Source organism: Anarhichas minor, unplaced genomic scaffold (assembly GCF_050575085.1).
Source record: "Anarhichas minor isolate MPS153535 unplaced genomic scaffold, ASM5057508v1 ptg000004l, whole genome shotgun sequence".
In the NCBI taxonomy this organism is placed as follows: Eukaryota; Metazoa; Chordata; class Actinopteri; order Perciformes; family Anarhichadidae; genus Anarhichas; species Anarhichas minor.
This window is the reverse complement of record NW_027466450.1, coordinates 2,774,178-2,846,266: the sequence shown is the minus strand read 5'-3', so window position 1 is coordinate 2,846,266 and position 72,089 is coordinate 2,774,178. Positions and strand designations below refer to the sequence as shown.

The 72,089-nt window shown below is 43.1% G+C and overlaps 2 protein-coding genes and 1 long non-coding RNA gene across 3 annotated transcripts; all 3 read right to left on the bottom strand.

Annotated features, from left to right (window-relative positions):
• Positions 1-1,933: 1,933 nt before the first annotated feature.
• LOC142962455 (phospholipid-transporting ATPase IH-like) lies at positions 1,934-27,530 on the bottom strand. Its single transcript, XM_076102961.1, has 29 exons — positions 27,492-27,530; positions 19,120-19,242; positions 18,771-18,860; positions 17,566-17,646; positions 16,809-16,916; positions 14,199-14,327; positions 13,022-13,125; positions 12,864-12,914; positions 12,656-12,720; positions 12,470-12,551; positions 12,220-12,370; positions 11,916-12,113; positions 11,628-11,801; positions 10,814-10,980; positions 9,996-10,067; positions 8,935-9,008; positions 8,716-8,819; positions 8,412-8,593; positions 7,721-7,954; positions 6,767-6,944; positions 6,568-6,670; positions 5,794-5,939; positions 5,324-5,383; positions 5,030-5,157; positions 4,808-4,943; positions 3,304-3,369; positions 2,919-3,022; positions 2,661-2,826; positions 1,934-2,011 (listed from the first exon to the last, which is right to left on the bottom strand). The coding sequence occupies exons 1-29, from the start codon at positions 27,528-27,530 to the stop codon at positions 1,934-1,936; spliced, it is 3,393 nt and encodes a 1,130-aa protein (XP_075959076.1).
• An 18,702-nt stretch (positions 27,531-46,232) lies between these two features.
• Positions 46,233-54,352, bottom strand: LOC142965319 (uncharacterized). The gene is made up of 2 exons (XR_012957646.1): positions 53,639-54,352; positions 46,233-47,189 (listed from the first exon to the last, which is right to left on the bottom strand). It is a non-coding gene; the product is annotated as an uncharacterized LOC142965319 (long non-coding RNA).
• A 2,161-nt stretch (positions 54,353-56,513) lies between these two features.
• sox1a (SRY-box transcription factor 1a) lies at positions 56,514-58,514 on the bottom strand. The gene has a single exon (XM_076106210.1). The coding sequence runs from the start codon at positions 58,164-58,166 to the stop codon at positions 57,132-57,134; it is 1,035 nt and encodes a 344-aa protein (XP_075962325.1). The 5' UTR covers positions 58,167-58,514; the 3' UTR covers positions 56,514-57,131.
• Between the last annotated feature and the right edge of the window lie 13,575 nt (positions 58,515-72,089).

Genomic DNA, 72,089 nt, shown 5'->3' with positions numbered 1-72,089 from the left:
ATACAAGATGATACTTTTCAGATACAAGCTGCCTGGGCAACTTGGACTTTTCAGTTTCATCTGTGACATCAAGTTGGATTGGGTAGCCTACTGATGACCCTGCCTAATAAAATGACCTAAGTTACCAACTAAACGTTATTCAAATCTGTATGAACGTATAAAACCAGCTCAGTCATCTCAAATTTCACAACTAAACCTCCTTTGACCCAGAACCTTCAGTGTGAGCTCCTCTAGCTTACTTTCACATCTGTCTTAAGCTGCAAAAGAGGAGTCACGACAAGCCTACTACTTGTTGCCCACATGACAGTTGGCAATGGATGAAATGAAGTAGCCTGGGTCTAATAAAGAGAGGACACAATTCTTAAATTGGCTGCTACCCTGATCAAGTCAATTCCCATCCCACATGCAGTGAGAAGCACAGCATGCTTTGCAACCAGCACTGCAGAGTTAATTGGAGGTTGCGATTCCTGAAAGTAGGTTTGACGAAAGGAAACGTCTTGTGTAGATGCAGTTATCTAGGCCCAACCCCCCCCCCCCCCCAGCCTGAGCCATAGCACAACAACATGCCCCATGCAGTGCAGAGCAGCAGGAAGCATCCCGGCAGCAGCTTCAGGAACCCGACTCCCCACGGTAAACGCCCTCTGTGTGCCGTTACCATGGTGACCCTAGCCCACCTAGGGGGGTGTACTCTCGGGTGTGCTGGGAGGGGTGCTGTGGCTGTGTGACATCATGGAGTCATAGATCCCAGCAGCTTTCTCTCCACTGTCTCCCTCACAGGTCCTATCAGGGTGGAGCGGGTTCCTCTCATTGCTTCCCCCTCCACCATCTGCAGTGCCAGGAGCCACACAGCCCTCCAGGGGCCCCGCTGTGCTTACCTTCTGTGGATGACGTTAAAGGAAAGTGAGGTGATGAATGAACCTGTTCAGACCGTGCATCTTGTATCCAGATATACTCACTGGCCTTGGCTAGCTAGATATTGTTTGTGGTAACTGTGACCACTGCAACTAAACTGAAAAAGGACTCTAACTTTTAGTGCAGTGATTACACTTTCATGTTCAGGTTCCCTGACCAACTCTGAATGGGACTTCAGATAAGGCCCCAGTGCACTCTGGGTTAGTCACAGCTGTAAATACTACTGTCCAATCCTGATTTAATCTCCAAGGACACATTCTAGAGGGAAGCTTAAACGGTGTCGTGGATCTTTGGCAATAAGAGGTTGCTAACCGTCTTTCGGGATTGCACACCATTTCTGTAAATCAACGTCAGGCTATCTGATAGCTAACACGTGATCTGGAATGGTTGAGTGATGACAAATAATTGGGACAGCAAGTAAAGCTTATTTTGTCGATAAATCATATATTATATAATATAACAGAAAAAAACTGCATATCTTTAGATTAGAGAAGCTGGAGCTTTAAGATTTTGGCTTTGAAAATGACTTGAAATAAAAAATGTATCAAAACAGTTGATGATTTTTGAATAACCAGAATAGCAAGTAAGAAATATGAAACTGGTGTTTTGCATGGAAGACATTCTGCAAATCCAACTGATTTGTTTCTGACCAACAATTTTAGAAAAACTGTGGTCCCACACATGCCAAAATCATTTCAAAAACAAGGTGACAAAATAAAAGACACTATAAATCATGGCATGCAATTTAAATATCTTAAACAGTACATCTAAAACAAAACACAAAAGACACACAATATATATAATGGGAAGGGTGACAGGAAAGTATAATCTTCTAACCAAACACTGTTTCACTATTGTCATCAATAGCGACCTAGTAGTTAGTTTCACATGACGCGAGGCAGTAAGTGAGACAGTAATAGGTGGTTTACACTGAGACATACCACCATGCATACAGAGACGAGGGCTTAAAAGAGAGAGAGTCACCTCCTCTTCCTGCTCCTCTCTCGTCTCTCTGGGCCAATCAGAAACTCATTCTGCTGGAGGACTGAGAAAGCATGAAGATGGTGGACGGCTCCACAGTAAGGCACGGGCGAGAGGACTGCAGTTACCCCCCCGAAAGAGCGAGTGAGTGCAGAGTCACAGGAGCAGTGTGTGTGTGTGTGTGGGGGGGGGGGGGGAGGGGACAAGAGAGGAGAGGGTAATGAAGGGGGAGAAAAAATAAAGGAAGAAAAGAGGATATGGTGAATGAAAGGAAAAGGGAGGATGGTGCGGGTGATGGTGGTCCATCAGATTGCAGTGAGAAGGGAGAAAAGAGAAGAAAGAGCACAGCAGGGAGAAATCTGTCAGACCTTTCATTCATTTTGCCATTCACGGTGAAGCTTGTTTCACGGGAAGGTGAGGCTAAGCCACAGGGAACAAAAAGTCATTCTAAATCACACTGTTGCTCAAAGCTATTAGGGATTCTAATGGCGTTCCTGGAGGATTAATTGAGTGGAATAGATTTGCAGCTTACTCATGTGGTTTCTTACAGTCAAAACATTAAGTATCAGCTAGCATAGGAGTGGATTCTACTTACTATATCAGACCATTTCAGTTTATGAACTGAAATGATCTGATAAAAAGGCAGAATTAAAAGAAATGGGAAAGCATTAATTGGTTAATGATTTTAGCAAAGCAGAATTCTTTACAGGAAAACACACACCTAACCTGGGGACAAGAGAATTTAAAGCTTGGTGCCGAGATCGTACCTGTGCACGTTCGGTGGCTGTGGGACACATGGCCCTGCAGAGGACCTTCTTGATGACATCTGGCAGCAAGCTGACCGTTACCAGCAGGATGATGCTGAGCCAGGCCGGACCGCTGGACAACATCTGCATGAACACGTAGTACATCCTCTGGTAGTTCAGGAAGGGCCTACGCAGCAACGGGAAAGACAGAAAAGGGTTTCACAAATCTCCGAAGCTACATAAAAAGTTGCACTTGCTAGAAAAAAAAACACATTTTACCAAATGATGCCTCCCCAGAGAAGAGAGAAAATAACGTAGAAAAGTAGTGACCCCCAGATGACAAAGTGATTGATCCAGGTCCAGTGGTGTGTGTCCAAGGCAAGCTGAAACAAACAGAATGCACACGTAAAAACACTCAGCCTGTCAATGAAGTCAATGACTTTGCCTTTAGGATTTACTGCTGTGCAAACTGAGCGGCCAGTGTGTAGTCGATCATTTGCGTAACATGCTAGTTAACGTGTGCGGCGCGAGCTCGTCCACGCATACGATGGGGCACACATGCAACGGTAATGAACTCATTTAAACGGAGGGATTATGCGATGCAATAACATCGGGGTGTCTCTTTTCTTCCCCGCTTCACTTCTGAAGACATGTGCTCACACACCTTGAGCGTAACGGTGAAGACCAGCACAGTAAAAACGAGAGTCCCGAAGGTCCAGTTCCCAAACATCTGCGAGGGAAGGAGGGGAAGAAGAGGGTTAGCGGCCACATCAATCACACACCCCTATCGCCCAGCATCCATGGATTGGAGGACATCCTGTGGTTTCAGGTGATCCGTTTAAATAGGTACTTAGCTTTGGAGCCAATAAACTGAGAATATTTTCCTTTCCCTTCCCTCTTTGCACCCAAATCTTTCTACCTGCTGACATCATAGAAACGGTTTAAGCAGACATCAGGAGTGATAGATGGAATGAGAGTTGAGAGGGAGGTAATGAAAGAGGGAGGGGCGTGGAGGGAAATCAAGACGAAGAAAGCCGGGAATTTATGTAATAACCACAGCTGGTTGTTGGTACCAGGGCACCTTCCTTGCAAGAGTGCCTCCTTCCATTAATTATTTTCTTTATGGATGCAATAAACAGCAGGAATTTGTCACCCGTACACAAAGGGTACAGGATGAAAGCAGACCAGCCAACCCCTGGATGCTGGAGCAGTGACATTAAAAACTACCCAATCCCAAGAACTGCTACCACAAATACATTAGACGTACGAATACACACAGATGCACAAACACGTTAAACAGAACAACAAACAGATGTTAGATTTTAATCTATAGTGCATACTAGCATTACTTTATTTACCAGCACAACGAAACACAAGGATAATGTGGGGGAGCATCTAAGGTTTCTACTATGTCAGTGGAGTTGTTAAGATCAGGTACTGTGTAGGATTCAGGGCTTTACAGAGATTAGAGGAATAATGGAGCACTGGAAAACTACACATTCAAATGAAAGGGCATGGAGGATGAAGTGAGGAGGGATGAAACTGGATGAAACGGTCAAACTGAAAGCTTAAACGGTACGACAGGAACTAAAAAAGCGTAAAAGACAGAGAGAGCTGACAGGGAGGGAGATAGGCTTACCATCTGTGTGTTGGTGGTCATAAGCTGAGGAAGAAGAAGAAGAAACAGAAGAGGAAGTGGAAGAGGAGCAAAATAAAGAGAAAGGAAGCAGAGAGAAGGAGGGGGGAGAAAAGAGAAAGGAATCAGGACAAAGGGAAAAATGAATTTCAGGATGTTTCAACTTAAAAAAACAGGACCAAAGGCAATTGAAAACAGTTGACATGATACAAATTAACAATACAGAGAAAGATGCTACTGCGTTGTCGATATGAATGGAGATCCGATGCTGCTGACCTATCGGGGGGCCTGGGACAGAAACCTTACTGTTACAGACCCACAATAACAAAAACATGACCGCAAAGTCATCCTGTAACACTTAACTCCTCTTTCATGAGAATCCAATGAAGATGGATGAGTGTTCCTAAAGGGAGCACTAACTTTGTGTCCATTATTCCCTTTTAATTTCCCTAAAGGACACCTCGAAACTGATCTATTTCCACTCGTTTCACAAAAATGACAGATCCCACTGCCTCTGTTGACATAGGCTCACCTGGCCATTGCTGGTGAAGGTGGTGTTGTCAAACAGGAAGTAGGCACCAAAGAAGAAGATAACAGCGTCAAACACACCCAGGCACGTCCAATACATGAAGACGGGCCAGCGGAGGAGGGAGTTCTTCGCTATGTCCCTAAGAAAGACGCAGACAAAAGAAACAGCTGAGTAAAAGAAACAGAGATTGTATCATGAAAGTTTTTTCATCAGAACTGCGCTGACTTGTACAAGGAGGGGTCCCTCTTGAGCCTGTCAATGGTGACGTGCTGCTCAACCAGGCTGTAGAGGAGGATGGGGAGTGAGGTGAAGCTGATGTTGTACAACGTCAAATAGGCGGTGTCGTACAGAGGCTGCAGAGGGACAAAGACAATACAGACGACATTTGTTGTTTTTGGCCACTTGTCGGCAGCAGAACAAGCTGAATATATTGACAAATTCAAGTTTTTTTTAAGTTGTTATAATGAACATGTTGCACATAATTGTTAGACTGGAGCCCTAACAGTATGATGAACTTACCTGCTGGGAGAAACCACAGAAGAACTGGTACAGGAACTGAGGGAAGATGAAGCATACATTCTGGAGAGGTTTAAGAGGAGAAAAAAAAAACACATAGAGAGAGTGATCAGCTTGTGACGAGTACACGGGAAAAGATTTGAAGAATCTAAAAATGCCACCATCTACACATTTCTGTTTACGCAGAGATTGTTTGCTATAAGCTCACTGAGTGGGCCGCAAAGAGCTGGCCTGCCAAAAGAAGAAAAAAATGAATCAGTTGGCAGGGCGCTGCTTGCTGCGGAAGCCGCCCACACTGATCATCGGAGCCATGAATCCAGGAGAGAATGTTTCACCAGGGATTCATGAATCCGGTAATCTGTCAGAGTAGCTGCAAAATCGGGTTCTTTTTAACTCAAGTGTTTCACTGGGAATTACCATAAAGTGATTAGAGCGCGTGAGCCAGTGGAGCGCACAAGGCATTCGTCTCGTACCTTGTAAAAGAAGTACTGAACAAGTTCAGCAATACGGATGTAATAGTAGTGGCCATGAACGAGCAGCATCTTCTTCAGGTGTTTGAACTTCGGGATGGCATAGTCGCTGTTCCTTGCCGCCTGTCGGCCCTCTTTACCCATGATGCCTTCAGGAGAAAAAGGAGATGGGTTACATGAAATCTGATTAGGAATATAAGCCATGGGTGTAACACATGAAGGTGGTTTCCTAAATATGGAGACTAGAGCCCAACTAATATACTATTATATAGGTGAGCCAAAACTGGCTTTTCACAAATATATTGTGTGATTGTATGTGTTGGCAGATAGTGAAATAGAAACCAAGTGCATGCATGTTTTATTAAATGAATTTGTAGGTATATGTGGCCATTTTTAAATGTATTAAATATATTATTTATTTATGTCGTTACCAATTATAATTATTTATTTAATAATGTATTCAAGTAAGGATTTCTGTTGAAAGAATTTGATAATAAAAGTTAACTGTCAAATGTTAAACGTCGTGTCTCTGTACATATCTGACAAGGATTCCTGCCAAAAATGTTTGTTTACATTATGTGTGTGTGTGTGTGTGTGTGTGTGTGTGTGTGTGTGTGTGTGTGTGTGTGTGTGACCCATACATCTTCATCAAATTTGTTTTACTTAAAAAATAAAAGAATCAATATCCGGAGGCTTTACAAATCAACCTGGCCTCTATTAGAAGCAGCATCTTTCATTTATCAACGGACACTTATTACGGTGTAGAAATATACTCACCAATGCCCACATGTGCTTCCAGGATCATGCTGACATCGTTGGCCCCATCGCCGATGGCGAGGGTTATGGGGTGCTCCTTGGAGGCTTTAATTAGCTTCACAATCTGCAGAAACAAAAGCCCGACGTCAGTCACTACCACTGTTTGTCACTGAGGAACGGGCCCGGACTATATCTGTAAAGTGAAGCGCAGCTCTCTCACCTGTGCTTTCTGCAGTGGAGCCATCCGACAGCAGAGCACAGCGCTACAGTTGCGACAGATCTCTAAAAAGATCTCTCTGTAGTTGCCGGAACCGGCCACCTCCTGTTTGGGCTTTAGCACTGCAGACAGAGTGGCCCCGTCGATGATCAGACCAAAGTCGAGGCAGTCTACTGACAACCTGGATCAAAATATCACAGACCGATCAACAGGAAAGCTTCGATTATAGCCAATTGTAGATCAGTCTGTAGTCTTGATATTCTACTTCTTTGAGCTTGTGTTGAATGGAAATATTATTTATGATTATGTGATGCAGGGATCATGCAAAATGTTGTATATACACCGTCAAGCTGCAACTATAAGTCAAATAATCAACTACTCGATGGTCATTTTCAAAATGTGATGGTTCCAGATGTGATAATTTGCAGCTCGTTCTTGTTTTACATTTTAGTAAATTCACCTTGGACTCCAAACTTGCGATCACTACCGTATTTTCCGCACTATAAGGCGCACTTAAAAGCCTTTAATTTTCTCAAAAAACGACAGTGCGCCTTGTAATCCGGAGCGCCTTATATATGGATCAATTGGTTAATTGGTTGATCCATACTGGTTGTACACGGCGCTCTGTCAAAATGTTTCAGTACGACTGGTAAACTACAAAGCCGCACCGCGGTAAACACCGGTACTGTGCTTACTCCTAGTCCAACACCACTTGTATGTATAAAGACCCCAAAATGGCACCTTTCAAGAGACACGCTTACGACGCTATTCTATTCTATGCGCCTTATAATCCGGTGCGCCCTATATATAAAAACAGTTCTAAAATAGGCCATTCATTGAAGGTGCGCCTTATAATCCGGTGCGCTTTATAATGCGGAAAATACGGTATTTACTAAACCAAACGACTGATGGAGAAAACAATCAGCACTGCAGATATACACATGAATGATGTCATACCCAGAAATCGAGCGTTGTCTGAGAACAGTCCGGTTTAGTTCGAACAGAACATCGTGCAGATTCTGCTCCTCTGTGCGTTTCTTGGTCAGCTCGAGGATCTGGGTGCTGCGGCGGAACAGCTTGCTGGCGTAGCAGGTAGCCGCCGCCGTCTCCATCTTGTCCCCCGTCAGGACCCAAACTTTCATCCCAGCCTTGTGCAGTGACTCAATGGTGTCCGCAGCTTTCTCCTGGAGCCTGCGCATCAATAAGTCGATCAGGGTCTCAGCCTCCGGTGGGGGTAGGTTAAAGCATCCATCAAAACTTCAATCAATCAACTACCAGCTGGTGATAACTTATCAATGCGTGACCAATCCTGTCCCTGCCCTTCACCAGTTTATCTACAAGGCAGTCAAACTGTCAGGCAGCTGATTGATCAGTTGGGGAAAACTATACTGGGGTCTACCTTGTAAGAGCTTAAACGCATCTTGTATTCCAACAGAGCAGAAAATAAAAAGGAAACAAAAGGCACAGCAGCAACCTATCAGAACTCGGACTTAATCTTTTTTTTACCCTCATGAGTCATTACTATACTTTGAAGACGGCTTCATGACTCATTAATCTTCCCCTTTGTCCCCCCGCTGCTGCGCTGTTTTTAAATCTTTCTCTCTCTCTCTCTCTCTCTCTCTCTCTCTCTCTCTCCATGGCGACCAACCTGTCCTCCACTGCCGTCGCTCCCAAAAGCACAAAGTCCCTCTCAATGATGTCATAGGCCTGCGCCAGCCTCTGCTCCCTGTCCTGCAGGGCCAGCTTGGCTTCCTTCAGGTGATGACACGCCTCCTGGTATTCGGACTCTGACAGCTTTCGATAAGCGACGCAGAGAGTCCGCAGCCCCTCCTGCATTACAGTGAAGAAGAGAGGGATGGATGGCCTTCATATATGGATTTATCAACTTTAACTGTTCAAATATATCTATCCCAAAACTGGCCTGACACAATGCACCAAAACTGTACACTTACAACAGCATTCTGTTCCACCCGGGCTTTCACCTGGTCCACCTTCCCAGACACGACACGAGGAAAGATGGATGAGTCCGCCCCCTTGCAAAACAGCAGGCATTCTCCTGAGATGCCACAAAAGCACACACAAAAAAGACCTTTCAAACAAACTGAAAGAGGAGTCTGGTGTCCGACCATGGACTTATAAACTGCATGAAGATAGCATTGAGTACATCTTACCTGCGCTTGACTTGACTATGACGCTCATTCGCCTCCTGACGGAGTCAAAGTTCAGCACGTGGAGCAGCTCAAATCTGAAGGAGAGACAGACTTTCAATGAAGGGGTTTCTTTTTCTTAACTCTGCAACTGAATTAAAATGAGTCCACTCAGCTCTCACTGGACATTGTCTTTTTTTTTTTTACAAGTGTAAAATGATTTGAAAAAGAAGGTAATATCAAAGACTCAAAAGCAAAAGAGCTATTCCAGGGTTTGATCGGACTTTCCAAGGGTGGCTGTTTGGTAAATAGTGACTTCAACAGACACCTTCATGATTCATCTGCAGTACAACAACGTTTGATGTTTTATACATTGTTTTTGTGTAATCTTATACTATAATGTCAAAAGTAGGTCACTTACTTTGTCACTCCTGCAGTATCAACACATCCACTTCTAATGTAATGCCCCTCCTTCTCTGTTTCTAATTCTGAGCACTGTAGATGATCTTTGAACTTTTTTAAATGCAAACTGGAATTCAAATAAAGTGAAACTGAAAATATCGGTCTGAGGTTTGAGAATTAAGTGCACCTTAGGGTAGTCTGGTAGTTTGTGTAAAAGGCCAAAATATTCCCAACAAATGTTGAAAACAGCAAGTGTGAGAGTAGAACCCTTTGCCTTTCCATTCCCTGCAAAGTCTTTACATCTGCTGGATGCACCCCCCCCCCCCTCTCTCTCCAGCTCCCCTGCTTCCTTAAAATAGCTCACTATTGACAGGCCACTGCAGAGAGTGAGGGGTGGCTACATGAGCACTCCCTACGGATCAAAACATTAGACGCTTTCCACAAAACCACTCTCTAATGGAATCTCGCTGCCTTTCATTCTTCCAGATCAGTTGGAGCATTTTGATCCGATTGAGCAGTTTCTAAAAACAACCCTCTTGTTTTTTTCCTCTCCGTTTAACATGTAACACAATCCGAGAGCCCTTTCTCTCCAGGTAGCTGATGTATGACCACAGCTCCATCAACTCAATTACTCCTACTTTATCTCCTGTGGTGAAACCACAACAGACCTCTAACTAACCAACCTTTCAATCTCGTCGTCTTTGTTGAGGATCTCCATGTAGTTGTCTTTCAGTCTCAGATAGGTGTAACCCAGCCTGGCAAAGAGACAGAGAGACAGAGACAAAGAGACAGAGACAGAGACAGAGAGATGATTCATGTAAGTCTGAGTATCAACACAAACTATGCAGCATTACTCACTTGTGCCACAAAGCAGTTCTGATGCATTTAGCGTAACCTGAGCACAGCTCACACATTCACTTACCACAGTTCAACACATCTGTGAAAGCCATATGCGAGAGAAACGTGTCTTACATGTGTCTAAGGCCACGTGCAGACCGGAAATAGCCCCGTGTTAAAAACAACGCAAGGGTCGGTGTCGGTGTGGGCACGTTGCTTCAGGTGAAATGCGATGCAGGAAGTCCAGTTACATACAGAAACCGTTATCGAGTCCTTTATTGTCAAGCGGTGGTGCGTTCTTGACTGGCTACATGTAAGTCATTCTGTCCTCAATCTGATGCTGTTTGTCTCCTTGTCACATTTTGCTAACGTGTGTGTTACACGTTAGAAAGTGATTTACAGCAAAGGATTACCAGCCAAATATCAAACACACTTCAAGTTTCATTTATCCTGGTCGGCTTATATTGGGGGACTATGAATATAAATAACTACAGTTCTCTTACACTGTTCATCTGGTGTGAATGTAAACACCCTCAAACTGAAGCTCAAAGTCTAAACTTTTCGGAGTTCACGTCAAATTTGCTAGAGTGCAGAGTGCAGGACACTGCCCTACTACTGAAGGACTGCAGATTCATTTTGCAAATGGCATGTTTAGTGTGTTTACCTTTTCATCCCCTCTACCAAAGCCACCTCATCCGGTGAGGAGGAGATGTAGAAGGAGGTGGGCTTGCCCTGGTGGATGCCCCTCTTGATGCCATCCACCGTCTCCTCCTCCTTCACCTGCACCGTGTGACACAGGCACAGCGCCCGGAAAAACAGATCCTCGTGTTCCTACAGACACAAACAAACATTCATTTTACAAATGCAACAGTTCAGTTCTTTTCAAAAGGTGCGGGACTTCTTCAGCAGCACACATTTGGTTTCCCATTTAGTATTAAAAACAGTAATACTGAACTACATTTCCCAGAATTACAAAGCAATAATGCAGCACATCCGTAAACTCTTTTTTTCTGCACTGAACGTTTTGGCAGAGAGTGCTCTTCTCTCTCTCTCTGGTCATCTGTGGTGACTTCGGCTGCTCATGCTGACTACACACATTTTTCTTCTATTACATCTAAACTAATTACTGTTGCCACAGCCAGAAAAGCGAGGCTCATCAGTTTTCTGTGTACCAGAGGACCTTTTTTTTTTCCCCATGTAAGACACAGCAAACACTTAGGGGTTACAAAGACAATGTCAAAGTTTTCATGAACTGAATACGCAGGCTGTATGCCTACTGTGTTGATCAGCAAAACAAACATTTGTTCTCCTGCCTGAAAACGTGACATGTTAGTTAATCCGCGAGCATGGCTCTCTTTCATTCTCAACTAAAATATGTTAAGAGTCGTCTTTATTCTCGTCTATATTCTACAGTAGAGTTACAATGAGTCGGTTCAGGCTGGATTTAGAAGCATGTGTACTTTGTGAAACACACTTACTCTCCTGTATCCTCCAGGCGAGGAGTCGATCATGTCTATACTGGAAGCAGCGCTGAGGATTTGGCCGTTGCAGATGGCGTGCGGGACGTAGACGTTCCCATCGACGCAGCATTCAATAAACTCCATGTTGTTCTCAGTGAGAGTGCCTGTCTTATCAGTAAACACGTACTCCACCTGGGAGGGAAGGAAGAGAAAGGGTAGGGTAAGAGCACGTCTGCAAATAGTTTAAATGCAGATACTGTATACAAATGTCGGAGTGTGTGTGTGTGTGTGTGTGTGCTTGTGTACCTGTCCCAGCTCTTCATTCAGGTCAGAGGTGTTGACCAGAGCTCCCTCCCCCAGCTCTTCGTCGAACATTTCTTCATCCCAGGTGATGAAATAAGAGCCGAGGAATTTCTGCATCTCCACCGTCACGTACATAGACACTGGGATGATGTAATTAAATAAGACCATGAAGGCCAGGAAGTCTGTGAATGCTCGGATCACCTGAAGGAGGGAGGAAGACAGACAACGGGCGTGAAGTTTTAGGGAGATGAGATTTTGGGACTGGGTGTCAACACCGTGTTTTTGAGTTCGAGGTTGGTGAACCGACCACGTGGCGCTGTCGCTCGTTCTCAGTCCTGTGGTTGTACCAGGGCTCGTCTCGGTCTGGAGACCACTGCCAAGCGTATTTCAGAACGGTGTTGATCACCGCTTTACTGATCAGGATGCACAGATACACGACCAGAAAGGCATTCATCGACCTGCAGAGAGGCGGAGTAAAGATCAGGAAGAGGAAACGGGAACCAATCATACTTTAAATCTAGATCACGCAGGTGAAGGAGTGGGGACGTTAATCGTACTTTTCTACAGCGGAGCGCTTCTGAGATTTAGACTGGTAATTAAGCGCCATCTTAGTCTCCATACCGGTGTAGATTGCAACAGCTGAGGGGAGAGAAAACACTGAGTCATCAAGCCAATAACCACACCAGCCTTTCCTTTGCTCAAACATTCAAGCGACATTGAACAGTGACTCTGCATATTACTACCATAAATACGTTGTGTGTTCTTCAGTGTGGCTCCTCTGAGGAGCAAATTCTCAGCCCCAAGTGGTCTGAAAGAATGAAACAGAAGCCTTGACTGTCTTTATTACAGAAAAAACATTAAAGACATTTGATTAATTGAGAAAAAGAGTTGGTCACGTTAATAAAAGCTATACCCAAGAACTATACCTGCCGACAATAAAATGACACTCACCTAGCCACAGGCTCTTCTTTGTCGCTGTAAATATTGATGCGTCCCACAAATCTGCAAAAAGTGTCACAGCAAAGTACAATCAACAGGGAGGATCTTCGTCAAAGAGGGTTGTGGATGATGTGTACAAAGATGCATCAGCGAGCGTGTGTCACACTCACTTGTAGAGGTCAGGCTGTGGTTGTTCACATTCAATAGTGGCATGTAGCGAATCCACCTCCTGCTCCGTTCTAAAGGCCATGGTATCTTGTACTGCATAATAGGTCTGAGATAGGGAGGTGGAGGAAGGGGGATGAAGAAGAAGACAACAACAGAGGAAAATGTCACCCGCAGCCACTAATGAGAGCCGGGTTCATTTGACTCCTCCGTCTGGCGTTCAGCTGATTTTCTAAATGACTGGGCGAGCCGGGGAGGTGTTACAGACCGCTCCACCGGGTCAGCAGAGGAGGACAGCATGCTGGGATGGTGAGCACATCAGGGGGTCGCCCCCGGGGGCATGTATGAGGAGAGTGGGTGGAGCACTCCACCATATGCTGTGTGTGAGCGTGGGTGTGTTTGACCCATCTTGTGAGGACATAAATCTAATTACACAGTCACATTGTAGGGACTCTCCTTGCTTTTGGGGACAAAATGCACATCCCCATAGTATAAATTGTTACATTTTAGGATGAAGACTTGGTTTAAGGGGAGGGTAAGGTTAGGGTTAGGTTTAGGTTGACGTTAAGCCACGGGTTAGGCTGGTAGTGGTTGTGGTTATGGTAAGTCTCCAGGAAATAAATGTGTGTTAATATAATTTCCCCAAAAGTGATGGAAACACAACTGTGTGTGTGTCTGTGTGCGTGTGCGTGTGTGCGCTCAGCCATGTGTTTGGTTGTGTGAGTGACATCAATGAACATCAATGAACAAGTGAAAATGGGAAATGCCGCGCTTACATCATAATGCATTTGTGCGTCTGTGCTCATGTGTTGATTGATAAGCATAGAGATGCAACTAACGGTTATTCTCAGCAGTGATTAATCTGCTGATTATTTTCTAGATTGATTGATGTCAGAAAAAACTGAAAAACGCATTGCAGTTTGTTAAGTGATTGTTTTGTTTGATTAATAATTTAATACCAAATATATTCAGTCTATTATCACAAACTGTATGACAAAGAAAAGCACAGATTTCTCACATTTGTGAAGCTGAAAGCTTTTGATGTCTTTGGAATTTTAAAGGCTTTTAAAATGTTTTTTTTTTTTTTAAATAATAAAGCTTCCCCGTTTTGGGATCAAAGATGGTTCTTTTAAAAGATAAATGAAATCATATCTAATCAAAATCCTGCACTAGTCCTGGCACCTTGTGACTGGACTCCCCGTCCAGGCTGGCAGTGGTGACGTAGCAGGTCCCGTCATGGCGGCTGGAGGAGAGCAGGATGAGATCACAGGGGAAAGTCTCATCCTCCCTCACCACGACGATGTCCCCCACCTACGCAATAATAAATGAGAGCTTCACGTAAACACGGATTGTAAAAGACAAACACACAGACCCGCGGTGCATCATCTGCTCATCCTTTACCATTCCTTTTTTTTTTTTTTTTTCAAAGGATTGAGAAATTGCATAACGGATTATGCTTGCGGAGCAGCTTAAGCTCTGATAAATCCTATCTCCACGGTGACCATACACATGACACACGCTCTCTGATTTTGCATGATTAATATATTCATCATTATTCCTGCTCCCAATTCACACGCTAATCCTCCCTGTTTGATCTGTGGTGGTGAGAAACCTTGGAACAGAAAACGCTGGAAGACAAGACAAAGGGAGACAGAACAAGACAGCGCGAGAGACTTTCTGTTTTCTGATGTAGAATGTCTTTCTGGACCAGTGACATCCAGCGGAAACTACTGCTGTGGAGACGCAAACTATAAGACTCTGTAACCTTTAAGGCCGTATTGAACCCTCAACAGTCTCTGCATGCTCGACAAGAGCAGCAGACGCAGCAGAAATGAGATGTACCTAAATTATACCCTCCGACACAATGGTGAAACAAGACTGAGATATGTCGTATCTACACATCAGCTGAGCTACAAAAATCACGTTACGTAGTCTGACACCTCCGTTTTCATTTACGCTGGGATGATGCGAGACAGATATCTGCGGAGTAATATGCCGGCTCGGTGAAACTGGTTCATGTCTTTCTAAAGAAATCTTCACCTCTACATCTGCTACCAGGAACGGGACCACTGAATAAAACAAAACAATATTAACGGACCTGGTATTGGCTCTACTCTATCGCCCCCCCCTGCCATTCTTGCTGCTGTATTGTGCCGAGCACTCTGCAATCTGTCCCGAAAAAAGTAACACCGTTGGACTTATTCATCTCCATTGTGGAATCAGGGTTCCAAATGTAAGACTTGTAAAGACACTTTTCCCACCACATAGAATGCAATTTAAGATATTTTTAAAACTCATACCCGTCAAAGAGTCACAGAAAACTGGTAGTGTACCCACAACTACAAAACAAGATATCACTAATGAAATGAAACCTACAGCTAATGTTACCGTCTATAACAAGTAAGACAAAATATTTGAGAACGTTGTAAATTGAATTGAATACTTGCAGATACCCTGACAATGATTTATATAATAGTGACCTCAAACTATTTCTAACTTCTGGTTGGTTAATATTTGGAGTACTGTAAGTGAACTCTTGTGAGTTTTAGATGAAGCTATAGAGGCTTGAGTGTACACTAGCTTTTGATTGTTTGCCCTGCTAGCATGCGTCGTTTTGCGCTATAAAATCTTTACATGACGTTTTAGAAGACGGCAACACATTGTCAACAAAACCCATAAAAGGACCGAAACCAATGATGAGCTGACCGTACTAACAAGAATAGTCTGTGAAGCTAAAGCCTGCACAGGGTGGCATGTTTCCTCAGTACAATGAACACAGGCACTATAGTTTGTTGTGAGTCATCCTCACATACACTGCTCTGCTGCCGTAAACGCACAAAAATAGTCCCCAGCAAGATGCTATTTACTGCTGTTTGAGTAAAAGCTGCAGTTGTTTTAGGAGAAAATGTGTTTGTTTCTTTAAAAAACAAATTTTTAAAGATGTATGTCTTCAGACGGGATAATTATGCTTGGGACCGAACACAGACAGGGTATAAAGTATTGAGAAGCGCACTAATGCATTGTTGCTTTTCATGGGCTTTGTTGACAATAACGAGAATAATTAATAACTTTTGTCCTAGTTGACTTGGCAACACCTGTGTTTACAGGCGGTAACTGCTCGTGCATATTAATAATTCAGTTCCCAGATTGCGAAAAACAGTATGTTTAGGTCCTTCGTCAAAAATAAAACAGAAGAAGAGCAACTCGTGCACTGGTTTACAGACAAAACGTGGTTGCACTGAAGTCATGATCAAATGTCTGCGTTAAATGAAATCCATTGAGCGTGGGTGCTCAATTTGAATTCAACATGGGACAGGCAGTCACCATCAGTAACAATAGAAACTACTTTATATAAAAAGGCGATAACGTTGCAAACAACATTGAACCAAAAAAAAAATGACCGGCCATAAATAGCAAGACATTTTCGAGAATGAGACTAAAGCGCAATACCAAAGAGTGTTCTGCTGTTGCATCAGAATGACATAAGAGAAGATCACCGGATGATGACAGAAATATCCTAACTCGTGAAATACATCAGTCCTGTTCACTTGTCAAGGGACTCTTGCTTGGTGCACCGGGGGACACTAGATCTGTCCTTCTACTTCAGTTTCAGGGCAATTAATTGGTGGGAAAGAAAAGAGAGAGACTGAGAGAGAAAGCGAACAAAGTTCGAGAGGAAGAGAAGCGGGGAGGGTGAGAGACAGTCATAGAAAAAGAGAGCTATGCAGCAGTGTACTGTAGTGTTGCTTTGTGGCCTCAGGTGCTACGCTGCTCTAATGAGGCCATTCTTACCCGTAGCTTGTGACTCTGTGTTCTCACCACCTTCCCCTGCTGCACCACGTCCACCGGACACTCGTTTATAGAGCAGTCAGCCTTGTGTCTGAGCCAGTCCTCATAGCCCTGAGAGAGCAAGAGGGAAGCAGCGAGAGAGAGAGAGAGAGAGAGGGATAGAGAACAAGATCGTAAGGGGGAAAGGAAGAGAAAGCCAATGTGTTTGTTGGGGGGGGGGGGGGTATAGATTATTGTGCAGAAAGAATCGGGGCCAGAGCATAGTATGAGATGGCGGGGGAGAGGTGAAAGTCATACACTGTAATTAATTAGCATTGTGCTCCCTGAGCTTAGTGACCTGTTTCCTGGATCGCTAGCCAAAACTTCATGTTTTAGATTTATGGCCCGGCAAAGCTCAGGCTTCCTAAGGCAGAACGGCTCTATCTATCACTGATAGTACCCCCATCCCTCAGCACCGGGACGCGGTAGAGAGGATGCAACTCCCAGGGGCATGGGATCTTCAGTTAGAGTGATTAACAGAGAAGACCATTCATTATCATATTTCTCACATCACCAGACATATTCAATGGCATGTCCTTTCGCTGGGAGAGGAATGTGTATATTCAGATAATAGAGCAGCCGATTGGTAGAGAGAGAGAGTGTGTGTGTGTCTGTGTGTGTGCGAGTGTGTATTTGAGGCCGGGGGTTGGTGTGTGTGTGAGCGGGGATCGTTGCTGACACTATTTCCCTGGAAATGCGTGCATGTTTGTGTGTGTCCTACCTGTTTTATTGCGGTGACAGTGATAACGAAGAAGAGGGGCAGGCCGCTGGTGACTGGGCTCGTGGGGGTGTCGATGATAAGCTGCAAGAGAGAGGAAGAGAGGAGGAGTTTGAAGGGGGGACAACAGAAAGGAGAAGGGAGAGGATGCTGAGTAAGGAAGTGCAGCAGGGAAACGCTTCTGTAATAAGGAATCAAGCACCAATCTGGCACCTTTAAAGTATCCAAGTCATCAAATCATGTTTGATTTCCTCCATCTGCACTCCATTCTAGGATAGTTCACTTGTGTTTCCTTTCCTATTTTTTAGAGACAGTACCTATGCATATGACCCAGAGGAGTACAAACATTGCCATGCCCCGTTTGTCCCATTAAGAGGGTGCAGTATTTCACATGCTACTGATGGAACACACAGCACGCTAAGACCTCAGCTGAGGCGGTGCTGGTAAAGAAGTAGCTGTATCCTCCTCCATGATGAATTTGTCCTTGGATGTTTATTCAACATTTGCTGCAGTTTAGTAGCTCAAGGAAATCAGGGAACAATGAGAGCAGGGTCTGAACTGCTATTAGCACTCATTTGATCAGCCAGTGCAAACGATGGCTTTAAGAACCAGCACCTTTTACCAACCTGAGTTAGTTTAAGCCTATGAGGACCTGAAAATGTAACCTACAAGATCACAATTAAGACTTTAAGGTTTACGCATTTTAATTCAGAAACGATAAGAAAAGTTAGCAAAGTAAACTTACTGACGTTTGAAACGTGGCAACAACCGTTGGATGAACTGCCATGAATTTCGGTAGAGACATCGACGTTCCAAGTAAAGTCAAGCAAACTTTGCCAAATTATCTGCGGTGTTGAAATGTTTTCACACACTTTTCTGGTTCCACAGATCTAATAACAAGCAGGACACTCTGCACCAGCTAACTCTGAATCACCCTCATGTTTGCAGATTTGCACCACATACATTACAAATCTTCTTCAAAATACTGAAGAAGAAGAATTAAGATGTTCTTGGAAAATGAGAAGCAATAATCTACATTATTTAGTTTTATATGATGTGAAGCCAATTAGGCAGGTAATCATTTTTAGAAAACGCTAGTTTTAACAAATGACAAATAGAGAGTTGGCAGAGTATTTCCTTGGAGCTTCACTGTTGTGTTTTCAGATTATAAAAATGGCCGCTGCTTATGGTTTTCATGAAAATCTCACCTGGACCAGAAATATGACCAAGAAGTAGAAGTTAGCGATTCTTCTGAACTGCTCAAACAAATTCTTGGGAATGAAGTTCCAGGAGGTATACTGTGGGACAAAGCGACAGCAGAATTACTATCACGCACATTACAATAACAGAAAGGGAAAACACATTATCGTCCGCTCCCTCCGGCGAGAGAAGTGGTGACGCACGGTTTGACGAATACACGCAAAGTGAAATGTGTCATCCTTAAAAAAGAAACATGGCCACAAAAGAGATTACATGGTTGTCTAAAGACGAAAACAAAAGCAGGGGAGGATGATGAACGGTGTCATGGCTCTGACTCAGGGGCTGCGGCTCGCTCACCTTGGATGAGACGATGCGGTTGTCGGGGTAACGCTGAGGGATGTAGGGCTCAGCACACGGAGGAGGTTCTTTATGACCGATGTACACCGTCCGACTGTCCACCCAGATCTCCTCCCCCACACACTGATGCAGAGAGAGAGAGAGAGAGAGAGAGAGAGAGAGAGAGAGAGAGAGAGATATGTAGAGTTATAAATAGCAAAACAGGAGGAGAGAGAAAAACAGGGTTAAATCACACTGTTCAGCATCGGTAATGTGTTCACTTACAACACATTTACTATTTACTATCATTATGGAATATTACACTTATAACACTTTGTCAGCCGCCCTCGCAAACACCTGACAATCAAATCTCTTTACAAACATGCTTTCACTAAATGCACAGTGCAAGACAAATGTGTACATCTATAGCAAAGAATTCAATTCTTTACATAATGATGCTTCTTTTAAGCAACAAATGCCAATTTTTACTGAATATATAATTTTGTCTTTTGTTTCAGCACTAACTAATGATGAAATAATTAGACTCAATTGATTAGAAAATGAATCATCAAGTAGTTTGACAAGTATCATGATCATGTATCAGGCAAAACTGCTTAAGATTCACTCGTTTAAGCTTCTGAAATAAAAATGATTTGCTGCTTTTCTTTATTTTATTTCATTGTAAAATGGGTTTTGGACTATTGGTCGAACAAAACAAGCACTTTGACGAAGTCACAAGGGGAAACAGATGGATATGGGTCATTATTGTTGTGGCGATAAACAGATTAAATGCAAAAACATCATTCACATAAAGATCAAATGAATTATAGCTGAATTATGAAGGAGTCTGCCTAACTGTCCTGGATTAAACCGTCAAGAAACAGAACGTTACACAAGACTCACAGGCCAGACTGAAGGATGAGTGTATGTTCGTTGATGTGTGTCCGTGGTATCGGCTCTGAGTCACACACAAGTGTGGTTTTATCATTTATCTTTCCACTTCTTCCTGCAGCACCTCTCTGCAGTCTGCTCCATGCTTCCATTACTCGTCTACACAGAACAGTACTGTTGGCTTCACTCTGAGAGACTGACGCTGCGATACGAAATAATGACAGCACATTGGGTCGTGCGTACGCACACCTCCAACTCAGTTCATCTCTCACTTATGTTCCGATCTAAGTAGCTCCCAGGGGGCTAACGCAGTGCATTCTGGGAGTTTAGCTCAGCACACATTTTTTTTGCCAAGGTGTCCTTCGTCACAACACTATTGTAGAAAGAAAAAAAGAAACAAAAAAACTAAAGTCGAGGGACCTCGGCATTCAGCTGTTTGTTTCCATCTGGCTTCCTACACGCTCCTGGTGCGCTGGCCCGAGCAGGCGGTGTGAGCGTAGCCTTTGGACAGCAGCCTGCCTGACACAGCTCAAAGCAGAAGTGTTGACCATTAGTGAAAGGTTCTGGAACAAGCACTTCAGTGGAAGCAGCGCTTCACTGCTTAAAATGTCCTCAACATTTTGGCAGAGATGTAGCTCATCACTGCCAGTGACAAAATCTTTTATTGTTTAGAGTCCACGTGTCTCCTCCGCAACCTTGTAGGTTCAAATCCATAACTTTAAAAAAAAAAAAAAGTACTGCTATAAACTTACATCATTTAGTCTGGACACAAAATCACATGAGGGATAATTTCCCTTTTCCTGGTGAAATCTGCAATTAACGAATCTGCGTCACAACAGCCGAAAAAACTCACAGAGTCACGGATCTAAACTCATCCACAGTGATCAACAGGTGCTTGGCAGTGGGATAAAAATAGACACGGAGCCAACAGCGTCAGCCGACTTGAGGCCCCTCCAAAACATTAGGGGAGAGGGAGGAGGGGGGGGGCACCGTGACCCAGAGAGACACAGTGAGATGAAAAGTGAGGTGGAAAAAAAGAGTTGCAAATTGAAGTGGAGCTATAGCAGCAGGAGCAGGAGGGCCGAGGAGGACAAAAGAATGAACTGACGACAGTCACAGCGAGAAAGGCAACAAGGACGGGAGGAAAAGACTGAGGAACAGGTTGAGAGGTTGGAGGCTGACGAGGAAAAAGAAACATAGAAGCTGTAATTGCTGAGCTGTTGACCAGATGACGTAGCACTGGTCATTTTGGTAGATTGGTAACTAACCAAACCAAAAATACCATTTTTTTTTAATTGCTTTTGCGTGATGTTTTGTATTTTGTGTATATAATTTGGGTTTTTGTGTGCAGAGTTTCAATAAAGAAGGCCCATCCATCAATCCATCCATCCGTATAACCCCTTATCATTTGGGATGGAGCCGATCCCAGCTGACATTGGGCGAAAAATAAAGAAGGCCCTGGTGTCCACGGTGAAAAGTCTTTCATCTAACCAGCAGTCCCAAACCAAAGCCATGCAATTCAAAATGACAAAACAGAACCAAGCAGCAAATCCTGACATATGAGAAGCTGAAGCAGATATTTTATGAAGACAAGATAAAACTGTACTCATCCCGAGGGAAGTTGTTGTACGCAAAAGTTGGAAAGTGTGCAAATAAACATAATGTAAACAATAATGGGGCAGTGATGATGCTTATTAAAATCATGATTATGATACAGCACATCCACTATGTCCCACTTCTACTCCTGTCATAACATTTTCCTCCTAAATCCGCTGACTCCTGCCATCATATTTCTATCCGCACCCTTTTTGTTCCCTCCATCTCTTGGCAGCGCGTGTCACAGTGTGACGGTGGACGGAGAAAGACACAGAGAGATTGCATTGTGGTTTGTAGTTATCCGATCATTAATCCTCGCTGATCCGTGTCAACCTCCAGTCCACTGTTCCCTCTTCACTCTGCTGCTCCATCACACAAAGTGGCCGGCTGGTTGGATGTGGGACATGGAGGCTTTGTCTTTATTAACCACATAAAACCGCGTCCAAGCAGAGACGCCGGTCTTACATCACCATCAATCACCAGCGATGACGAGATGGATTTGAACTCCCACCACTGCATCTTCTCCTTTTATGTTTCTAAGTGGTGCGCCATCTTGGGCGGGTATAGTTTTGAACTGTTTAAACTCTGGATTCAACATTAAGAGAACAGAAGCGTGTCTGCCAAGGTGTGAAATAAACGCTGCTTTAAAAAGCCCAGGAAGCCTCTCTAGTTCTGCCTTTTAACACCGGCTTATAGCACTTTACAGGACTATTGATGTGCAAAACCCTGACCCTGGCGGTGCCATGATCCATCCCCATGATGTAGCTTCTTTCTACGGCAGAGGTGTAATAAAAGGTATACACCATTAACTGGCCTGATTAAATGGTCGGGTATCATCCCTCCTCCACCATCTGGCCGCAGAGGCACACGGCCTGTTGAGCCGGTATCGCTCATTATTAACTCATGGATCAAGTTTTTCTGATTGAGCTCTTCCATAATGAACTGCTCATGCTCACTGGACGGAGGATGTAGAAACATACAAACCATGAGGACACAACACACAAGAAGGACGTGGTACAATTTTAGCCCACAGATTGTCAATTCAACAGTCAATGTTATGGGAAAATAATTAAAAAAATATTTTTTCCTTGAGGGCATTGAAAAAATGTGAAGGCATAAAAATAACATCACTAAATTGAAATGGGTTACAGCACACAAACTAGTTCCTAAAGTTAGTCAGTAATAAATATTTAAACTTACTAACTCCCAATTGTAACTTGAATGCAGCTAACTGGGCAAGCTCATGTTAGCTCACTGATGTATAACCCGTTTAGATTAGAAAGTAAAATATATATTATAGTTGAAATATCTGACCTGAGACTTAATACACTGCTGTTTGATAATGTCATAAACTGAAAAGATTTTAAATAATATGTTAGAAAAATAATGCAAATGTGCTTTAAACAGCAAAACATTATGCTAATAACGTCAGGCTAAATGACTAGCTCAACAGCATTGGTTAGTTTAGCATAATCGTTTCTTCCCCACTAACTCTAAACAGCCATGAATACTACCAACTCTGAAACATATTTAAACTGAACGTTTATCATTTACACATTCCTAAAGTCTTTACTAGCTGACACACTTCTTAAGTTTCATTGGTGCAATTCAATTTAATAAATCACTAGTATAAATCACTAGCGTTAGCTTAACTACGGTGTTACCAATAGCTGGTGCAGCTGGAGAAATCAAAGTTTTTTAGCATTTATTTTACACCAACGCTACATTCAAATGTTAGAAAGTAGCACAGCTGCCCAGAACACATTTCCTGGGTAAATTTCGGGTATACGAATATCTAATGATTTCAATATTCTCATTAATAGAAGCCGTAGCTTTGTGCAAAGATAAAAGGAGCCGTGAGACCTTGATCAGCTGAAGAGGAAAGAGGTTACCATTAATCACCATAGCAACACAGTATGCAGCAACAGACAGCACGCTACGTCTGCAAAGGACCGCACGTTAAGTACAGACTGGAGATCAAATGTGTGGCATTTTCTCATGTACTACAGCTGTGGAATTGGATTTGACCACAAATGTGAAGTATTATTGTTCCAGACAATATACTCAAGATCTTTTCTGTGCTTTTATTTGGTTTAATTAGGACTTCTCTTTGTGTGTGTTTTCTCTGTGGACAACCTTTTTATGGAACAAAACCGGATGAAAGAGGAAACATCAAAAGCAGCAGTGAGGACAGAACTAATGAAGGAAGTAGAGGGGACGTAGCTATCAGGGAAAGGAAGCGCCATTAGCCTTTATAATTATTTATTGCTACACAGGTGCAGACAGAAAACACACATGTCCCAGTATTTTGGTTGGAAAATACGATAAAAAAAAATAGTGACCTTCTGCCTGCATAGACTGTCAATGATGACGCAAATAACTACATACCAGCAACAACATCAAAGGATAAATATGAGAAGATTACTATAAAATGACAACATTTGTATTCTGTTGTTGCCCCCGCTCTCCCACTTGACTTGCTGTGATCCAACTGTTACATAAGTCTTTAATCCAGCTGTGCTACTCCCCCCCCCCCCCCCCTCTCTTCTCTCCTTTTCTCCCGCCGCTGTAATCTGAATTCTAAAAAAAGAAAACCTTTTTTTTGAAACTGCGTCTGATGATGAAAACCTCTGTGTCCAGGGCACGCTGCAGGACACAAAATGACTCTTATGAGCCGGCACGCCGACGCACGGCTGTTTTCTCTGATATACACACGGGCCAGCAGGCACAGCTTTGCTCAAACACAAATCCTGTGTGTTTTTTTTCACCTACAGCCTCTGTCTCTCCGCCAGGGCCCCATCTCTGAGGGGGGGGGGGGGGGGCAGCCAGGAATAGACTGCCCCTTAACCGTTTGTAGCAGCTAATGTGGCAAACGGTAATCTAGCAGCTTGTGTTCTGCCTTTCTCCGCCGGGCCAGGGGACTCAAAGAGCTGTAAAGTTGCTAGAAACCCTTCTAAAGCCCTTCAGCACTCCGGGACTCTGCTGCCACACATCTGATCAGAGGGAGACATGGCTGGCCTTTCTCTTCTTATCTGCCGAGGTCGTGAGAGGTCTCCGCAAGAATAACAGTCACGTGTTCATAGATAAGATGTAAAGGAGGGTGAGGACAGAGGGGGGGGGGGGGGGGGGGGGGACAGGAGAAAGCAGCGGCAGATACAAATCTATATGTCGTTATCACAAGAGGCTGTTTTGTGAAAGGGAAAAAAGGTAAACATTAAAGAGAAAAAGAAGAGAAGCTATTTAATCCCCTATAAGGTGTCGTGTATCTTTAGTACGACCACCGGCATCCTTCTTATCCAGATCATGACCTCATGCAGTTCTCACTCTCCACGCCACTCTGAGGCATCACGCCATCGCTATTATTATTATTACCAGACGACAAAGAGGCACCAAAGAGAAGGGAGTGGAGACAGTGGACAAGTATTACACATGCACTGACCCACTAACACACACACACACACACACACACACACACACACTCACACTCCTTTTATACTGTATATCTTACTGCACGTAGGCTTAGCCGTTCTTTTATGCCAACAGTGTGAAAAAAATTTAACAGATTTAGGTTATTACGCAACAATATTTCCCATTTAAACTCCACGCACTGCAAAACACCATGACACTATATTTTTCTTCACAAAAACTATTTACTGAACTATACAGTCTCAATTCACCGGCTATTTTCCTTGAGCCAGAAAAGCAGGCTGATGAGCAGGACAGAATGCCTTCAGAATATTACATTTCCTCCTCGTTATAAAGTGTGCTGGACAGATCTCAATGATTGCAGATACTAATAAAGGTTTACACTCTCCTCACAGTGACGGCTTATGCACGAACCGTCAAGATGAAGATTTAGGAACCAGACAAATCATGGAATTATCCCCAAATAATGAACAAAATTCTTGAACAGAGGGCCGCGCAAAGCATCCTGAACTATGAACAACCATTTCTACAGTACTTTTTAACTTGTCTGCTTCCTTCCTAATGTATTGCTTGTTCATATGAATCAATGTCAAACATGGAATGCCCGTCTCCATCCTCACAATGGCCCGCTGGACTGTGTAAACACCACAGACAACAAAAGGAAACAAGTCCAGGACTTTATCATTCTGTCCCCAACAAAGTCTAATATGTTGTGCTTTAAAAATGCATGTTGTCAATAAAGCAGACCAAAGACAAGCAAAGCAGAGTTGGACGGTGCGACACAACTGAAAAATACTAATTTCCCAAAAACACATGAAGGACAGGTCACAAGTCAATAACAGGGAGACGATACGGGATATGATGTTGAAAGGACATTCCCAGTGGAGTAAGGTGGACATAATCAAAGTACTTCCTTTCATAGCTGAAGCTTTAGTAATTCAACTCCTTTTTTTTTTTTTTTTTTGACAATCTCACAATTGTGAAAGTACGAGAGAGGCTGACCGTATTTGGCCGGTAACCTTGATGTGCGTTTACTCCTCTCTCTGTCCAGAGAAAAGGCTTGGCCGCCTTGCTTATCACATGTTAATCACCTTGCATGATGTAATGTTTGTTCTTCTGTGTCGCCTCATTAAGGGAGCAGCTGCTCAGAATATGGCAGGGTTAATAGAGGGTGAGACACAAGTAATAGGAGGACCAGATATATACGTCAACCGGCCCTCCAGTTCTGAATCAATAGCTGGATGAGTGAATTAGTGATTAATCCCGTGTCTACTTCATAACGCTGCAGAGTGGGGACGCAGAAGGAACAGGGTGGGAGATGAGGGGCGTGTTCATTGACCCCCCTCCCCCATCCCTCCCACCTCACCTCGCCTCACCCTTGGATCTGATTTCCCCTGATGGCCCTGCTGGAGCATCTGTCAGGCACCCTACACACACACTCACTCACTGGTACAAGCCTGAAGAAAATAACATAAATAGGCACACAAAAGCACCTGCGCACGCACACACACACACACACACGCACGCACACACACACACTCACACTCACACTCACACTGATAGTTATCTTCACCACACCTGAGCCAGTTTTAAGGTCAGGTGAAAGGGTCGCAGACTGTACAGAGCAGATGTGACGATACTCCAGAGGTGCCCCGGTCTGATCACCAGACCTGTCAGAGTTGGTTCCAAATAGACATTTTATTCTCTAAATAAGCCGCCAACCAACCAGCTGCATCCATGCCCTGGCTGATAAACCCGGTCTGCTGTGCTGATGGCACCGGCCTGTTCAGACCAGACCCCGGCCCAGTGATGTGGTCACAGCAGCTCACCATCATTTACTTTGCTGTTGAACACCGATTACAAATAACGACTCGGCCTTAAAGGACTCTTTCTTAAAGTGTTTTCTACTGAGAGTGTTAACTTTAAAGCCTTAATATGTTCAACTCATCACTCCACCAGGCTGGAGGTGAGTAAAATTCAGTACTGCAGAGTCCCCAGCGAGGCCTCTCAGGTCTGCGAGTCCTGATTGGGATTTATTTCCTCTGCAGACCAGGGCAACTGGAAGCAGTGAGACAGTTGACAGTGCAGCATGCATATAGTGTACGCTCACTAAAGCAATTTAACTGGGCCAGCCAGGTTCATTTCTATTCTGCACATTCACCAGCCATCACTGCATCTGCAGTTACTGGCACATTCCCATTCAGCTCCACAAAAAAAACACACACACACACACACATATTGTAAAGCCCACAGTCAATGGCCTGCCAAAAGCAGCCAGAGTGAAATGTTGATCACTGGAGATGAGCGAAGTGTTCATCATCCTGCGGGTCCACGCTCAGTGCACTGCTGGGTGTGCAAGTTCATTTCCACACACGCACTGTAGCTACGGGTAGATGTAACATGCATTGTAAAAATCGATGCACTTTGCAGACACAAGAGCTACAGTTGTGACAGTATAGTGACTAGACGTGGGCCCTTACGAATCTGCTGATGATGTTCCGGAGCAGGGTGAAATCCATCCTTGAGACACCTCCGGCCGCGACTTTAACTGTGACAGAGACGTTCGGCTCTCCTCGGATCTTCGTGAACGCTACCTACCGTGGATCTTTCCACCAGCAGCCATCGCTCACCGCCGCCGCCACCGCCGTGTCTGTGATAGCGAGGAGCAGCGGTCCCTCAGTCGGCTGTTCTGATTTTCATGGCATCCCTGAGAAGAGCCATGCAGAGACCGAGCGACTACAACCACCCACACTCACGCCGCTGGCTACATTTCAGGGGGAATTTCACCGCATGCAAACCACCGAAGGTCTGAGTAGACTTGCTGGTTCCTCCTCGTTCGTTGAACAGTTTCTTTACGGTCCTTTATGGAGGCTGTCTGTGTGTCCCGCTCTGTGGTACAGCGGTGGCCCGTGATGTAGCGGCAACGCGAAACGTCCACAGCGCTTCACTCCGTCAGATGACTGGGGTGCGCATGCGCACTGTGGTAATTCACTCACCTCTCCTGGAGTAGCCTACATCTGAATACTGCACTGTAAAAAGTGATGACCCTCCACATGCAGCAATCAAAACTCATAAAGCATGTCCCAAAAATAAGAGCAAAGCTACAGAAGCCACAACAATATCAAATATAATGTCACTGTTGTTGTGGTTTGCAAATGTTATGAGTGATTTGAAAAACTTGGATTATTTATAAATATATACATGGTATTCAGAAGTAGTAAAGAGAGTAAAATACTCTATGACAAGTGAAATAGTACAGAGGTATCATCAGCAAAATGTACTTTAAAAGTTAAAGGCAAAACAGCATTAGGAACATATTTGGATTATTATTTTATGTACTGCTGCTGGTTTAATTCACCGCATAACAATGCAACATATTTCATATGCCGATTAAAGGTTTTTACAATCTTAATCTGAGAAGTAATTTGCAACTATTTCATAACATTACTTCCCTCTTCAATGTAGTGGAGAAGGCCTATGAAGTAGGTTTAAATTAAAATACTCAAGCAAGGTACAGGTATACCATAGCACACTCAAGTACAGTACTTGATAAATGTACTATGTGAGTGTGCTATGCTATGTTTTGCAGATCTCACTATTTGACGTATAGTAGAGTCTATAGCATATATGTGTAACAGTATAACCTCTGGGTATATTTAGGAGACATTTCTCACATGCCCTAAATGCCAGCCACTTGCTTCCACAACATCTGACCGCACACGCACACACTCTCTCCAATGCACACGCATAAAAGTAAAGTCACTGTAATATTGAATTACGATTGTAATAATCCTACAAGACATGTATCTGTGCTCAGCAGTGAGCTTGTAAACTTACTGTGTTGTAAATTAATGTTCCTTGGTACCACTTTCCCTAACCCTTTAAGCTAATAAATAATTTCTTTATTAATTGTTAATTATCATTTACTAATGCTTTAGTTATAAGCCATTAATAAGAAGTAATTTTCGTTTTGAAAAATCCCTTTTGGCTGGTGTTAATAATCCATTTATAATCTAATAATAAATGCTCATGTTACTCTCACTTTCTAATAAACCATCAAGTCTGTTGTTTTAACTATTAATAAGTCATTAATAAGGGATTTTAATCATCGCTCTGCAGTAGTAATAGTTCATTAATGGTTAATTATGAGATTTTGGTCCAAATCGTCTCAGTCCCTTTGTAGAAATACAGTAAGGGCTCAAACAGTGAAACCAGTCAAAGGGAGTTTCATAACCTGAGAGCACAAAATGGATCAATAAAGAATCAGCATATGATTTAATAATTTTTAATACATTTGATGCAATATAGGCACTTTTCCATATGTGCTGTTTATGCATATTGATCAGAAGTTCATTTGATTATGAGAAGGAAGAAATCACACACGTGTGGCCCAGATGACTTGTTAACATCATAATACCAACAAACAAACAAATATCATCAATAAACTGACTCAAGTTAAAAATCAAGCTAAAGACACAAAACAACAGGTCTACAAACAGAAACAATAAGTTAACATAATAAGAAAACACTGAAGTCAGAGCTCACAGTCTATGTTAAAGCAGAGCTCATGTTAACTGCAGCTGCCTTGCCATTGTTGGGCTTGTTGTGACACAGTATGACTCCTGACTAAATCTTACCCAATTGCAAGTATGAGCACAGAGAAAATCTAAAATAAGCTGCCTCTCCATTTGGGTGGTGTCCTCTGGCTGCAGGGCGTGACGTCTGCCCCAGACGTTTCATTTGTGGAGTTATGACTTTCAATTAGCGCAGTGCACTATTAATAATAAATAGGCATCCAGCACTTTTAGCTCTGACCTACTAATGCTTGATGCTGTGTTTACCTCCCTCAAGACCTCAGGGGCACTTAGTGTGTAATGATGAGTCTGCCTCAGTGGACGGATTAAATCGCGCTCTTCGTTTATGGGCTGTGACAATTTCGTGCATGTTGTGTTTTATGTCACTGTCATGCAGTGGAAGACGTAAAATATCAAAAGGGCACCAGCTGCATGTGGTGGGGCACCAGCACGCATGACATTTTCGGGCAGCCTATATGGCATCATGTTTTCTCAATTTTTAGGCCACCTTAGAGGGCACGGCATTACATTTTCTCCACTGCAAGGGCACCATGGAGGGCACTCCATCAAGATTTCTCTACTGGAAGGGCAAACTAGAGGGCACTGCCTAATGCTTTCAAGCAAGGACACACCGAGAGGAAACTTCATCATGTTTTCTCAACTTTAAGGGGCCCCCAGAGGGCACTTTATTATGTTTTATCTAGTATAGAGGCATCCAAGAGGGCACTTTTGTTCAACCCTCCCCCCCCCCACCCACACACACACACACACACTTCACACTTCTCTCCCACTGTTCACCACCGTTGTCATGTTGTGGAGATATGAGTGCCTCCTATTCTCTTTTTACCTATTGGTCACACCTACAGAAAGCGCAATGGTAATCAAAAGTTTAAGATAGCTCATGCAGTGCCACCACAGCAGATATAAGAATACCATAATGCACTATAATAAGAACACGAGAAAAGTTGACTTTTTGGAATGAAAAAATAACTTTCTCACCTCACAATGATGAACTCACAGCAATTACTTTAGAAATTAACCATAGAGTTTGTAACTATTTGTCACGGTCTGAATCTAAATTAAAAAAAAAAATCGGATCATGCACTGATCAGCAAATTATCCGATTTTCTTTTTTCCTCCGAGAGCAGCCCTCTTTCATTTTCCGATAAACAGCGCTGCAATTGCTGTTCAGTTTGAAGCATAGGTTGATGTTTCCACTGATGTTGCTTTGATTATCACATAGCTGACTGACTATTACTGTTCCATCTGAGTGGAGGAACTAGATCATTGTTCGTGCCTTCCTTCTGTCTTCTGTGTGGGCGAGAGCTATGGGGCAGTGGGTTACTCTCCTCATGTTGCCATCAGTCCTGCGTGGGAAGAATCTTCCATCTGCATATCTGGGACATACTTTTCACATCAATAAGACATAGTAATGAGTGTTATGGTAGTAATCGAGACATGTCAGATTACTTTACAAATACAATTAGGTGCTGGCATTCTCTGCAGACACAGTTGACTGCAGATGGTGGTGGAATATGGCAAAATGAGGCATGTTTGCATCTATAATCTTTAAAATGTGACATGTCAGGTTGAAGTACTTATATTTGATGCAGTAAAGAGTAAACTAATACTAATCTGATTAACTGCAAGTTAATTTAAAAGTGACTATTAACAAAGATGGATCCTGCATCATAAACTGATTGTGTGGCTCTTAGAGGGACCCTGTATCAAAGGTGAGTTTTAAACCTTCATTATTTTAGTTTATATGGTGCATGTTCTTTTAATCAAACTACTGTATGTAACACTTGGGGAAGTTGAGGCCAGGTCATATTATTATTCCAACATACGAGTAATGGTGGGATTGTAGGTTGTGGGGCTTATAATGAGAGATCCGTGTATTGTTTGTTTTGTACACTGATTGTACTGAGATCTTGGGTACAATGTACATAGGGCAGCAGGTGGGGGTCAATATTTTACAAAAGGCCCTCTATACAGTCACATGGTTAACATACGTTAATAATATGATTACTTGACTAAAAAATTGTTTACAAAATCTGCTTGAATTTGAGTCAATAACGGTTCAATCAGCCGTTGTCTATATGCTGACATGTTGTTTTTTGGCTGAAACCTTAAACTGCTTTCCAGTTGTTTTTTCTCAGTGCTAAACAGATTTTAAGTGTCGTTTTTTTCATGTGTACTTTAATCATTACAGCTCTTGTTGCAGCGCAAGCAGCTGACTCTGTACTTTTGTCAGCACAAACAGTGGATCCTATTATGCTGTAGATTTGAATTTATTCCTGTATGAGAATAAAGGATATGGGCCATGGGATGAGGTTTGTGAGGAACAATTGCAGTTAGTTTGGATAGGCAGATATTACTGCAAGGCATTAAGATATAGATATTTTTCAAATCCCAAAAGTGATCAAGTGTAGAAAGCCTTGAGTATACAGAGTTGACTGCAGATTTTAAACAGAGCTTCATCTCCCCAGCTTGTAAACATAATTCATGTATATCAGAAATGTCATATTAGTGAAAACTGGCCATGCCTTATTGGTAACAACATTGTATACAACCAGAAAGAAGACGTTATTATTTTATAATTATTGTCATTATTATTAATATTATTAAAATTATCATTATTATTATTATTTGGGCTGTAGTGTTTCTAGTTTGTCTGTCTTAAAGATATCTACAAAGACTTAAGACTCAAGTGGATTTCATGAATTTGCATCATGCACTTTATAAAGGAATTGAAACGCTTATCACAGGTCAGGGTAATAGTGTATTATTTAGGAAAATGAAGACCTCACTTGATGGCTGTTCAGAAAAGTAAACTCAAGTATTTGGTGCCATCTAGTGGCTGTTAATCACAAACACATTAGTTGCCTTTTCAAATGCGACGTGCATCTGCTCCATGGCCCTGTTGGTGTAGCTTCAGGTAATTTGGCAGCTAATTAAATGCTTTGATTGGTTGTAATTGGAGTACCGTTAAAGCAGGAGTTTACCCCGTATCATGGGGGAACAAATTAACAGAAGGTGACAATTAGGCCTATAGTGTTTTGCATACTGTTTATTAATTGATGAAGCTTCAACAGATTTGTTGTTGACTGAATGAGTTTTGGAGTGTGATTGCTTGATTGATTTCAGTTGATGAATGAATGAACGTGCATTTGAGTGAACCAGCTTTACAGGTTCATGTGTGACCTCTCGACTCACGTCTGAGGTTGCTGAATGTATCGAACACAGTTCGAGAGACTGAGATTGTGTGAGTAAGCACTGCACACACTGCAGGACGCCGGTCCCTCTCTGAGCAAATATAATAGGTGTGTTTTTGTCTCTGGCGGTGCTGATGTGTGTCACATGCCTTCTCTCTTCATGCCCAGTCCGGGTGCCAAGAGAGGGGCTTAAACCTGCGTCTGGAGATGGGAGCTGTGGAGATCCCAGGGAGCGGATGCTTGGCACCGTGAAATAGGATTTGGGGAGGACCGAAGCAATGAAGCGAGAGGGAGAGGAGCAACTGCCAAGTCCTCTCTACGGATTTGATGCCCCCCTCCTCACCCCTTAAACATATTCAGCTTGTGCACACGCACACACACACATACTTGCATAGAGAGAGAGGGGGATTGTGGATGGAGAGGGAGAGAAAAGCAAAGCAAAGAGGGGAGTATGCTAAGAAGAACAATGTTTGGAGCAGTAACATATAGTGCAGTCAGAGAGACAGTGACCTGAACATGTGTTCCTCACCGTAATCAACTCATACAACTCACTAATCCTGCCAGGGCTTTTACCAGGTGCCCCGTGCCTGGTTATACTCTGTGTTTATGGTTTCCTGCATGCACGTTGCAGATCATCCTCTATAAGTGACAGGCAGAGGTTGAAAAAGAGAGGAACAGTAGAAAGGGGGGGGGGGGGGGGGGGGTAGAGGGGCGGGGCTACTCACATGGCTGTCACAGGGGGTGATTGATTTTCCGCCCCCTGTTATCAAGGCCAGCAGCCACCAGGACCCCTAATACCCCCCTGTCTGACACACGCACATACTATCAGCAGCTCAATACCCAGAAAATAGGCCTATCAAGTGTCATCTGTCTTTCTCTCTCTCACGTGGTCAAAACAAATATCTAATCAGCATAGTTGGCTCTGTCTGCACGGAGCAGAGAGAGTAGAAGAAAGGGAAAACATAGTTGGCTGGGTTCGCCTGAAGCTGACGGAGCACAAGAAAGGGAAAACAAAATCAGATAGGAACCCGAGCACAGATGAGTGAGCTGAGATGATTCAGAAAAGCAAGATGGATGTATCTAAGTGGATGCCTCTGGGCATTTCTATTTCAGATCACATCTTTCTGTTTATCTCTGTGCTGAATTCTGATCGGAGGAAAGCATCAAACCCCAAAGTTGATAGCTTCTGAGCTAGACTGCTGTAAATGATGTTCAAAGCGAGGAAATGAGCACATAGAAATGTGGCGACGGAAATTTCAAGGCAAAACAGCACTCTTCCTCACACTTCCTCTCTCTGCCTGCCTTTACCTCTCTTTCCTTTTCTTGCCTCTTGTTCCATGCCCTCTCCAACCCCCTCTTAAATGATTTATTCTCTTTTTTTTTTCAATTTTCCACAAAGGACATGTGCAATTTTGCCATTACTCATATTATTGCTGGTGGCTGCAAACCGAGTCTTGGCTCCATTCCTCAGGGGTAATTGGAAACTGCAGGTGTGAGAGGGCACATTAGCATACACAAGCCTTGCACAGCACACTGCTTCAGCCCTAATGGCGGCAAGAAAAATATATCTATCACGCTAATGCCGAAGAGATGGATGTGTACTGTAGTTACACCGCTGAGAACAGTCATAAAAATGTGGTACCCTGTGGTGTTAGTGAATTTGTGCACTCTTTTCCAACTGTCTCTGTATGTTTGTAAGGTGTACCTGAGACACATAGACAAGAGGGGAGCGAGACAAAATGACGCTGAGCATCTGATACCATCTGTATAAAGAAAATGGATGTGTAGATCATATGCCATAAGTGGACTTTGTTTTGCTCAGGCCAGTTCTGATCCTTCTTAAATTGTGCTTCCATACCAAAATAAATGAGTTTAGCAGATGTCACATTCTGACACGTTTTATTGCACACTTATCTCCTCAGTGCTCTGCCCTTTACAGCACATTGGGCCACTGTGATAAAAGTTCATCTGTGATAAAGTGTTGATTCAATCAACAGCTACACGATTCAGAGGATTCATGTGAATGATATCCAACCAGTGAAACAATATCAACCTCAAGTTGCAGGTCTTGTGAGAGTGTAATGGAATATGCCGACAATCTTATCTTCAGCAAATGTTTGACATTATGAAGGGGAGACGGAAGAAGAGACTGCCCATGACGTTAAATGTTGATTAACATTAGTCTACGAAATTATTTATAGGTTCCTATTGCAGGAAATCTAATAAGTAGCAATGAGTGGATACTATATGTGTACCAACTTTGACGTCACATGGACTCTCTAATATCTAATCTATGTGTTTATTTTTTAGACATCGGGTTGATTGGGGTACTGGTCCTTCATTGACAAGACACTACTAAAAGCTATGATTCATGCCTGGCTTGATTTAAAGAAAACAAAAAAAGAAATGCATTAACAATCATGTCCATTTGCACTAAGTTAAGATAATATTTTTGACTGTTGGTTTTTCCGGGAAAATGCAAATTAAATCATCACGTACCATTCAGGATGAGTCATTACCTCAGAGTCCGGTCCATGTCATCCCCTCTCTCATTATCAAATAAAGTAGAAAATGTAAAAGAAAAAAAATAATAAAAAGTTATCTTGAAAAAGATAATTACAAAAATGTAAAACCTCACACGTTAGCCATCGTGGTGCCACATGTTGGTCATTGTTTTTACATTCTCTGTGAAAATAAAAGCAGAGATCAGTGAAATATTTAAGTATGACACTCTTCAGTTATCCAAGTCCTTCAGTTCAACAACACAAATGAATAAAGAAAATTCAGTTACTGTGTGTATTTAGGGGGATTAATTGGCAGTAATGGAATGTAATATTCATATATTTAAACATTTTTCATCAGTGTATAATCCCCTGAAATTATATCTCGAGAGAACGGACAAATTTAACACTGGCTCTAGTGAGAGTCTTTTACATTTTTACGTTACTTAAAGGCCACCGTAGTTTTCCAACATGCTTGGAAAGGGAGGGATGAGCGGAGGGGTATTGAGTTGGTTGCAAGCTGCAACCTCACCGCCAAATTCCTACACACAGCTCCTTTAATTGTTGGAGGCCAAAGGTTATTCAATAAAAATCATGACATATGTGGTATATATCTTTTTTTTTAAACTTTTGGCAGAAAAATTATTACAAACTCACAATTTTTTATTTCAGCCAAGAGTTGAGACAGTCTCCAAATTAAAAATTCCATGAAAATCCAATCATAATGGCTCTAATTGATTATTGAATGGAAGAGTTGGTGCATACCGTGCATACATATGCACAGTAAGGCATATGTGTGTGTAAGTGTGAGTGCGAACCTTACTTATTTGTGAACACTGTAGAACATATATACTGTGTGTGTTTGCCACTTGTAATGCCACCTGAACCATAGAAATGGGGGCAGCATTTCACCTCTACTGCTGGGTTCATACAATCTGAAATTACAGTCGTCAGTTATAAAATAACTACGTGCTAACAAGCGGGCAGAATATGCAATATTCAACCAAACTACTGTAGCTCTTCATGTGTTCATGTTTACGTTAACTATCTGTGTGTTTGTGTTTGGTCCATGTAAACTATTGGCGTTTTCAGAACAAACAGTTCTGGACAATCGCTGCCCACATGGGGAGCTCCTACCAGAACTGCATACCTTCAAGGGCTTTCCTTCTGTTAGCATTCGCATCTCCAATATGAATGCTGAGGTGACGTAAAACGGAGAGCGCCTCTAGCACACATCTCAATCTGGTAGATTGGCAAGCAGCAAGTTCACTGCATTCGCTTCGAGCTCTATTAGCCTTTTAGTTATATAAGATTGAATTATCACAATGATATAAACACAAGCAAAATAGTTGTCACAAAATTACTTCTGTGGTTTCAGTTCCAAACGGCTTCCTCAGCCAAGTGGGTGTGCTTTGTGCTATTGTGTTAGCTGTTATGCTACTGGGTTAGCTGTTATGCTACTGGGTTAGCCGTTGTGCTACTGGGTTAGCTCGCTGAGCAGCAACTCCCTCTCGTTTTGTGGCTCACTGGATGTGTGCTCATGAACGAGTTAACTTCTTGGTTCACTATCGGTCCATTTGTCTGTATTTCCTTCAATTTGTTGGTGTTTAATGATTTTGTTTACACGGCTAACAGGTTTTTGAAACTTGAGTTTGCCGGTGCTCATGTGATCGACCAATCACTATACATTTATGTCACTCATGGTTTTTGTTGTGCTTGGAGAGTAAGTACTCTGATACAGGAGCTAAGAAGTCCTTCAAAACAGCATTCTAAGTTCTTGGAATGTGGACACAATTAAAAAGGAGGTTCTTAGAAGGTTTTAGAACTATGAATAGGTTCCTCTGGTCCTTTTGATAGTTTGTTTATTGGACTGAATCCAAAGTGTCAGAAAAGAGTAAACGACCCACGCCTTCATCTCGTTTTCCCCGCGGGCAGGAGACCACCCTCCCGGGAAGAGAGCTGAGGTTTACACTGGTTGAATTCGAGCTAACTGCTACCTGAAGGTGTCCTAAGTAAGTAAGTAAGATTTATTTATAAAGCGCTTTTTACAGACATAAGTCACAAAGTGCTTAACAGGGGCAGAATTAGAGACATAAAAAACACAATGTGACCATATAAGGGCCAATAATTTACATACACACTGAAAGAACAAAATTAAAACATGGTTTAAAAGCAGGCCTAGGACATGAGTTTTTAGTCGAATGCCAGTCTAAACAGATGTGTCTTGAGCTGATTCTGGAATGAATTCACAGAATGTGAGAAACGTAGGGGTGCAGGCAGAGCATTCCACAACCTTGGTGCGACTGCCTCAAAAGCTCGGTCACCACGGGTGCGTGGGACAGACAGAACACGTTTGACCTGAGAGCGCGGGCATGCTCATTTCAATAGATATCTCTGCAACAGAACACATAGGCGTCTTTCACATAACGTCACAACACTGTAACCTCTTCACATATTTTGAATGTAGAACAATAATTCTGTCCATATCTTACACGTTGCATCTTTAATCAGCTTCACTATGGCCCCATTCAATAAAGGCGGCATCAAGGCGGGACTGTTGCGCCGTTATTTCTATTATATGTTAGATTGTCTCTCTTTCTGTGTGTGTTTTTTTAAATAACTTATAGCAATCTATTCAGCCTATAAGAGGAATTTATCTTAAGTATCAAGCCACCATCACAATAGTTTCACCTTTGTGTGAGTGAAAGGAATAAAAGAACAGCAGGAATATCAAATTGTCTAGTAATCACAGGTATATCTGGATACAAAGAGTGCCAACGGGGCTCACTTTGCCACCAAAAAATAAATTAAAAGCAGGGCAACCAATTTCTTATAAGGAGGTGAAATAATGACCCATTTGGACCCCCCATAGTGTGTGTATAGGGTGTGCACCCCTCCAACTTGCTAACCATAGTCTTGTGTTATTACCATATCTACACACACACACACACACACACACACACACACACACACACACACACACACACACACACACACACACACACACACACACACACACAGAGACTTGTAGGGTCTTTCTTTGTCCTGTCTGTAGTCTGCAGTTTTTCTTGTCTACAGAACAGTGCTGGAAAAGCTTGTTAAACAGTGACATCCATTGACTCCCAGACCCCCCGCTGAGCACATCTCACTGCAGTTAGGGGCTTCATGGGAGCGAACCAGCCATCACTCCACTTCTTCAGAAAAGCTGTAGTCACCTCACAGAGCATGCATGTGCACTGATAAATAAACATAGGGCAGAGAGCAAAACATGTCATTAATAGAACAAGAGACGAGCAGGAGAAAAGTGAGAATATATATATATACAGTATATATATATACATTAAAACAAGAATCCAGTTAGATTAAACATGGCATTATTGGTATTCAAGCAGTGAGAAAGAAATGTCTCTGCTGTGTATAATTGCATACTTAATGCTACACCACTGCTAACCACCATGCTGTCCTCCCCTTGACAGTACATGAATACATTGCTGTTGATGCTGCTGGAAATATAGAAACTGTAATCTGCTTGAATTTAAATGAATTTTATAAAACTTATTTGGTTGTCTAACAAAAAGAAAAGCTACCTGTCCTTGACTCCAGCGGTTCTTCTTGTGCAAAGTATGTATTGATGTATAGATTATGTATATTTATACATATGTGTATCTGGGTTTTCAGAATAGAATGGGTTTCATCTGGGTTTGATCAGACTGACCTGAACTTCTGACCTCTGTGTTTCGCTGTACATTAGTTTCTAATTGATGTTCTTAGATTTTTAAAACACAACATGAATAACTAAAATAAAAAAGTAATAATTCAAAAGAAATTACTGCAACTTAATGAAACAGCTGGCCCCGTCTTACCGCTGCTGCTATTTCTGATAATATTGAAGAACATTTTTACATCTTTATCCAGATCACAGTATTACAACTAAACTCCCATTCAACTGACTGTTGAGCAATATTAAATAATAAGAAGGCTAAAACAGTAAAGTGATTGTATTTTAAAAGTTATTACGTGAGATATCTATTATTGTATAATATTGCATAATATAGGAGATGCTCTTATTGTTTCAGCTACAACAAATAGTCTGTCAAATATATTCAGCCAACAGGAATAGTTATTTAATGTACAATATCCCATGTTGGGGAAAGTTGTTAAGAGTACTCAAAAAAAGAAGAAAGAGATGTTATTTGATTTTACTTTAAATCACTTTCAAATAATGGCAGAAATTCTTCAAAGAATTATCTTTAAAAAAGCTGCTAATAAATCCCAGTGATGACAGTTAATTGCATCAATTAGGCTCATGATGTTACAGACTTAGAGCGTCTATAAAAACTTAATTTATGTAGCACCTTAAAAAAAGAGTTTATAAAGCACTTTGACAGACAAAAGCAAGATACAAGGCAATATAACTACAGACAGTGAGACCAAACAAAATCCAGATGAAACATTTTAAATTGAATCACAGATGGAACAACACACATCAACACCCAAAGCTCTCAACATTATGTATTTTGTAGATGAATGTCTTATTTAAATTGTCTCCAATTCTTTGGTCTCTGACTGAATTTTTGTTTTTTGTTACAGGTGTCTAAGTCCAAGTGAACTTGAGGTTTAATGGCATCACTTTTTCTTATTTTACCTGTGAGAATGGACAGACATTACCAAAGTGTGCAACAGTATCTCTGACACGTTTTTAAACCTTACCGCTAATACAGCAGATGTTGTCGTTGGAAATGAGAGGCAGCAAGTACTGGCGAGGTGCTGCCTTATGTCCGCAGATATTGGCAGCTATAGAGTTAAATGGTGGTACAACTAGTGTCAGAGTTTGTGTATTCTTGTATTTGTTTTCTTTACAAATGTGCAAGGATGGATCTGTGTGTGTGTGTGTGTGTGTGTGTGTGTGTGTGTGTGTGTGTGTGTGTGTGTGTGTGTGTGTGTGTGTGTGTGTGTGCATGTTGTTTTCCCTGCAGGAGGTCAGAACACTACGGTGCTGACTGCCTGTGAAGGATTATTATGGGATTAGGGGTGTCTCGGTTACCACGGTGAGATGATAATCACAGTGGCTGTCCTCTGATCTCTACAGGGATAGCAGCGTCAATCAAACTGGAGACACTTAGAGATGAGAGGGAACACTGCTGGGAGTGTGAACACGTGTGTGATGTTGTTAGGTGTTACATGTTGTGCCAATGTGTTGATATTTTGTGTGAAACAGCTGTCAGGGGGGGGGGGGGGGGGGGGGGGGGGGGAGTTTTTTTTTTTTCATCTCGCCAGCAGATGAGTGAATTTATGTTTTATGGAAATAAAATATGGCCCTCACCTCCCTCCCTCCGTGCCTCCAGATGGTCCCTGTGGAGAGAGGGTGATTATCTGGCCCATCTGAGCCAGGGAACCTGAGAGTGTTGATGTTGGGTGGGCAGTGCAGTGCCACGCCAAGCCTCCTGTCCCCAGGAGCCTGAATACGATCCCCTTTACCTGCCCCCTGTCTCTGGTCCTCCCCCTCCCTCCTCCACCCCTCCACCGGCTAGACTTACAGCGACTCCCCCCCCCCCCTCCTCCTCCTCCTCCTCCTCCCCCTGTCTCCACCCTGGGATAGACTTTCTTCCACCTGACAAGGCTTGGCCTGGATTACTGGAATACCTGGACAGGTAAGTCTACTGAGAAAGGTCTCAAGTGCATGCATGCATTTGTATGAGGCAGAGAAGGAGAGAGGGAACGAAAGAGTCAGTGATGCTTAGCAACCTATCAGGAGCAAAACAGCAACATGGTTGCTGGGAACTTGGCAGGGCACTCTGTTCCAAAGTCCTCTTTAGTAATCCCATGAATAAATAACCAGGGGTCGCCAGCTCTGTTAATAAAGTCTTCCTCGTTTTGATTTTCAATCTACTCTCCCTCCTTTCTCTCCCCTTCTCACTCCATCTTTCTCGTCCGCTGGCTAATTAGGCCAGGTCTTCGGTTTCCCTGTCATGTGTGTGATATGAGTTTATCAGAGCGGCCTGTCAGGCTGCAGGGGTCAGAGAACGGTGTTGTTGGACCAGCATGCAGCCTGAGCCCCGGGACAAGCTCAGCAATAAGAGAGAAGCAAACCAGCGAACGGATCAGAACTAGAAAAAAAGATCCAATAGTTTTGTTTTCAAGCTCAGAGACGCTGCAGAAAGACTCAGCAGATGACAAGAATTCATTTCAGAAAACAAGTACCAATAGGCCTGCTATTTCATTCAAAACTAGCTTAAGGTCATCTCATGCAGTGCTTGATGTGACACCAAATAAAAACACAAATTGATCTGTAGAGCACTTTTTGTGTTTGAGGACTTGTCTTAAAATGAAGGGGGCTCCCTGTGTTCACTGTATTTTATCCCTGAAAGGATTTAAAAAGAAATAATATATGTATTGTTTCATTCTGAAGCACTTTGTAGTACAATTTGGCATTTCCAGTTGGTCAAAGAAACTGAGAATAAGATGACAGCCTTATCATTAATTGAACTTCACTTTCTTTCTATTGTTATTTCTAGGTTTTATTCTCCAATCCAAAGGGATTCAGATGAATAAATACTTGATTTGGTCTTTCTGAAGGAATTCAAAATACATGTTTTATTTCTTTCCTTCTTGGAGCATATTTAAAAAAATGTATTTAAATATTTAGCTTGGTCTCTTGCTTCGAGTTGAATATTTTTTTTAATGTAATGTAAATACTCAAGTAGCTAATAGCTTGAGATCGATAATTATCATCATTGGATGGAGCTGATATCATTGTAACCATTGATATATACAAACTATATCTGTAAACTATATCTGTATTGTATTGTAATGTTGCTGTTGATCCAATATATGTTTACATCATATATTATAGACGATGTTGTTTTTTCAAAAATCTGGCATTTTACATGAAATAATTGGGTTCTTTTGAAAGATTCAGTTATTTAGAAAAATTACAAAATTCCCACTTGGCTTCATAAAGTCTGTCTTTGTGGGAGCTCTTCCAAACTCATAATTTAATAAAACCCAAATGACTTATTCAATATGGTATATTAGTGACGAAACAGGTAATTGTTTCTGTCCAGCAACGGTTATCTTTCCCTTGCAACAGATTTGAGCTCCATCGGGGAAAAAAAGGATTTCTTTCATCTGAGGCACAATTTAAAAAAAATGTTTCTCTGAGTGGAATCAATGTAGCAGTATTACTGCCTTACAACTTCAATTTGAATTGTATTTTCTTGTAAAGCATTCCATGATATTATCATTTGTCCTTAAAGATTGGTTCAAATCTTCCTAATTTCAAATTACCACCAGTTGTGTTAGATTTCGGATTCATTTGAGATCTTGTTTGTGCATTCAAGAGAGGGCAGTGTAACCACACATGCGGGGTGTGCTTGAGGCTTTCCTCTATTTCAGTGTCTATCTCTCACACATACAATGTTACTATTTCTATACAACTCATGTTGGCTACATCTACGTTTGTTCCACTCTTCATCATTGCAAATCGGACCTTTCTGGCAGCAACTTGTTTTTTGTGTTTTCAACTGACATTTGTCAAGGCAAAATGGGAAGTAAATAAAACGTAATAAGTACGACTAATATAATTTCAAAAGACGTTTCTAAAGTCAAGAGTGAAAAACCCAGTGGTCAAGCTGTGAGGAAAAAGCTGCGCCTGGTAATTGCTGCAACACCCACTGACCTCGTGCATCAGCATACCCGACGACCACATGTAAGAAAATTGCTTCAGAGTCGGTGTGTTATTGTTTCAGTGATCGCAGAGAGGTTGCTTTTCCTGGCCCTGGGTGGCATCATTAACACAGTCTGGAGTAACGCGTTTAAATCAGATGGCATTGTCACAGGTGTAACTACTGCTGTTCATGCATGTGATTAATGTCCCCTTTTTTGATTAATTTCCTACGTTGGCTGTGAAGCACTCGCATTTGTGATTAATGATCCTGCAGCCTCGTGTAATATAATGGTGGCTTGGTACATATTGTGTGTGTGTGCGTGCGTATGTGTGTTCTCTTTATGGCTGGTGCCAGCGTGTAGCATCCTTCAAATCCCGGTTCAGTCAATGGGCACAGGCAAAGTTCAGGCGACAGGAAATCATGCACAACACTTGGAACTCTCCATGTCTTAAAAGCAGAGTCTGTCTCACTGTGAAGTCACGATAGGGGCGATATATTGGGCTTTCCTGCTGTAGTTAATCTTGGAGACAAAGACACAGAAACTGGCACAGCCCTTGTATGTGAAGTTAGTTGCAGGCTGATACATAAAGCCACATACACTGACGCAGCTCCGGTCCCATGGGTCTAAGCTTCTATCTCTGCCTGAGGGCTGGGAAGGGTGTGACCAAGATGCTGCAAAACCACAGCCTCACACTCTTCCCCTGTTCACAAAAGTGAAGGGCGAGGAAATGCGTAAACAGCTTGGTTATACTCGCTCACTGTTGACCTTTTGACGTCTAAGTCAATATTCTCTCTTCTCTCCCTCTCGGGCTTCTTCCCTCTACACCCCACCTTCCCCGTCTCCCCGGCGGTGACAGAGTCGGAGGACACAGCGGTCTGTAATTAGCTGGTTGACCCCGGGGTTGGGTTGTGTGACCCCGGCAGCCGCGAAGCGCACATCCAGCCTGATCAGATGAGTAGTTCTGAGGGATCAGTGGTTGAAAGACAGCCGCCTCCTCGCCTGAGCCAACCCAGTCACATTAGCCAGCGCGGCCGAGACGGGCACAGTTACAGGAGCCCAGCTGCCGAGCCCAAACAGAGTCACAAACACCTGTCTGGGTAGAGTACAAACATACAGACACATGCGTTTCAACATCCGCGGACACCGATGTGTGCTGCAAAACATGTTACCTGCCACCACTCAAGGAAAGGAGTAGGGGGGGGGGGGGGAGGGGGTGGTGGTGGGGGGCTGAGGCGTAACCTGACCCAGGTAGGGGAAGGAGAGGGGGGGGGGCAAGGGGATGGGAGGGGAGGGAGGGGCAGTGCTGGCCCTTGGTCAAGTGCCTTGTATTCCACAAACAGGCCGCATCCAGTTACACTCTACCTGAGACACCGAGCCTGAGGAGAGGATTCAAAGAAAAGCACCTCCCTCCCTTTGGTGCACCTTCTTTGGCTAATGGAGATTTCACTCTTCGAAAATACATTCTGATTTCCTCCCTGAGCATGTGTCCAGGGATTTAGTGAAAATCAAGACATGCTCCTTTCTTCTCAGTCAGTTTATGAGTAATTGTGTGTTGTTGATGTTTTTTTTTTCTTTGCAGCTGCAGAAGTATTAAAAGCATTTGCCGCCGCAGAGGTACCTCCGAGCAGGTTGATAATTGGTAAATGTGGCTCAGCTGTGTTTGCTGTCTCTGCTGCTCACGACACTAATTAAAAGCAGCGCGACGGGAGAAAGGGAGAGAGTGTCATCAAGGACACGCTGGGAGACGTTCACCTGAGAAGGCACAGTCACCGATGCTGCGGGCAACATCAGCATGACCCGAACGCCGGCGCCGTTTGAAGTTGTGACAGAGAGAAAAGAGAGACAAAAGTGTCTGGATCTGAGACTACCGCCCTTGGGGTAAATAAAGAGATAGGAAGAAATAGAGAGGGCGCATGAAAAGAGCGTGAGGAGATGGAGACATGCAGAGAGACGAGGTTAATAAGAAACAGTTTTTTCTAGATTCAGAGGAAAAGGCGGAGAGAAGAGAAAGCGAAAGGGAGAATCTCTTTAAAAGTTAAGGCCTCCTCTTTCGGATACTTATTGTTTAGTCTCACTTTCCGTTGCTCGGCCCTCATTCATTTCTACCTCTTTACCTCTCTCAACTCATCATGTTTACGCAAGCTGTTACTGCAATTTCCCTGTTGTCAAACCCCTCTGCTGTTTTTCCTCCTTCTTTCCCCTCTTCCTTTGTCTGTTTCCTGCTGGTTGGAAATCTGCAAGGCTTGCTCATCGGCGCCAGCCTCTGTTAATCCCCTCCCAAAGCACCTTAGCAACGCTAGGAATTTAGAGATGCTAAAAAAAAAAAACACACGACGACAACGACAACAACTGTTCTTAACACTGGGCTCATATTGGCAAGAGTGGCCACATCTTGAGATGTGCGTGTGTTTTCCATAAGTAGTTCAGAACAGTCTGGAAGGGTGTGATAACCAAGGATCTCTCAAGAGTGTGTGTGCCGTGTGTGTGCCATGTGTGTGCGTCTGAATGTGTGTGTGTGTGTGTGTGTGTGTGTGTGTGTGTGCGCACAGAGTGGGAGTGTATGTTTATGTGATATAGTTCCTATAACACCAGCAACCTGGTAATCACTGCATGTAGTCACCTGAGATGCTCATTATCTAGTCCCTGTACACGTTCTGTCTGTGCCTGTTCACCCAGTCTTTACCTCAGCACACACACACACACACACACACACACACACACACACACACACGCACACACACACACACACACACACACACACGCGCACACACACACACACACACACAGCTGGACTCTTCTCTCACCAGTGTTCGTCTTTGTGCGGTTGGTTGCACACACCTGAACGAGTCAACGATAGACCGAGAGGCTGAGCAAAATATAAATGACTTGTGTTATTACGGGCCTAACTTTGATGTAAGCCAAATGCCTTGATGGAAAAAAAGAAAAAAGAAAATCAATAAAGCAAGGTTACAACGCTCACAGCAATTATGCCGTTAGTTATTTTTCATTTGTTGGCTTTTGCGGTTTTCACACATCAACACACATCACCCCCCCCCCCCACCTCTCTCTTTCTCTCTATCTAAAATCAATTACTAAGGGGCGATGGTAAATTAATTGAGGGCGCATTTAAGCCTTGAAATTAACACATAGTTTAAATGTTAAAACTTTTCCATAACTTCTCACTTTGAAGTATTAATTTACCTCCCAAATTGAATGTGGAAAAAAAAAGACATGAAGCACAATAATTTATTCTTAGGCAGAAATAAGATGCAAGATTTTATTTAATATGTAATCCCTTTTTTTTTCCAGCTAAAGCTAACACAACAGTAAAACAGACGGTACAATGAACGTGTATAGTAAAAGATGTGTCTCACAAGAGGACAGTTAATCCGTGAAGAAAACTGTACAAATAGTGGGCTTTTTTTGAAAATGTAAAATAGAAATATTCATGACATGTCACTTCATGCACTGGAAAGATGTCAATTGACACCTAAGATGATATGTGAATAATAAATGTTTACTTTCTTTCTGCTTCTTTAGATAAAAGAGGTTTGAATTAAAATGAAAACGACCTGTTTCACACTGACTGAGGCTTCTCTCTATTGATGCTCTGGTCCCTAGTGCCAGATCAGTACACGTTTCTCATTGGGCTGGTCACACGGCACATTAAATACACTGAAGGCTGTAGAAATATTCATTACAGGCATTTTGACGGATTTTACAAATCTGAAAATGCAGCGGGTTCTTGGAAAACATGCCAACTGAGGGACTAAGAGTATTAAGACAGTGAAGCTGGCTCCAGTAAAAGGGAATGGGAAACGAGAGCTGTTTATTGTTTTTGCTGAGATGGGGGAAATATAGGGCTGGGGTTGTTTTTTTTAATTTTTTACTGTCGATTTTCATGGCCGACCTTTAGGTAAGCCACATAAGATAAAAAGATCAAATAAAATCTCCACATACTCCGAAACCAGACACTGTACTTAGATACAAAACATTGGTCAATAGGAGAAAAGGGTCGTGTGATTAAGGGGTTTAGAGGAGGTAGCATCACATGGGAAAGAGTGAATGGAGGAAATTTGGGGCTTTTTTCGCCCACAGCACCTATGTTCTAGTGCTCGTCATAATGATGGCCTGCCAGCAGAGGAGACGAGGTGCTATCTGTTAATCACAGGCCCCTCAGTGATCCATGTCCACTGGTGATAGCCATGATGGACAGTTTGCTGGAAGAGAGAGACAGACAGAGAAAGAGGGAGATGGACAAAGAGAGGATATTGATTTGTAGGGATATCAAATGTCAAAAGTCAATAAATAAAGACACAGCAGAACACAGCAAACAGCGCCCCGTAGTTTCATATGTAGGGTTTGTGCTACAACAAATACATGTGCACAATATGTACATGTGTGTATTCATTGATAGAAAGAGACACACAAGTACATGGTTCTTTTAACTGAATGCATAACAGCCAGCAGGTTATCAATTCAATTACAAATGACTCAAATGTATCCCGCACCTTAAACAGTCTGATAGCTGACAACAATCTAATGGCTCCGGAAACAAATTGAGTAGGGTTATAATCATTAAAAACTATTTATCTGTTCCTCTTGGACATATTGCTGTGACATACACATCTTTCACTTGTTCCAATCTGACCTATCTAAACGACCCGGTTTGTTGATCACTTGACCCCGCAGAGTTCAAAGGTCGGCCGGTTCAAACAGCTATCAGCGCGCAGCAGGCACCATAAAACCGCTGTTTCTTATTTGAACCATTTGACCCCACATTAACCTCATTCTCTACTGCCCTGAGAATTATCACCTGCCTCAGAGGAGCAGAAATCCTTTGCAGCATCTGGTGGGTACGCATGTGTGCGGGCCAGCGATAGAGAAGCACTGCAGGTGTGCTGTACACCACACGCTATTGAGCGAATTGTTGAGTTAGCGGGAGCCAGTGAGCGCAAGAGCCTGCCAGTCAAACGGCGAGCTATTTGTAATGTGTTCAAGACTAAGAGTCCACAGCCGTACTTCAGCACAGCGACGCTTTGAGGGAAATGCTAAAGTCAGCAGGCTAACATGCTCACGATGTTCACATATTGTAGAGATGGGATGGATTCCCCTGTTAAACTCTTGCAAGTGTTCATCAAGACAGTTGTAAGATTACAGAGTTGGTCGGTTAAAAATACTTGATAATACAATTAAATGGAGATTTCATTACATTGAACAAATAGGCTTTGGCTGATAAGAGGCATCCATGTTTTTTTGATTTTCAGGCACTTCCGTATTTTTAAGCGACAAGTCGGATATGTTAGAGGATTCCCAGTCGTAATTACAATTCTAATGACTTGTAAATGACATTATTTACAAGTCATAAATACATCAACCCCATGATATGACGTGATTGCAGCATCATGTTCTACAGGTATGATGTTTACTAGGGTCAGCAACTTAGTTTAGCGCATTAGTATGCTAACATTTTGCTCCAAACACAAAGTACAGCTAAGTTAAGGTTGGCAAATATTTACTCAAATTTTGACCTGATGATGCCAATTGCCAAAGTGATAACAATTCATTGTGAAGGGAACATGAATTGTGTCACAATTTTCATAACTATCCATCAATATGTTGACACATTTCACTAGAAAACACAAAGGTGAACGTCGTGGTGGCGCAAGAGGAAAAGGAAGGAAGTCAGGAAAAGTCCCTTCGATACATCATCTGAGAACCATGAATGCCATTCACAAAATGTTGTGTACATCATTGGTCTCCCTACTCCCAACCTTCCAGCCCTCATTGATACTGCCATCACACGCAAAGCACTGAGCATAGCACGTGACACCAGCCGCCCCGAACTCATGCTTCACTCTACTCCAATCCAGCCGCAGATACAGATCTCTGATCGGCAAGAAAGCATGCTCCAGTAATAGCTTCATCCCCTCTGTCATCAACAAACTGTAGCAGTAACACTCAATAGTCTCATATTCCTGTGACTGTATTGTGTTCCTTGTGGCAATGTTTTTGTGGTTGATGTTCATTAATTGTTCATTAATGGTGTATACACGCTGTGGAAACTAGTAATAGAGTAAAAGTCACGGGATCTGCGAAGGATTAATCGTTTGGGGACCATGAATTTAATCAAGATATTTTACTAAGGACCGAGGTGAAGAGACAGAGAGACTGAAGTAGAGCATTTCACCTGCTGGAAAGAGTCTGTTCAAGTGGGAGAGATGGAAGAACAAGAAAGAAAGTAATACTAGTCTGCAGGAGGCGCCATTACTTTCAAACTATTCTTCCTCACCTCTTAAGCCGGAAAAAAGTACCAGCAAAGTGTGGCCTGCAGCGAGCTGCCATGCAATGTGTATGGAAAGCTGCGGCGGAGGCTCCGAGCTCAGTGAGCTGCACTCGTTTCATTTGCGTTTGAAATGCGACCAAACTACAAAGTGGGGGTAGTTCAATTTGTGACAGCTAATTGGGGCCAGAGAATACCGGCAGCCAATGCGTTAACAGAGTGCTGTGACACGTTGACCTATATTGAAAAGAATTTCTTCCCGCCTGAAACACATGAACATAGCCGCGGAAAAATGCAATATACAATGAAGCTGCTCCTTCATTGCTGCTTAGTGTGTTTCCGGCATTGAAGTGTGTGTTATACATTTGGTTCTGTCTGAGAAACGTATATTATCAATGCTCTCGCTGGTCGAAAATAAAATTCTGATGACTCAATTCTGACGCAAGGTCTATTGTGTAAGTGAGGAACATCAAGCCACTTCACTTCATTAACATTATATTCAAAATTCAGACTTTTACTCCTGGGCACCTGGAATAGTTTGACCCGTGCTGTCAAGGAAACTCGTTCAAACTCTTTTCGGAGGCACTTAAAGACACAAATATTGGGCCAAAGAGCCTTCCTTCAAGTGCAAAAACAGGATTGTAGCGGATACTTAAAACTTATCGTGTGACCCTTCGTTGCTGTTCTGATTGCCATGGATCATTGGGACACTGGCACCAAAGTTTGTCTGACCTGAAAAGGGCACACAGAGACCCTGAGAAAATGGAGTTTAACTTTAAAAGACCCATGCTCCTGTAATTCTTCTTTTGAATTTAGAGATGATTTCAAGTATTTGAAGGGGTAGTTAAAGTCCCATGTGTTCATACGAGAGACCTGTTTGTTCATGTGCCTTTTCAGGCCACGTATACTGTATATCTATGTGATCCCATCGGGGTAGTCTACATGAGAGTGTGAGAGTTTCCTCTCCGACACGTCTCTGCGTGGGACTAGCGTGCCTCATTCTCATGCGATTCATTGCATCTTCTTTATGATCCTCTGGTGGGGAATGAGAGGTACGCTGGCTGTAGAGGCACTGATTACTCGTCCTTGGGTTCTTGCCTGATTGTCTGGCTGCTAGTGCTTCTTGCCCTGTTGGACGTATTTCTTTAGCGACGTAGCTGCATACTGAGATCTCAGCAATTACTTTGGCGAGTACAAAGTTAATACTGTAGAACTGATGGCCAGAGCTACAAAAGTAAAAAAGCCAAGTTTGTATGAAACGCCAGTTTTCCGAGCACACCTGCTAAGGGCTGCAGTGCTGTACATACGGTTTAAAGGGCTGGGTAAAGTGGAATATAAATTGAGGGGTATGGCGAGCAATAAAACACATTGCCGCTCCGCGACTTGGCCGGCGGTGGAGGCGGTCACAGAGCCGAATGGTTTGTAAAAGGGAAAGCCGTAATGACTGGACTACACGTTCACACGCTGGACGCCGACACGGTTGCGTTACACGTCACGCTGGCGTGAGTACGTCCGCAACTTGTTGCAAATCTGTTCTGTGGCACGGTTCTTTGCAATGACAACGGTACACATAAAAACGGCCGCTGCACTGACCAGCCCAAGATTGTGTCTCTGCAGACACTGTTAACTGCTTAGCACTTCTTAAACTTAAGCTTACAACCCTCTAAAATGAATCCAATGCAGAAGTGTCTTAAACTTGCATTCTTTCTACTGGCCATTAGGGGGCGACTCCTCTGGTTGCAAAAATAAATCAGATTCTATAGAAGTCTATGAGAAAATGACTCTACTTCTCACTTCATTTCTTACCTCAGTAAACATTGTGGACATGAGTTTATGGTCTCAATCGCTAGTTTCAAGTCTTCTTCAATACAGCATGATGTTCATTTAAAAGAATCATGGTCCCTTTTAGAGGGATATAAAGATAGGATGCTACCGCTACCAGAGCCGTATGCGGCGTCTCTACGTCACCTCTCCGCAGTGAAAATATAGTCACTTCCGTTCACTGGTTCCAAAACGTCAAGATGGCGACGGCCATAATCCAGGAAGACAACAGCCAAAACGCCAAACTCAAGGCTTCAAAATGACAGTCCACAAACCAATGGGTGACGTCACTACATCCACTTCTTGCATACAGTCTATGCTCAAAGCGCCATCAAACTCGAGCAGCTCGGACTGGGGTGGAAGGACCGCGCGGTGTAATTTGTGTCTCTTTTGAGGCATCACATGTCAAATTGAAATGTAGTTTAAGCAAGAATGTCAGTAAAATCTGTATTGATCTGTAATAACTCTTTCAGTTACTTGAGAAATCTCACTCTTCCTACCAGTAAGTGATAAAACATAGCTACCGTCCATCTCTTCGGTTATAAACCTGTTTATAAGGTTGTATGCTGGATGCCCCCGACCCACACTTCAAAACTCATTCTGGGGCTGATGCGTGTAACACAACAGAGTCACTGTCGTGTATGTGCGTGTAGGCATGCTGGCTGTCCCTTTTACACTGACGTTAATTCGGCTCTGTGACTTCCTTCGGATCCGCTGCCGGCTTAATGTCAGAACAACTCTGTGCCCCGCGTTCTGTGTTTGTACCTTTTACATTAGTCGAGGCAGAATAACTGCACGGGCTGTGTGAAAGGGGCTTTAGTCTGTCTGCTGTCCGGTGCTGGACAGCTAGTGCACGAGATGCGGGTTTATCGGAACTTGTTTGCTTAAAACAACTTCCTGCTGTGGCTGGAAATTAAGTTGATGACTTTGCTGGCATGAAAACCAAGAGAATGAGTTCAAACAAGTGAAAAGGTCTGTTAGAGCGGAGGGAAGCCTCGGAGCTCGGTGAAAACTTTCGGTGGGTTTGTCGAGTGACCTCGAATCACACTTCCCAGTAATCTGATCCACCTCTTGGTATAAATATGTCGATTAGTGACGCTTTAACCATTCTTGAGCACAGAGGTACGAATCATTATTGTCATAAGAGTTGTTTTGTAATTTTGTGGATCTGTTACTTGTTCATAAGACACACACGCACGCACACACACACACACACACACACACACACACACACACACACACACACACACACACATATATATATATTCAGTATACAGAACACTTTGTATTTCATCTGTTTGCAGATAAAAAGTTCTTTATTTTGTATTTAATGAAGAGTAATTAAGGCAGGAAAACTTTTCCTACAAGAGTTTCACGGTCCTCTTAACAAAGCCCCTTTGTGTGAGACTACGTTTATATCAGCTGAGCTTCGACTTATTTCACTATACAAGGCTGCTAACTTTCAGATACATGTACAGTCTGCTGGGTTTTTGAGATCATAATACTTTACAGAATAAATGTCTTAAAATCAAAACATATATTAAAAAGACATTTAGTAAGCTATAGTTCACCTGATTAAATAGGCGTATACCTTGCAGAAACTTTGGAACATAGACCATAATAAAGTTGACAGAAAATATAACGGAGCACTAAAATGACTTAGTAAAATGAGAATTTCTGTTTTTAAATACAGATATACAGTATATGGCTAATTAAATTGTCCATGGGTGTGCTGGGGGACTCATGACCTCAGTACAATCCTGGCTTTAGCCCTGATTGAGAGTCTCCTCGTCCTTTCATTCGGTGATGGACGGTGAGGCCACTCAGTATGCTGCACCCCAACCCCCCAAACATCCATCTTCTTCCAAACTTATTCTTTCCTTTCTCCTCGTTCCTCCAAAAAAACTCCCCGGTTCCCGCGGAGCGGCTGGTTTTGTGTGGCCCCCCCCAGCACTGTCCCGTTTTTTATCACTTCTCTGACGGGTTACCCCGGTCCCCCTCGCACCTGCGCCGCTCCCAGGTCCCTACAGGAATGCGCTGGGGCTTGTAATCGCCTTTGTGGGGGCCATTGAGTTGTACGGCTGACTGAAACTTCCCAACCTCACAGCGAGCTGGCCGCTGAATGGGGCTCAGCGTGGGGCGGCTCTGCAAACCACGGCCGCTGCCAAATTCCTACAGTGGCGCTCCACAATCACTCCCACACAGGCCCCGATACAGGCTACCGCCAGGCAGAAGGGACGGGGAGGGGCGGTGGGCCGGGACGTGGTGGTGGTGCGTGTGTGTGTGTGTGTGTGTGTGTGTGTGTGTGTGTGTGTGTGTGTGTGTGTGTGTGTGTGTGTGTGTGTGTGTGTATGTATGTATTGGGCAGAGAGATGGTAAAGTCTACATTTAACTCCATACAAAACAGTCACTTTTTGCTTCACATCGCAAATCTGGATGGGCATGCAAACATTTCTTGTTTTTTTTTGTCACTTTTCGATTTGTCGATAAAGGGGAAACAGTGATTTAGGTCAACAATACACCAAATGTCTTTTTTTTTCTTTTTCTTTCATTTTGATATCTCACCTCTTGTCAAAAAGTCCCAGTGCAGATGTTATTCCAACAACGGAGAAATCTGAAAAATACAAAACAAAAAATAGAAAATAAAAAAGGCGTTTGAATGCTTGACAAAGTTTGAAAATAAAGCAATTTCTCATAACTTTCAGGACATTTGTGCCGCGTTTCGGTGCATTAGGTCCGTGTGCCGGCATATAGCGCGGTAGCTGTGGGTAGATAGAGCAGCACTGCAGGATTAAGAGGCAGCAAGATTGTTAAACATGTCAACGTGTAATTGCACGATAAGGCCCTTCCGAGGAATTCATTGGCCCAGTTGCTTTCTCTATTCCGCGCTAATCTCGCCCGGCACATTCGCTCTGTGCAATCTGTCTCCATAATCTTCTGTGACAGAGCGGGCGACGAGAGCAGCCTGTTTGGTAATTTTTTTTAGGAAAATATGCAGAGGCGTGATAAAGTGACGCTAATTATCCCCATTTAGGACAGGGAGTGCAAGGGATCGGGGCTTTATACGAGCAACCGAGTGTGCGCTGGTGCTGATGGCCTCCTAGCACGGAATATATCGGTGGCTACAAGATAAGAGCATCGCGCGGTGGAGAGATTTATTGGCCGGCCAGCTAAACACACACGAACACGCGCGCATGCACAGGCACACACACGCACACACGAACACACTCACACACACAAATACACCCTGCTGCCTCGGAGCCTTTATGCGTTGCACCCTACACTTACCCCTCTTCCACCTCAAGGTGTAATTTATTCGGGTTAAATTTGCCAGAACGCTCCTCTTTTAGCCAGGCGATGCGCCGTGACGCGCTCCGCCTCTCCGTGCTTTCAGTGCTAATCCGCATCTCTTCACATCAACAGATAAGATAGAAACAGATGCAAAACGCACGAGGAGGCCATCCCATGCCATACGGCGCGCGCTACAGTGCGGAGAGATGTCTCCATAGATGCGATTTTTTGTTGGGGGGGGGGGGGGGGGGGAAACAAATTTCCAGACATTGTTCCTCTGATTTCTTTCAACAGATTAATGCTCAGCCAAACGTTACACGCTTTACTATGAGGCCTAACAGGTTTAATTGACATACCATGCAAGTCTTCATCAGTGTGAAATAGGCCCTTTAACTATGTATTTGAGATTAATTGATTTTAAAATGCCTAAGTAGGCATCATTTTTCCTCATTTGCATGTGTATGGCTGTTAGCCTGTATCTACATATGCGACCTACAGGCAATAAAAAAAAGATATATATACATGTCAAACCCAGCTGCGGCCTGTCAAAAAGTGACGTCATGTTCAGACCAATTTTTCATTATTTAAAAAATTAAATATCTGAATGACATATCTGTTCTCTCAAACATGTCTGATCCGCAATGAAGGTGCTTTTGTACAAAGGTGACAAAAGGTCCTCTCAAATCAAACATCTATAACTTTGAAATTCTGATGAGTCATCAGTAACCCCATTGTCACGAGCGTGCCTGGCCAGTGGGAAGTTTAAGTCCAGTCTGCGCAACATTTAGGCCGTATTGTTTTTTTTTTGTCGTGCACGTCGTTAGATGTGCGCATGTTGAAGATGCACGCATTCAATCTGGAATTATTTCATGCTCTGCTTTGTGCTGTGAGTGCAACCGAGTTGGACTATAATATATTTTTCTTCCCTGCAAGTCTCTTGTAGTTTCATAAAACATGAATGTATTGTTGCCTCGTGTAGTTTTCCCGGTTCCCTTTACTTTCCTGCCTCTCAGCTAAACTAAAAGATGATGGGACTATGCAATGAGGATAAAACCGTGGGTAAAATAACAGTTATTAAATGTGTCATTTTGAGCACTGCTCCATTGATAGCAAGATTTAGATAGTCCTATTTTATTTTGGTCTGTTGTATTGTTGATCACCATGAAGCTATATATAAATAAGCTATATCATATTTCAGTTGAGATATTTTTTTTCTCTCAAAAAATTTAATTCCAAAAGAGAGATAAAGAGGATGATTCAAAAAAACGTATTTTCTATGTTGAAATAAATACAATCCTTGCATCACTATAGTATTTCTTATTTATTATTGTTATTTACTTTTTCTGCCCGAGTCGTATTATTTAAGTCAAGTGTTCAAAACAGAAGCAGTGGAATTACAAACTAAAAATATATTAATCTATTTGAATGATTTTTTGTATTTATTCAAATTATATTTTTTTTGTTGAAAGGCCTAACACAAACTCATTCTTAAAAAGTAAATATCAAAGCAAGTGAGTTATATGGCTTTTTGATTTGTTGTTATATTTTTGGAAGAACATTTCGTTATTGATATTCTGATGTAATCTAATCAAAAATGTGTAAGTCTGACACAACCATGCAATTCATTAGAAAAATAGATATTTAGAGTTAATAAAAACATTTCTGCTGCTTACATTTTCTATAAATACTGATATAGCTCATAATCATTACCTCTTATTCCCATTAATACATGAGGATATTTCGTTAATAAAACTAACAGGTGGTTCGTCGCATGATGCATTGACGTAATCAGATTTGTTTAGAAATGATAATATAATATCTAGCTTGAATATGGTTTGGCCTGGCACAAATAAAAAACTTTTTCATAATCTATGAATACATTTGTCATTACTCACATTAAAGGTTAAGTTCGTGAAACAGTCTGTAGGCCTCCGAGGAAACTTTCCTCGGAGGCCTACAGACTGTAGCTTTTACGCACAATTACGCACAAACAATTAGGCTATTTAAAAGCTGGTGGGATCATGTGGTGTCACAATTTAAACAGGTGGCTATTTTTCTCGAGCGGAGGCTGAGTGATATTCTTGTGTCCTAAAACGTGAAAACAATCCTGTAAGAACATTGTGAAAATAATCAATCTAAGACCGTTGTCTTAAGAATCAAAAGCAACATCTGGTGAAATTTATTCAATTCTTCTTCATTGCAATATCAGGGCTTTTCACTTGCAGAAAAGCACTTAAATTACAACAGCAGTTGCCCGTCATCATTTGAAATATTAAAATTATTCACAATTTACAATAATTAGAGTGTTACAATAAAAAGAGATGGTTTCCAAGAATTAAGACACAGGCTTCTGCAAATGAACACAAATGTTTAAAGAAGGTGATTTCCCCATATCTTTTAAAGCACTTTCTTAAGATTATGACACGTTATCTCATTTTCAATAACTTACAAGAACCCCCAAAAGTATGAGACAATTGAACCAAATACCCCCCCATGTGAACCTGGCGTAACCCTCAACTAAGACTGTGAAGTAATGGACAAAAAGATGGTTGCACAATCACCAATATCTCAGCATCATATTCGTTATATAATTCCATTGGTGGCTATAAAAAAAAAAAAAAAAGATGAATTAGCTATTTACCCTTCATTTACAATATCATAAACATTCTGTACAAAATGCAGGTAGTTTTCGGGACCGGGGTTATTTAGAAAAGAGGTAAATATTTGGTTATGTGTTCGTTTGCAGTTTTCAATTATTCTGTGAGTTCTAAATGTGTGTTAGAGGGACCGTCCCGTTCACTCCAGCCGTGGCGCTCTGGTAATGCTGCGGCAAGGCATGGAGTCTACTTTGCATTGACGGGTCCCCCGGCTCTCCGGTCGGTAAATACATGCTTATCATCTCTCTCAAGTCTCCGGGGCAAGGACCCCGTGAGTGTGTGCTGCTGACGGGAGGGCTTACACTCGGCTCCGACTTCACCAGCGACCCTAACGTCCCCATGGCGGCTGAGGAGGAGACGCCGGAGCCCTGGTGCTGTGTGTAGGTGATCCCGCCGTAGCCGGATGGAGACGCGTTCATGTAGCTCTGAGAGTTCGAGATGGGGCTGTACTGCAGCGCTGTCATGTCGTAGCGGTGCATGGGCTGGGGGTTGTGTGAGTGATGGTGGTGCGAGTGGTGGTGGTGGTGCGCTCCGCTCCCCGGGTGCTGGCTGTAGGCGAGCTGCGCCTCCTGCATCATCGCCGCGGCCGCCGCGGCAGCAGCCACCTGCCCCGAGTACGCACCGTTCGCCCAGCCGTTCATGTGCGCGTAGCCGGAGCTGGCGGAGCCTCCGTGACCCCCGGGGCTCTCTAACCTCTGCCCGACCCCGGATGAACTCATTCCGACTCCTAAACCAACTCCACAGCCCCCACTGGGCCCAGAAAGCAGTCCACCGGCAAGGGAATATTTGTCCTTTTTCAGCAGCGTCTTGGTCTTCCTTCTTGGCCGGTACTTGTAATCCGGATGTTCCTTCATGTGCATGGCTCGCAACCGTTTCGCCTCGTCGATGAAAGGGCGCTTCTCCGCCTCGGACATCACCTTCCACTCGGCGCCCAGCCGTTTGCTGATCTCAGAGTTGTGCATTTTGGGGTTCTCTTGTGCCATCTTCCTCCGCTGCCCACGGGACCACACCATGAACGCGTTCATCGGTCTCTTCACCCGCTCCTGATTCGCTTTGGACCCGCCGTTCGGCCCCGTTTGCCCCGTGGTCGTGTTCGTTTGGGGGCCGGGGGAATGCAGGTCAGTTTCCATCATCATGCTATACATTCACCTGGTTTTTAAACTTCGCCACTAACAGAGAAAAAAAGTCTATTTCAAAGATAGGCGCGCACGAGATCGGGTGCGCACAGGTTGACTGGGGGTACAGAATAGATATTCTAACCCAAATGATTCAAATACGAGACAAAAATTAATCCGAAACGGGATATAAAATGTTCTCCAACCAGTATTTCACGCTGTCTTCGCCTGGGTTGGTTCACATCCACTGTGATAGAATGCGCATTCGAGCCACTTTCCCTGTCGGAGTTAAGAAGTTGGTTAAAGCGGCGGCCATATGATGCGCACTGACAGCGGTTAAATGAGCCACAAGCGGCCAATGGGGCTCTAACAGCAGAGTGATTTGCATGGCGTTTGGTCAGGTGACTAGAGGACCATAGAGGAAGAACACACCAGAGGAGGAGGAGGAGAAGGAGGAGAAGGAGGAGAAGGAGGAGGCAGAAAGGAGGGCCAATCCCACAAATAGCACAAGGCATTTGAAATTTCCAAACACGCTCTCGGAGACATCAGCTAAACAAAAATAACTAAGATTTTGTTAGCACGGATGTAGCGGGGTGCAGTCTTTGAGCACCATGAGTCAAACATCTAAATATATTCTAAGAACAGTTATGGTTTCGGTAAACGTGGTTAATACAGCCTCCATATGCAGCAGCTTTTAAACTCACAGGCTTCAACACAAGTTTAGATACAAATCTGGTTACTCTCCACTTATTTTCTTTATTTGTGCTTGAAATTCAGAACGTGTCCCCTCATCTTTACCGGTTATTCTCAAATCTGCCGTGCGTCATATAAACCCGGGCCCAACTCTATTTGTATGCACTGGAATTACAGTCTACCCAAACCAATTCTATATCAGCGGACTTGATGCTCCACCGGGGCTTCAAAATCCATTTTTTCAGACCACCTCTCTCTCTCTCTCTCTCTCCCCCCAGGTGTGTAATTAAGGTATGTAGTAATAGTGGGTGTCAGAGAGAGAGAAATTACACACATTCCACGCGGAGGATGCCGTGAAAGAGGTTTGGTAAAGCACCGTTGGTCTAAGAGGAGAAGCCTCTGAGCATGTAATGACGTGAAAAAGCGTCGATATCGCCGTCTGCTGGCGATGGTGAACGATTCCTGACTGAGCCTGTGCCCGCAGCTGAAGAAGAAAAGAAAGAGCACATGTAAACTGCTCTGCTGCTGTCATTTTCTGTGGACTTTTGCTCATACACTTTAAGTCCCTCATTTAACACCCAGGCAGCCGTTTGGAAACCGTGAGAGGGAGCCGATGGATGCGTCTTCCGAGCCCGCGCATATATAATCCAGATTTCACAGCTGACCTCCCCTGAAAAGCCCAATCAACCCCTAATTGAAAGGGAAAACGAAATACCACTTCCCGCGGCGAGACTAACGATTTAATCATTCCATCGTCCTTTGCTGTTTTTTATTTTAATTGGGGTTTAGCTTGATATGGCTCTCTGTTTAGGGCCGGAGGGAGCGGGATCACTCGGACAGATCCATGCGTCTTTGGTAATAGGGTTAACGGGATATCACAATGGTCAATAAACGTTTCCAGTGGTCTCGGCCGCGTGGCTTAAGGCCCGAGGAAGATGGCAATATAATGACAACACGGAGAGCTGCAGGGCGGTGAGGGCCAGTGACGCTGTCACACAGGAAAACAAATAAACAAAGTAAAATAAAGAAAAACCATGACGGCGCACTGGCCTCTTATAATAAAGGGAAATACGCTGATAAAGTGCCTCAATATTAATACGAACACTTATCACATGACAAATCCATAAAAGGTATATGGAATTATATTGCTAAATTGAAAAGTAAGGAGTAGTATTTTATTGACCAAACCAGATAAGTCCAGTACAAGCAAATTTAAATTGGATTTTGGCACATTTGCTATTGCAAAATTTAACAATAAACATTTTCAGACTTTTTTTTAATGCATTGAGCCATATATCTTAATATCAGTCTAAATAAATTCAAACAGACTTCACAAGCATCCACAATGGTATTGTTAAAGAAACACATGATTAATGTAACATCAAAATATAATTTGTCACGGTGTTAAAGTATCGATGGAGAAAATTCATGAAATCATTATTATTATCATGTGTTTCTGTCATTGTGGAGTGGGTTTGGGATTGTAGAGGATTAGTCTTTTCAATGACACTGGGACACCGGTGGCCCCTGTTTACTCTCTCTGTCGTCCCCCAGTTACTCCTCTTTTACCAAACCTCTTTTCAAACCTCCTCGCTCCTTTGTGTGCGGCCTCTGCAACAGGATGTGCGCACTGCGATGATGGTGTACGGCAGGGGCCAAGGGTCAAAGCGGTTATCACCCCCCCCCCCCCCCCCCCCCCTTCCTAAATTAATAAATAAATAAGAGAATAAATACAACTCATGTCTCACAGCGTCCGGTGGCTGTTTGTGCCTTTTAATCTCAGCAAACTCCTAAATCACTCGTTGAGTAACTCTCTCACACTTAAAAATAAAAAGAGGCCAAATTTATTCGGGTTACCCCCTTTAATCTGTGATCTTTTTTTTTCTAAAACAGTTAACCTATAACCCCCCTCCCAAAAAAAGAAAAGTCCACGTGTGGTGCATGTCTGTGCACAGCCAAGCGCGCGGGATAAGGTTGATTTGGGCTTTTGGGAGGAAAAAATAGTTGTGATCACCTGCTCACGTGCGTAAGGCAGGAGAAAGCAATTGTTATATAGCTTCAATCTAAACCTAATATAAAAAAAATCAGCCCCCACCACTCTCACCCGCCTCCCTCCGCTTCCTGAAAAGTAAAAAAAAAAAAACCGAGAGAACCATGCCACCTTAATATCGAGCTGCGTTAAAACAATGCGCGACTGAATAAACCTCCACATATTTACAGCACGCGCCCGGTTAATCCAGACATTATTATCACTCACTCCCGAACAGATCAGGAGCAAATAATGTCACCTCGGAAAATCAAACGGAGTCGGTCGGAGAGCAACTGGTAGCAACATGAGGCGCAGAGCAGCGCGCTCTGTGCAGCCCCGCGCGGCTCACTCGTCCCAAAATAAAACACGCATCATCCGCATTGAATTGAACACAGCAGAGCCCAGACGCTCCGAAATAAAGCTTACCAATAATTTAAAAAAACACTTGCAATCACAGATCAGAAAGCGTTCAAGTTCGCCTTACCCCTTATATTATTATTTTTTTTAGCATTTATTCAACTTCACGTTTTTTACAAAAATAGATTTTACTCACCACAGATAGTTCAACTACTAATGCATCTACAGGATAAATACTACACATGCGTAACCGTCATATGCAAACTTACGCATGTTCCCCATCGCTCCCTCTACTCCAGACCAAGTGGGCAAGATTTCTCCCTCCATACTCCTAAAGCCGTCCTAAACCCTCCAAAGCTTCATGTAAGACCGCTACTCCCACTACAATCTGGCCGCTCGAGTGCCAAGGCCATCCATGCCCGGTGCCCAAACCCACCACTCAACACACACTGAGGGGCAGAGACAAGAAGAAATGACATTTATTATACACTCCAAAAAAGACAATTCCAAGTTATTGTTTCTCTCTGCGAAAGGGGCTTGCTTCTAACACAATGAAGCGTCTTTTGTGTTGCACAGAACAATACAAAACAAGTATTCTAATAAATAGCCACTCTTTTTTTCCCTTTTTTTTTTTTGGCTCTCCAGGATGAATGGGCTGGAGCGGCGGGGTTCTGAGAGGCAGCTGTGCCGCATTCGGGGAGGAGGGGCGAGGACTTGGGGAGGAGCCCCGCACCCCCTTCCGCGTCCTCCATGGATACTGACTCCACATTACTGATCCTGGAGCAGAGTAGGATGCAAGGAGAGAGGGATTGGCTTTTTGAGGCTGTTTTTACAAGCGGGACATACACTGTGTCCAGCATCCAATAAGATTTTAGTTTATATGAACCTGCAGCTTGCAAGCATGTGGCTCTGACAGCTTCTAGGGAAACACACGCGCGCGCACACACACACACACACACACACACACACACACACACACACACACACACACACACACACACACACACACACACACACACACCTCTTACTATAAATATGTTGAATAGTGAAGCTTTAACCATTCTTAAGCAGAGTTGGAAGATCAGAGGTATGAATCATTTTTGTAAGTCACAAGGGTTGTTTTTGGAATTTTGTGGAACCGTTACGTTTTTCATAACACACACACACACAAACACACACACACACACACACACACACACACACACACACAGCTGAGCTCATATAAGGTTTATTATTACATTCCCTTCAAAAATCTAAAATTTGAAAGTAAGATTACATCTGGCATAAAATGTCAGGATAACTATTGTTGTTGTTGTTGTTCCTTGAGTTACACTCACTAAGCCGATGGTGGTTAACCAACCTTTTCATATACTTTCGTCCCAGGAGAAAGACCCCGTCGCTGCAGATTAAAACAACTTCTCCGTCCTGTCGTTTTTTTACTGATTCACCAGAGATTACTCTGTCACTTTGCGAGATGTACTGAATCAAATAAGAACTACACGCAAACCATGCGAGCAGGAGATTGACACAAAGTGGTAAAGCTCAGTAAAAGGCAATATTGAAAAATATTAAGAGGGGAAAAAAACCAAGAAAGACAGCGAGAGTGGGAGAGTGAGAGTGAGAGTGAGAGAGATCAGGTCAGGTTCAGGCCTAAAAGCGTTGAGGGAAGAGTGAGCCAATCGTCTAAAAGCAGAGGTCTTAGCTCAGTTCATATTGTCGCTCTCAAACACAAATCTCCATAACACGACACAAAAAACCCCCCCGAAGACCTCAAAAACAGCAAGAGGTAACAACGTACACATCATGAAGAGTTAAGGGAGTGATACGTATCTAGAATTTGTATCCTATTTGCTTTTAAACTCCCTCTTAAACCATAACTGAAAATGTTAGCAGGGATGATCCAGTATTGAAAACTGTGAGGGAAGAAAGCACATAATCCGGTATGTGTACGGTACGCCTATTTGAGCAAAATAGAAAAGAACAGAAGAAGACTTTATTGTCCACCAAAGTGGAAAATGTAGCTCAGCAGAACATGAAAGCAGCCTAAGAACATATTGTAAAAGAGAACGAAGGTAAAATGACACAGAAAGTGAAACACAATACGGTAGAAAAATTGTAAGATGTTCAAACATAAAATAAACGAGATCCACTGTTCAGAATATTTAGAGATGGTAATGGCTACAACTGGGTGATCCTAGTCTCTAGTTAATGGCATAAAGCTTTGTGTCCATATTAAGTTTTAGAGCAGGATGGTCACCCCAAACAGACAACCTGAAACGTGGGAGTTTTTCCGAGGGAGAGAACATGCCATTCAAATCTGGGGCACCCTCATCTACAAGCAATTTGTTCTTTTGTTGCTCCATGTGCTCTATTTTCATCTTCTTCTCTTGGTTGAATTGTAAGAGAAGATCATACAAGGGCTTGATGGAGTGGTGAGTCAGAGGCAGGATGAAATGAACAAGTGAGAAAAAGAGTAAGAAGAGAGAGGGAGAGAGAGAGAAACCCGGGAGGCCGAAGTCAATCCCATGGCAAACAGCAGTGGATAATCATGGGCTTTAGGAAAACACTGTGTCCATAATGCTATTACCCAGGATTACCTACTCCAGCAGAGAAGGCGAGACTCTCTTCACAATGTGCCCCAGACCTTTCAGATAATCATCTTATCACAGATGACAAACCCAGAAGAAACATCCTATTATTCAAGAAGGGGGAGAAAAAAATCTACAGCATGTTTGGATGAAGACATATTTTAAGGCTAAATTATTCGAGTGGAAAAATATCAGATTTTGAAATTAGCACGCCAGTCGCTTCCCCACTCTTTCTCCCGCTCTCTCCCTTTCATTCTCTCACTGTCTCTTTCTCTCTCTCTCTTCCTCCCGCTCTCTCCCTTTCATTCTCTCACTGTCTCTTTCTCCCGGGGCGCTTTCTCCTTTTCCCGCAGGGCAATTAGAGACAAGATTTTATGCACTGCTCAGCTTATCAATTAGCCATAACACCTTCCCCTCTGATTGGTCTGTAATGAACGTAATGGTTTTAACAGTCAGGAGTTGCAACTCTTAGAGGTGCTGTGCTAATGGTGTCGCCACGGCGATGGAGTCACAGTAGCAGCTCGGCGGAAAAGCAGGAAGGAGGAGGAGAGGGGAGGGGGGGGGGGGATAAGTCAGCTCTCCCTAACACATCTCTAATTAGAGCTCACAGTCAGTCATTACTCATGTAATAGGGTGTAACACTAATGGCTATCAGGCAAGCCCCCCACAAACAACAGAGGGGGGTTCATGTAAGGTGAGAGGAGCAGAACATTTATGGAGGAGGAAAAAAGAAGAAAAAGAATCGGGAGATTATGGTGAGGAGACGAGGTGAAATGGAAAGTTGGGGGTGTGGAGGGGAGTGATTATGGGAAAGAGCGCCTAGCAGCAGAGTTTTTAAGTATAGTCAGACAAGGTCAAGGCCCATTAATGGAGAATCTCTCTTTGATGATGACCAAACCCCTCACCGTGGACATTGTCCAGATATAGAGATTGACAAGACAAAAAAAATGGATAAGAATGAAGCGGGTAAGAGCAGCCGCGGTGTGTTCACGGGGAGGCAGAAGACGGAAAGTGAGCCGGAGCGATCGTGAGGGAGGAAGACCGTGAGACAGACGCCCAGTTAACCACTTTGGCCCTTAGTCCTTGTTAGCGATGATGCACTCCGCAGCCCATTCAGCTGGTGGGCTGATGCATGTTTTTGCACTTTTCGGCACTAAATTGCAGAGGCTGTAGCAAAACAGAGGTCAAGATAAGGAGGGTGGATGACAGGAAACCGATGTTGGGAGAAATGAGAAGCCGGAGTCTTGCTTCTCAAAGTCAACGAAGTTACCCCAAAGAAGCCGTCACTATGCATTTACTTCACCCATGACCCAAGACAAGTGATTACGCAGTAACTACATAGTAAACAGTGGAATCAGCGGGGGTGTCGGGGGGACATTAAAGGTGCTAAATTAGAGCATATCTAGCGGCATCATGGCGATGGCTGAGTCGGCTATCGGTGCTAAAAGCGCTAACAGTGCAAACAATGGCAACAGCGCTGGCAGAGCTAACAGTGCTTACCTGAGGATGAATCGGGGTCAGGACGGGGTTAGGAGTGGAGGCCATGAGCTAGCCAGTAGGCCACGCTCACATGCACTAACATGTATAAGGCACGAGCTATGTAAACAAAGCACAGAGAGGCTCGGATTACAACAAACGCAGAGGGAGAGTGACTTCATTCTCTGCTCAGGTAGACACACTGCTGGACTATATATTTACACAGCAAACAGTGGTTCAAAGCTAATGTTCAGGATGTCATATAGAGAACCGTTATTGCTCCTGTTTGGGAAGAGGCCACTGGGTGTAAACAGCATCATTGCTAGCGGTGGTGTAAACTGGTGCATTGGTTTTCACACCAGTATGACCTCTTCTCAAACTGTGTTTATTTGGCCACTAAAAAGCCATTTTTAGAGGACAATCTAACAACAAGGTCCATTTAGTAGCTGCCCTGGAGCTTTTGATCTTATCACATGATCTTCACCAGCAGACAGAGTTTGCTCAATCGTCATGGAATTGTAGATGTTCCCAATTATTCTGGTGTTTTACGTCAGGACGAGATGTCAGAAAGAAGCACCACTTTGGGTATAACCATCATTTACAACTGTATTCAAAACAACACACAGTTTATTCTGTTGAGGTCTTGACCAAAGCAGAGTAAGGGTTTCTGGCTCAACTTCACCAACTTCTAAAGAGGTGTTCAGAGATTTAATAGTGAGACCGTGTTTCAGCTTTTTGCTTTCATCAGGGTCATTTTACAACATATTACAAGGAACATTCAAATAAGATGGGTATGAAAGAAATTGTATTTAAAAGATTGAGAAATATAAAATTACTATTGGTTGTCTTTTATATCTTGGTCTCATAATGAAGTAGTTCTTTGAACGACAAATGTTGCTCATGGTCAGAAACTGAATTAACAGCCGGTCTGTTTAAATGTGAGTGAGCTGGATGCAAAGCAGTGTTCCTGCACAGCAAAAAACTATTTTGGTAGTGACAACAAAGCAGCTGTGATTTAACGAACAGTACGAGTCGGCTCGTGTAAAAGAAATGCTTTTGAAAGGTGGCGTCAACATCTCCTGAAAATCCCTGCAGCCAAAAAACGCTGCATTCAAGAGCCGGCGGTGTTTTTAATATATGTACACTGGGGGTCGATTAAAAGTACTGTGTCAATACATCAACAGAATGTTAACACTAGAGATGCCAATTCAAACAAATAATTTCACTCCACCTCTGTGTTCGGTGAAATATAGAAGGTAATTTGGGAGGAACATTTTTACTTGACAAATTACACACATGGCAGATTTACATACAAATTAGTCGAGGTAATACTCGTTTCCCCAGGTAATACTCGTCCCGTGAGAGCAGGGCATAAGTCACCTCTTGTCCATCTCTGAATTTATTGTGAACCATGTCAATGTTCATGGCAATTACCTCAGGGTAGCTATATTTACACAAACTAAATTTACACTGTGCATGTAAATAAAAGGGCAAAAGGTCTAATACAGTATATCTAGAATTTACACAAACATTGGGGCATGCTGAGCAAACCAGCTGTCAAACACTAAATGCCGAATCGTGTGCATTCATTCTCCCGTGATATTCAAAGAAGGATTTAGCTCCTAGGTTGCTACTATTCCACCAAGGATACAGAGTTGAACCTTGGAGGACTATTGTACGCTGTAACCTATTGTGTAGCTTTACTAACCACAGTGGCAGCAGCTTGGCCTTTGAGGGAGCTGCAAGACTTCAAGGGGGGGCTCTCTATTCCTAAACTCAGCCTTGAAAGTCGGTTTGAGTGTGTGTGTGTGAGACTTATGGGGGTGGGGGGGGGGGGCTCCTCAGTTGCCTAACTATAGTCCCTCACCCAGAATTTGAAATAAGGTCATCGTCCCCGGGAGGCCCCAAGTCAAAGCGTCCCTTCTTCACCTGCCCTTTCACTCTCCTCGCCGCCTCCTTTTTCTTAATTTAACTCTTCACCTGGGTCCCATGATACCTTTCTTTCCTTTCGCACCTTATCTTTCCCCTCGTTTCTCCTTCGCTTGTACCGCAAAGACATATTCGTCTGGTTTCTTTCACGGATCAACACTTCGCGAAGAGAGCATGAACAGCAAAGAAGGAACATCACAATGACTCAGCCTCTTCAGTCGTGCTTCTATTGAATATTGTCCTTTACCTCGACAGTTGGAGCTTGTTTTTGTTTTGGCTTCAAGAAAAAAAAACTGCTTCCAGTAATGCTGTTGCTCCTTAAAGCTGTAATTTGATTGGAGAAATGAATTTTATGGATTAGCTAAACAATAAAAACAGTAAATGGCATCATTAGAAGATAAGAAAGGTAATATGTGTGTTAAAGCTTGTGTGTGCGTGTGTGTGTGTGTGTGTGTGTGGAGCAGCACAGATGCATATCCAATAGGACGCAGAGCGAGCAGGACAATAACAGGCGATTCTTATGCTAATCAAGGAGGCCATTAATGTTTACATTCAAAATCGGGCCTTCCAAAGAAACAAATTCACTCCCTGCTAAACTGGGATAATTAGTTCCCTCTTAAACCCATATTCCATTAACTCAGGTGAATCCATCCGAGTTTCATCAAATGTCTGCTTCATTTTGCATGATAATGCAATTTAAAAGCAAATGACATATTCAGACTACTCAGGGAGGGAGAGCACCTATGAGGAAATAATATATGTGTAAAAGGCTTTTTGTCCCTGTTTACGTGTATCTGTAAATATTTTAAAGTGTTTCCCATAATTCGGCATGACTGATTTATGCAAAAATGAACCTGTAAATAGCTTATTGGAGATTAGCGTATTAAATGCTCCCTGCTGTTTTTCTGCACACTTTGTATACATGACACCTTATATTACAAGATGACCATGACAGTATGGTTGACAATATGTGAATTTCCTCATTTGAAGAAGCATACATCTATAGAGAAATAACCTTCAGTGTCCCCGAAGCACCGTACTCGTGATTCCGTGTTTTCACTATAAGACGAAGGGAGGAAAAGTGGATGTAAAGGTCTCTTGATCCACACACTTGTATGCGCAGGCAACTGCATGCACACATAGAGCTATAAGCAATGGACATCTGGGCCCTTTTACCCCAGGAATAGTTCAGCAGCATCCAGAATTCAGAGCCCTCCAACTTTGCCGCACCAAAAAACAAAAGCCCAAAAGGAAAACTTGGCTTGGGCAAGCCAGTTTTCCCATGGCGTGTGTGTGTGGTTGTGTGTGTGTGTGACTGAGTGCTAGTGTATCGTGTGTGTGCATGTGTGGCAAAGAGTGTAATTTCACTTTACAAAAACCTCAAAATGACCAAAATGCACCTAATTTTCCCCGCTCATATTTTACCCTTTATGCAATATCTATGTTTTCATATATTCCTTTATAACACAGACATTTACTGTGCTGAAAACACTTATGATTTAGGTAGGTAGCTTCACATGTCTCTCTCTCCCCAACACACAGACACACACACACACACACACACACACACAGAGTGTAATGGATAGGAGCTGGCTGAGGGCGTCTGTCAGGGGCGACTGTTCTAATCAGAGCAGTGGGGAGAGAGATAAAGGAGAAAATAATGAGTGTGGCATCAGGCCTTTCATAGCGCAACAAAAGGCCACAGGATCAGATAGACAGACACAATGTGGAGAGGAGAGGAAGAGAGGGAGAGAGAAGAGAAGAGAGAGGGAGGGATGGGAGGAGGGAGAGCGGGGGGGAGAGAGAGAGAGAGAGAGAGAGAGAGAGAGAGAGAGAGAGAGAGAGAGAAGGATGGAATGGGTTTGCTAATAAGCCTTCTTGCACTGTAAGTGATGTAGGCAACAGTAGGAGACATTATGAAATGCAAGCTTGTGTCTGGCTTCACTCGAAGGATGCCATCGAGTGGGGAGGATGGAAGTTTCTATGACAACATCAATCATTTTAGCACCGAGTAGTCCTTCAGAAACTGACTATAAATGCATTTTCCCGAACCCATCCTTTCCATTTTCTGTCTCAAAATACTTAGTCGGCCTCGTGCCCCCTTTCTTCCAGCTGATTAGTGCTGCTTCATTTACCGTGTGTGATAATTTCCAGTCATCCTTTGATTATTAATGCTTAATTTACACAGATTACACTCCTTTTGATTATTAATGCCTAATTTAGCCGGATGACTCCAATCATTAGATGGTGCCCAAACTGAAAGCAAACCGCAGTGGTCTTCCAATGTACCGATACAGCCTCCTCTACAGATAATGATACTGTTCAGAGGAGCCAGCCTGTGAGTGTTAAGTCCCTGCCCACGTTTTTACCCAAAACTCCCATCAAACTTTAAAGAGAAAAGAAATACTAATTAGAAACTGCAAGCTAGGAGAAATGAGCAGGCAGACTCAGAACAGAAAATCCTATTCAGAGACTTAATGAGCTTGTCGAAGCTGAATAATTGATTTCTAATTCTAGCCTGCAGCTGTTGACCCAACCGGGGAGTGTTTTCAATGGAGCTGAAATATGTTGCGCTCTGACTTGGCACTGTTAACTTTCTAGTAGCGGAATCATTACCAAATACGCCCCCATGTCTACCTCACATTTAAGGGTTTTATCTAGATTCACAAATAAAGTTTTCACGTTTAATTACTTGACACAGCATCGGGCTCTCCCTTTGAAGTTCGTCACAGGTGATTCCCTTGACAACTTAATCCTCCTCCAGATCTTGTTTAATATTTTAGACTGGACACAATTTAATAAAAAAAAAAAAAAAGGCTCTTTGATTTGGAGCTGCGAATAGCCCAGCGAGGCAAACTCTCCCAACGTATAAAGCGTTGGGAACCGCGGTCCATATCAGATTGTAGGTGTTTTATGTTTCGTTCATTTGCTGCGGAGTGATTCTTTGTTGCCCAGCGTGGACGATCATATCCTGGAGGGCTCTGGGGCGGGAGCAGCACAGAGCACCCTGTGTGTGAACCACAGCCGCCCAGCGTCCCTGTAAGATGACCTCACGGAAAATAGGCCTAATTATTGCTGTGACAGCCCATGCTATCATATTCTGCCAGATCAGTCACTACAGAGGAGAAAGAGGGCGGGGGGGGGAAAGAAAAATTAACAGAAATATATACCACCATGCCCCCCCTCCCCCTAAACTGAGCCCATTTATTTTTAATACCCTAATCAGCAGGTCCCAAAGGGGGCTTGGCTCTCACTCACCCGCACAGACAGACACAGGTGAGTACAGGTGAGGCAGCAGGGAGAGAGGAGGAGGACGCTGAGAGGCTGGGTGAGGCAGGTTTGATGTGAGAGGCTCTGCCCTGGAGCTCACGGTGCATCCTCAAGCGGCTGAACAGTTGACCACACACAACCTCAGATTCTGGGAAATATATGTTTGCATAGAAACCTCCTCTCTGAACAGTAGATAGTGGATAGAGGGATAAAGTGGTGGGCAAACAGAGAAGGGGGGGGGGGGGGGGGGGGCAGGAGGACACCGTAATCACAAGATACAGAGTTTAAGGTAGACAGCCGTGATTAACTCAAGGACTGTCCTATTCCTGACGCCATAGTCATTCGGGCTGGATCATTATATGATAGATTTCAGGGCTATTTGCCTGGTTTTGTTCCCAGAGACAGTATTACGAGAGACACCCTGGGAATGGGACATACTACACCAACAGCTACCTCCGTGAGAAAAACACAGAAAACATCAACGCTCCGTGCCGAGCTGCGGGTGACACTGATGTTTTCACTTGCTCGCATATGCACGTCGGATTGTTAGGGATCCCAACACTGCATTGCTGTAACAGCAAGGGTTTCTTTTTTAGCAATTACACAAAATGTTCAAAAGTTTTGTATTGTGTTGGTAGTGTGTGGAATCACCCTTTTACCTTTGTCAGAGCTTTGTTCCATGCACTTTAAAAAAATCTAAATTATATTGCAACTTGAGTTTAATATTAGCAGCTTTTGTTTTCTTTCAGTTATAGTGACATTGTGCTCAATGGGTTCCTTTCTGAGAAACACAGGGACATTGCGGCAAAGAGATCCAATTGGGCAAGAAACATGAGTGGTCAGCCGATCTGTCAGGTTGTAAACAAGCCAATAGTTTCGCAAGATTTGGAGGTCAAACTAAAAACCAACAGTAATAAGCCGTCATTGAACACACACCGAAGACTATACCGGCCCACGAAAACGACAGCATCACAAGAACGTGCCGGGATGATTACATGTCTACGTTTAAGTGACAAGCCCGTCTAGAAGCCGCGGTAAATATGTCTGCAGAAATTATTGACGAGCAAAAGGGAAAGTCAGGCGGTGTTGTAATCAAGCTCCAAAGTCTGCACAGGGAGATGGCCCGGTTGGACAGATACGTCAACAAAACATGGGTCCTCCCTACAGACAGTGTAACATGACATCGAAGGTTCTCTAACCTTAACAAAGTACCCACCTCAACCCAAACCATGCTCCTCTTTTCCTCAAGTTGTTTCTGTTCCTTAACGTAACGGAACCTTAACTACAATGTTGTCTGATCATGAAACCGATTTATTTCGTAACAGTTTGGGTGTCAGATCAGGACGGCACTCACAAACATACCTTTGTGAGCATGGCAGATCAAAGTTGAAAGACATTTTGGGTCATTGTTTCGCATTTCACTTTCACTTTCAGATAGGTTTGTCTGACCCGGACGTTGTTTTAAAAAGCTGTGTGATTGTCGGATGTTGTCATGTATCCAGATCACAGCAATTAACTTGTAAAGGGAAATGGTATCGCAATGAAATTACAAAATAAGATCCGAGTTGCACTGAATCCTGAGAGTAGAGCCGGCATCTCTGCTGTGTGGTT

Coding starts and splice junctions, on each gene's coding strand:
- LOC142962455 (XM_076102961.1), bottom strand. CDS start 27,530: ATGGATTTCACCCTGCTCCGGAACATCATCAGCAGATTC. Junction 13,126..14,198: donor ACGGGGAGTCCAGTCACAAG/GTGCCAGGACTA, acceptor TCCCTATCTCAG/ACCTATTATGCAGTACAAGA. Junction 9,009..9,995: donor AAAGACGACGAGATTGAAAG/GTTGGTTAGTTA, acceptor TCTCTCCTTCAG/ATTTGAGCTGCTCCACGTGC.
- sox1a (XM_076106210.1), bottom strand. CDS start 58,166: ATGTATAGCATGATGATGGAAACTGACCTGCATTCCCCCGGCCCCCAA.